At 42.5% G+C, this 72,089-nt stretch overlaps 5 pseudogenes; 3 read left to right on the plus strand and 2 right to left on the minus strand.

Moving 5' to 3' along the window:
* Positions 1–7,129: 7,129 nt before the first annotated feature.
* On the minus strand, positions 7,130–7,248 carry LOC134912288 (5S ribosomal RNA; annotated as a pseudogene).
* Positions 7,249–13,607: 6,359 nt separating this feature from the next.
* LOC134912289 (5S ribosomal RNA) lies at positions 13,608–13,726 on the minus strand (annotated as a pseudogene).
* A 6,952-nt stretch (positions 13,727–20,678) lies between these two features.
* On the plus strand, positions 20,679–20,797 carry LOC134912290 (5S ribosomal RNA; annotated as a pseudogene).
* Positions 20,798–27,155: 6,358 nt separating this feature from the next.
* LOC134912292 (5S ribosomal RNA) lies at positions 27,156–27,274 on the plus strand (annotated as a pseudogene).
* Positions 27,275–33,633: 6,359 nt separating this feature from the next.
* Positions 33,634–33,752, plus strand: LOC134912293 (5S ribosomal RNA; annotated as a pseudogene).
* Positions 33,753–72,089: the final 38,337 nt, after the last annotated feature.

Below are 72,089 nucleotides of genomic sequence, written 5' to 3' on the forward strand. Positions count from 1 at the left end.
CGCACTGGCGCCACCATATTCGAGGCTGGAGCGTGCATTGTTGGCCCGGCCGCCGTAGCCTCTTGTGTGCGCTATGCACGCTGCGCGGCGACGGTGTCTAACGTCAGACGCTAGCACCGCGCAGCGCGCATAGCGCACACAAGCGCCTTTTAGGCCGCCCGTCCACCCTCACCTGGACCCGGACCCGCACTCGCAGGCCATCCGCCCGCCCGCCCACCATCGGACAGCAGTACTCCTTACCCTCTCAGCGCCGCAGGTATTTGGGGGGAGGCACATTTATGGATGGGTGGCACTGTGGGAGCATTTATCTGGCACTGTGGGGGCATTTATCTGGCACTGTGGGGGTATTTATCTGGCACTGTGGGGGCATATCTGCACTGTGGGGGCATTTATCTGGCACTGTGGGGGCATATCTGCACTGTGGGGGCATATCTGGCACTGTGGTGGCATTTCTGTGTCTGGCACTGTAGGGGCATATCTGGCACTGTGGGGGCATTTATGTATCTGGCACTGTGGGGGCATATCTGGCACTGTGGGGGCAAATCTGGCACTGTGGGGGCATTTCTGTATCTGGCACTGTGGGGGCATTTCTGGCACTGTAGGGGCATATCTGGCACTGTGGGTGCATTTATGTATCTGGCACTGTGGGGGCATATCTGGCACTTTAGGGGCATTTCTGTATCTGGCACTGTAGGGGCATTTCTGGCACTGTGGGGGCATTTATCTGGCACTGTGGGGGCATTTCTGGCACTGTAGGGGCATATCTGGCACTGTGGGGGCATTTATGTATCTGGCACTGTGGGGGCATTTATCTGGCACTGTGGGGGCATTTATCTGGCACTATATGTGTAAAGAAAAATTGCAATATCTTATAGGCGCCAACTATATAGATAGGATTTATATACGTTCCTTAATGTATCTTGAAATGGGGCAGAAATCTCAGGGTGTGAGGTCTGTCTTCTTCCTCTTTTCAAGTATCTTCTCAAACCGTTCCCATCAGAAGAAATCCTCCCATTGTGTCGTGTGTTAATATAACAGAAAGAAAAATTGTATAGTGTAATACAATTTATTGAAAAATTCTGTAATTTTCAAATGAATAAAACAATCTCCCTCAGGAAATCCTGAATGGAGAATTCAAAGCAATTACCAGCTAAAAGTGTAAAACATGCATGTAACAATCCTTAAAAACACCACGTCCTCCTCCCCAAATGGAACACTCAGAGTTCTTGGAAAACAGCTTAGGTGGAGGTATGGTTGGCTTAATTACCAGAATTCCATGGAAATCAGACAGAAGATGTGAAACCAGTTCTGCGACCCGGACTCGCTGGCTGGACCTCTGACTCCTCCTGGCAAAGTGCAGACCCTTCCGTCACCGCTGTTGTCCCCACCAACGCGTTTCAACCCTTTACACGGGTCTTTTTCAAGGTGCTGAGTGTGTTAGTCCCTGTATGGTAGATATTTAAACTACCCTCCTCCAATCAGGTCGTCCTATTACCTATTGAATGATCGCAGCTGTGCGTTGCTGTTCCCGTCCTGGTGGTTGTGACTCCCCCCCCCCTTCGTCTCCATGGAGACGGTCCGATAATCATTTTCTATTGGAGACTTCAGAAAGTCGTCATAACTCCTCCCCCTTATTTCCATGGAGACGGACCAATGTTGCTGTTCTAATGTTGACGTCAGCGCTAACCGCCGCGTCTCCCTGGTGATCTATCTCGCCGTTGTTGTTATCTTCCGTCCCCTCTAGCTGGTTGCGGTACGTCACTTCCTGCTTCATGTGGTTACCCTGGTGACCGTGGGCGTACTACAGGAACTCCTCCCGCATTGGTTCTCCTTATCCTGGTTGTCTTGGTGATCGTAAATAGGATATGCTCCCTCCGTATTCTACTTGACATGGTATCCATGTATACATGTCCCGGTCACTGCCCAGCGGCTCCTATATTGTCAGATTCATTATAAAGATGACATTGTTCCCATGTCATGTATGGCGGAGTTTCCAGGGTCTCTTAATATGGTAATTGCCATCTGTTCCCAATCACAAATCTTATGAAACAGATGCTTTGGACAGTTTTCACCTCAAACAAAAAAGAATGAAAGTGTGTTATACACTGCATAATTAGAAGATGTACATGTAAACAGTATACTTCATATGGGGCAACTATATTTCTTTGTAAAGAGGTGGGTTTAAATGTCGTTTTGATGTTATAAATTTGTCATATTTTCCGTTACTCCCTACCTCATCATAGGAACCATTTTAGCTCAAAATCCGAATTGAGTCCATTTGGTTTCAGAGTATTCAGTTCGTAAATTGTGCGCAATCCCATTTTTGCCAATTGTGTCCCTATGTCCCTTTTTCGGCAATGTCCCTCTACCAATTTAATTCCAGCAAACCTTATAATATGATCAATGGAACAATTGTGTTTGCTTTTGAAGTGACTGGACAATGAGTGTGTGTCAAGGCCTTTCTTTATATTCCGGAGGTGTTCCCCCAACCGGGTTTTTAATGGCCTAGATGTTCTGCCCACATAAGCCAATTTGCAGGAACATTCTATTATGTATATGACGTTCCTGCTGTTACACGTCATAAATTTCTCTATTTTCATCTCAACCCCATTCAGCTCTATTTTCTCAATTTTCCTTTGTTCGCTACTTATATTCCTACATCCAAGGCAGCTTCCGCACCGATGGAATCCTATGGTCCGAATGCTATTCCTTACTGGTGCCCCTGAGTGCATACTTCTTACCACCTTATTACCTATGTTGGCGGCTTTCTTATAAATGAAGGCTGGTTTTTCTGGTATGATCTTGCCCAGAATGGGGTCCTTTTTGAGGATTCCCCAATGTTTGTGGAAGGTTTTCTCCACTGCCTTGTGCTGGGAGTTGAACCCTGTGATGAATGCCCATTGGAATTTCTCTTGTCCTTCTAAATGGTCCTTTCTTGAATCCTCTAGTAATTGCCCCCTATCCAGGGAGTTTACTGTGTCCATGGCGTTGTTTATTATTGTTGGAGCGTATCCGCTTTTTCTAAATCTGGACGTAAGTTGGTCCGCTTGTTGTTGATATATATTTCCATCCGTACAATTCCGCTTAATGCGTTTAAGTTGTCCCCCAGGTATACTGTCTAGCCAGTTGCTATGGTGGCAGCTGGTGGGATTGATGTATACCTGAGAGTCAGTTGGTTTAGTATATGTCTTTGATTTTAATGTTCCGTTGTCTACATAGATGGTTAAATCCAAAAAATGGATTGATTTAGTGCTACTTTCGAATGCAAATTGTATGTTCAAATCATTCATGTTAAGATAGACAAAAAATTCGTTGAGGAGTTCTATGCCTCCTTTCCATATAAATAGCACATCATCTATATATCTAATCCAGGACACTAGGTTCGCCCCAAAGGGATTGTTGCTCCAGATGTGATCGAGTTCCCATTGTCCCATGAAGATGTTTGCGTAACTGGGGGCGAACCCAGTGCCCATGGCTGTGCCAACCTTCTGCAGGAAAAAGTCTCCCGCGAACATAAAATAGTTATTGTTTAAGATGAATGTAATTCCCTCAATTAGGAATTCTTGGAGACCTTTCTTGATGTTACTGGTTGTTAAGTATTTGGTAACCGCATTTAGGCCTGCAGTGTGGTCAATGATTGTATACAGGGATTTTACATCCCCTGTGACCAGTATGCATTCCTCCTCCCATCTTATGGTAGGAAGGGACCTAAGTACATCTTTAGTATCTTTGACATGAGATTTGTTCAGAAGTACAAGGGGTTGTAGGTAGTGGTCTTTATATTCTGACATATTGGCGGTGATAGAGTCGATTCCGGACACTATGGGTCTACCTGGTGGTTGTATTGGGTCCTTGTGGATTTTCGGAAGAATGTACAGTACCGGTGTCATGGGTTCTGGGTTTCAGATGAATTTTTGTTCTCTTTCTTCCAGGATTCCCTTCTGTTTATATTTTTCAATAAGGTTCTGTAGTTCTCCCATTATCCTCTTCGTGGGATCGCTCCTTAGCTTCTGATAGGTGCATCCCTCATTCAGTTGTTTATGGACCTCGCTTTCATACCAAATTGTGTCCATGACCACTATGCCTCCCCCCTTGTCCGCAGGCTTGACCACTATTTCTGTGTTCACCTTGAGATCTTTTAAGGTTTTTCGTTCCTTCATTGTCAGATTATGTTTGATGCCTTTGTTGTCAATCTTCCTGATATCATCCTGTACCAAAGTGCAGAATGTATCGATGTAGCTACCCTTTATATGCGAAGGGAAAAAGATTGATTTGGGTCTAAAGGGGGTGGCATTAGATTCTGGGGATTCCAGCTCCTCCATGGAATCAGTTTCTTTGGACAAGAAAAAAAAATTTATGCATAGTTTTCGTATGAATTTGTTAACATCAACAAACACCGAAAACTTATTGAGCATTGATGTTGGGGCATATTTTAATCCTTTTCCCAGTACGCTGGTCTCAGCGTCTGTTAGTGTATGCCTGCTTAGATTGAAAATCTTTACTTTCTCTATTTCCCTCTCTGTTGAAATTGAGGCTTTTTCATTATTGATGTTCTTCTTCTTGTTAAGGATTCTTTTCTTCCATTCTTTTTTTCTTTCTTTTTTTGCTTTCAACCCTCCCCTTTTTCCCCTTTGTGTCTTATGGTTCAATCTCTGTATGGATGCCTCCTGTTGCCATCCCCTAAAAAAGGCGATCTTTCTCTGAATTTCTGAAGCGGTTCAAACCTGTTCCTGTCTTCATATCTATCAAATCTATAGTCATGATTGCGGATCCTATGTCTATCTGGAGCACTGTCCCTCCATGCCATTCCTTCCTTCCGATAAGGTTGCTCATTCCTCTCTCTTTGTCTCGTGTCAGGCCTGACATAATTCCTATAAGGTTCATTCCTTGTGGGACGTCCTCCCCTTTCGGGATATCTCTCCATTGGTGTCCTGTGCCTGATTCTACGATCCCTTACTGTATCCCATTCTAATTTCGGTGCTTCCCAATGTATATGTCCCCTCTTTGGGGTTATTGGTTGTCTGATGGTGTGATTTAATGGGGATATGGGGTCATCTTCATCTGATCCCAAGTCTTCAGACACTACTTCTCTCGAGTCACTAACAGCCGACTCTTTCTTGTCTCTGATGAACTTCCTGACCTTTCTGTCTATGAGTGTTTTTTCATTCTTCTTAATGGCACATTCTATTCTATTCTCCAATTCCTTAAATTCATTCATGTCTTTAAAGGGAGTGGTGAGATCTCTATATATGATTATCTCTTCCTCCAATTTTGCTAACTCCCTTTTACGTTCCTCTATAATTAAGGCCATGAGAGAAAAGGAGCAATCATTGATAATTTTCTCCCAATCTTCTTTGAATTTTTCTGATGCTGTCTCAAAGGATGCTTTTTTGTGTATCTGCAGACCCCTCGGTATAATCTGATTGAGAATATATTTTTCAAGGGTGACAGTCTCCCTCCACACTCTATTCTCCCTGAGTAAGGTTCTTTCTAATTTCCTCATTATATCCTCTAAACTTTCATTTAAGAGTTCTATATGGTTGCCCTCATTCCTAAATAACTTATCCAATGTTAATTTTCTATTTTCTCTGTATTTAAACATGCTGCACTTTTAGACCCCCAAATGGAGAAAAAATGTATATGTGATTATAATGGGTGGTGAGTCCTAATGTGCGCACAATAGCGGCAGCCCACTGAAATAAAGCAAACGGAGACCTTCTCCACAATCCCCAATGTGCAGTATATGTGTAAAGAAAAATTGCAATATCTTATAGGCGCCAACTATATAGATAGGATTTATATACGTTCCTTAATGTATCTTGAAATGGGGCAGAAATCTCAGGGTGTGAGGTCTGTCTTCTTCCTCTTTTCAAGTATCTTCTCAAACCGTTCCCATCAGAAGAAATCCTCCCATTGTGTCGTGTGTTAATATAACAGAAAGAAAAATTGTATAGTGTAATACAATTTATTGAAAAATTCTGTAATTTTCAAATGAATAAAACAATCTCCCTCAGGAAATCCTGAATGGAGAATTCAAAGCAATTACCAGCTAAAAGTGTAAAACATGCATGTAACAATCCTTAAAAACACCACGTCCTCCTCCCCAAATGGAACACTCAGAGTTCTTGGAAAACAGCTTAGGTGGAGGTATGGTTGGCTTAATTACCAGAATTCCATGGAAATCAGACAGAAGATGTGAAACCAGTTCTGCGACCCGGACTCGCTGGCTGGACCTCTGACTCCTCCTGGCAAAGTGCAGACCCTTCCGTCACCGCTGTTGTCCCCACCAACGCGTTTCAACCCTTTACACGGGTCTTTTTCAAGGTGCTGAGTGTGTTAGTCCCTGTATGGTAGATATTTAAACTACCCTCCTCCAATCAGGTCGTCCTATTACCTATTGAATGATCGCAGCTGTGCGTTGCTGTTCCCGTCCTGGTGGTTGTGACTCCCCCCCCTTCGTCTCCATGGAGACGGTCCGATAATCATTTTCTATTGGAGACTTCAGAAAGTCGTCATAACTCCTCCCCCTTATTTCCATGGAGACGGACCAATGTTGCTGTTCTAATGTTGAATGTATTGGGGGTATACCGCACTGGAGAATGGTAAGGTATCTAATAGATATTGTTAGAACCAAAATACATAATACAACGAGAAAATCTGAGTTTTCTAATGTTATCTTGAGTTTGGTGGTGCACCCTGAGTCAGTGGTAAGACATACAACAAAAGGGAGAGAAGAAGACTCTTTTGTAGGTGCACTCTTGTATGTTTAAGAGGTCTCAGAAGAGACAATAAGTAAAGATTATAAATGAATTTTTAAATATCACTTTTATTAACAATAATTGATAAAATAGTAGAGTTTACTGTCAAAAATTGGAGGTAGGGGTGGGGGGAAGGGTGGGGGGGAGTTGGGGAAAAGAAAGGGGGAACACAGAACGAATTAATTACAGTGTAAATACTGAATATTGTTCTGGAATGCCTGGGTGCGATAATAACAGCTGGAGACCCTGAAAATTGAAGCGTTTTTATTCTCTCATGAGCGATGATGAGGAGACAGATGGGATGATTAAAGATGGAATGAGCAAGATGAATCTGCTGTCAGTGTTAGACGCTGAGCAAAACCGTCCAGGAATTTCTACTAAACTGAGTATTCCTCGAGAGTCTCCCACTCGAGTACTGACCCAGCCCTACACTGCTTAGCTTCCAAGATCGGAAGGATTCGGGCGTTACCAGTGTGGTATGATAGTAGAAAAAATATTAGATATCGAGGGCTCGAGAATCACTGATGAGAGTTCACGAAAATGGAGAAATAAGAGAAAAGAAAAGACAAGAGAATGGGTGGAGGAGGAAAATAGGGGATCTGCTGCCACCGTTAGACCGGGATAATTACCCCTGAATCAGTGGTGAGAGTCCTGAAGATAGTATAAAGTGAGGAAAAGGAAACGATACTGATAGGTAAAAAAATTTTTTTGAGATTGGTTGATAGACAATGGGCTGCTTGATTGCAGGATGCTGATAGTACCTATGATAAAGGTACTAGGTGTGATAAAAAGCAATTTGTACACAATTAGCAGTCAAATAAATTGATTAGACCCATACATCACCATCAATTTGCTACTATCAGATTATTACAATTATACCAAAATGGTATCAGGTGGAAAAAGAAGGAGAAAATGAACAACAATTTCTTATTTGTGTTCCGCTGTATGCAGAGCTGCAGAAATACTATATAATATGATTGCAAGATGCTGATAGTACCTATGATAAAGGTACTTGGTGTGATAAAGAGCAATTGTACACAATTAGCAGATAATTAAATTGATTGGAACCATGCATCACCATCAATTTGATGCTGACAGATTATTGCACATTGTACCAAAATGGTATCAGGTGAAAAGAGAAAGAGATAATGAACAACAGTTGATTATACAGAGCTGCAGCAATGCTATATAATACGCAGTATAGAGGATAGTGATAAATTGCTCAGCCAAATGATTAGATCAATATTAATGACTGAAAATAAAGGTTTAAACAGTATCCTATGTGGTATTAAGCCGCTAAATGCCGACTATCTGTAAAACGGGTACTTGCAAAAAACAGCTTGATGAATGCTATTAAAATATAAATATGCAAAAAGATGCTGATATTGAGCAGATATTACCCGGAATTGTATGGAACGATCAGTCACTAATATGAGCAGGATACTTTCTGAGTGCGGAATGTCCGTGTCAAAGTCCAGGCAAATTGAAGATGCAGGATACACTGGTTCCCAGGAGCTGAGCAGTTCGTTTATAGCCGCACTGCCGATCAAAGTACCTGATGTATTGTGGAGACGTGGTCAGGTTGGCTGAGGAGAAGAGAGACACAATGTTCCTGGTCCCATCGCGGCAGTATCTAGCGGCGGCGGGTTGATGCAGCGGCTGCTGGGGAAAGAGCGGCTCGTGGTTCAGGATGTCCGGAATCAGCTGTCACACCCAGGCAGTGGGGGTAGGGAACGGAAAACTAGTTTCACCCGTTCACCGGGCTTGATCACTTCCTGTTCCCAGAGGGGATAGTGCAGGCTTTATCTTGCAAGGGAGCTGGTCGTTGTCCAATCAAAAGGGAGGCGTGTCCTGTGTTTGTAAATTGCTGCACAGGTGGAACGGTTGTTCTGTTTAGTATTGGTTCCCTATTATGCTTGCAATTAGTGGCCCATTGCACAAAAGGAAAAAACAGAGAATATGTGTGAGAAATATACAAGGTTGTTAGATAAAAAATGAGCATCTTGCTTATTATATAAGTGGACATAGTGAAAAAATGGAAATAAAAATAAAAATAAATAAAAATAAAATGGGGAAAATTAGCAAAAAAGAATAAATGAATGAAAATAATAAAATTGAAGCTTTCACAAATTGTTTATGAAATATTTAGATGATAAGAATAGATTAAATTTAAGTATACTAAATGATAATTGCTGGAAAAATATGTTAGGACAGCATATCTTGTCTGGAGTTATAAACAAACACGTTGTAAACATTGCATGAGGATATTCATAAATATGTTAATTTGGATTAATAATGCAAGTGACGTCGATGGAAGTGGTGGGAATGATTGTGAGAAAGGATGGTATGGAAAGGATGGGGAGTGAGGTGGAAAGGAATGGGGGGGATGGAGTGGGGGGGGGGGAAAGGCGGGGGAGAGAGGGGGAAGGGGGGAGGGGGTTTAAGATTGTGGGGTGTTGGGATATGGTTGGGGTGTTGTGGTTTGCAGTGTGGTGGGAATGTGTGTGTGGTGTCGAAGGTGATGATCCTGTGTGGGCGAGAAGTATAATGATATGGTGAGATGAGGAAGGGGGGTGGAGATGTAAGGGATAGGAGTGGGTTGACAATGGGAGTGCTGTGTGGAAAGGTGTTAGTAGGTTGTGAAATATGTCGGAATTTGCTGGGTCACTGTAATGGGATGGATGTGAGGTGCATGTGAATGGACTGCGGATGTGATGGTGCCGAGTATGTGGTGGAGGTGGGCGTGAAAGTGCTGATGAAAGAAGGGTGAATGTGATGTGTTATGAATAGGGGTGTACTGGATGTGAGTGTACTGAGGGGTGTAAGGGAAGGAAGCGAGGACACTTGATGGGTGCTATATAGAAAGTAGGTTACAGAAATGCACTGTAATTGATGTATTCATTCAGACCCAATGGTTTGAGACAACCTAACCTGAAAGTCCATTCACTTTCCTTCTTAATAAGTTCTTTGCTTAAGTCACCACCGCGTATGCCTAGATGGACCCTATCTAGGCCAAAGGCGCGCATATCACTTGGTGAGTCATGATGTGCAGCATGGTAGTGTCTGGCTACTGATGTTAGTTTTTTGCCTTTTTGAAGATCTGACGATGAGTTGCGAATGGAGCCCATATGTTCTAAAATCCTAGTTTTGAATTTTCTAGTCGTCATGCCTACATATCGTTGATTGCAAGGACAGGTTAGACAATAGACTACTCCTTGTGTGTCGCAGTTGAAGAAGTGTTGTATGGAAATATCCTTGCCATGTCTGTCCTTGACACAGTCAGTTATCTGTATCTGTGGGCAAGCCTTACATTGCCCACATGGAAAGGATCCCTTAGGGAGTTTGGATTTGGTCATTTCACGTGAAAAATGGCTCTGAACCAACGTGTCTTTGATGTTCTTAGATCTCCTCCAACTGATTTGTAAAGTGGGATCCAATAAAGGTGATAACTCTGGATCCAGATGTAGGACAGGTAGATGTTTCTGAATGGCCTTTTTTAGTAGACGCCATTCGGGACAGAAGGTCCCTACAAATCGAATCTTGGTGTCAGCCTTTTGTTCTTGGAGTTTGTCCTGGAAGATCAGGGATTCCCTGTTGGTTTTTGAAATAGATTGTTGAGCTCTCTTCAGAGAGCGTTTACTGTATCCCCGAGCTTGTAACCTGGTCATAAGTTCTCTACTTTTCTGTTTGAACACCTTCTCCTCTGTGCAGTTGCGTCTAAGATGAAGAAATTCCCCTTTTGGGATGTTTTCAATAGTAGGTGGGAAATGTGAGCTTGTTTGGTGCAATATACTGTTTGTGGCTGTATCCTTACGAAAGAGTTCTGTAGCCAAAGTCCCACTTGTTGTCTTGTAGATATTCAAGTCCAAAAAAGATATCTTGTCTCTGCTGATTGAGTGAGTGAGAAAAATGTTCAAATCGTTTACATTGAGGATGTTAATGAAGTCCAACAGGAGTTTCTCATCTCCTTCCCAGATCACAAAGATATCATCAATATATCTCAGCCAATTGATGATATGTTTTGTGTAGATATGATTATCATCGTTGAAGACTATTGTTTGTTCCCACCAGCCGAGGAACAGGTTGGCGTATGTGGGTGCACAGGCTGCACCCATTGCTGTTCCCCGAATTTGCTGAAAAAATTGGTCACCAAAGGTGAAATAATTTTTATTGAGAACAAAACTCAACATTTCACATAGGAAATCATGAAATACATTTTTTTCTTCCATATCCAGGAAGAATTTGGTGGCTTGTATTCCTTGTGAGTGTGAAATACTGCTATACAGGGCTTCCACATCTAAGGTGACTAGGATACAGTTCTCATTTAGACATATGTCATGTATTTTCCTTAGGAGATCAGAAGTGTCCTTAAGGTAGGAGGGTAATGTCATGACATGGTCTCTGAGATGTAAATCCAGAAATTTGCTTGGGGTTTCCAAGAGTCCCCCATTCCCTGACACTATGGGTCTCCCAGGTGGTTTGTTGATATTCTTGTGTATTTTTGGCAATAAGTAAAAGGTAGGAACCCTGGGATTCGAGACCTCAAGGTATTTAGCCTCTTGTTGTGTGATAGCTCCAGTGGCAAATGCCTCTGTAATCATGTGCATGTATTGCTTGTGGAATTTTATTGTGGGATTAAGTGGCAATCTGATATAACAGGATGTGTCCAACAGTTGTCTCCGTGCTTCCTCTTCATACATTGCGATGGGCCATATGACAATGTTACCACCCTTATCCGAGGGTTTGATAACGGTGTCAGTCCATGTTTTAATCTCTTTAAGAGCTTGTCTCTCTCTGTATTTGAGATTTTTGGTGAGACATCTTTTGCGAGAATTGGTCTGGATCTCGTCAAATTCTTTGGAGACTAGATCCAAAAAGACCCTGATTTCTGGGCTGTTGGTGTCAGGAGGGAAAAAGGTGGACTTCAGTTTGCATGTGGGTCTTATTTTTCGTGAAGCAGGGATGTCCGAGGCTGATTCCATATGCAGCTCCTCCAGTATTTGGATAGCTGTATAATCTTCTTCGGTCAGTGGTGTTATTGATACACTAGGATCCTCCAAAGGTCCTGAATGGCTGGATAGTGAAGTCATAATACTTGAGTCAACAGAGGATTTAGCAAAAAAATTTTTTAATAATAATTTGCGGCCGAAGAGTCTGAGATCCTTCTCCCACAGAAACCTATCAAAGGGTGATGTGGGTGAAAAAGATAGACCCTTGCTAAGAACCTCTAATTGATCTTCCGTAATGATTTTGGTACTGAGGTTGATAATTTGTAATTTGTCGGTAGTTGTCACTTCCTGGTTGTCCGTACCGGATAGTGAGATGTTCTTGGGGTGGTCCAATCTCGCTTGTTTCTGTCTGTGTTTCGTCCCCCCCCTTCTTGTCGGCCTTGTGGCTTGCTTCTGCCTCTGGTATGTTGGCCTCTCCCTAAAAAAGGGTCCTCACTTTTGTTGTATCTATGGGTGTGGGTACTTCCTTCAGGATGTTCCGTGGCGGAGTCTTCACTGTATGATGATTCTAATTCCGAAGAGCTCGGATCTTCTCTAGGTGGTCCTCCTCTAGGACGTGGAGTGGGAGAATGCCAACGAAAGATTTTTCCTAGGGAGAAGTCGTTTTTGTCTCGTAGGAATTTGGTGCGTTTCCTTTCTATAATATTGGTTTCATATATATCCAGATCTTTCTTGTATTTTTCAAATGTGTTTTGGAAAGATAGGTCTTTCTCCCAGGTTTCTAAGTTTTGACCCAATTCTTCGATATTTTTTTCTACTTGATCTAATATCAGATTGTCATGTTTGATCAAGATTAGAATTAGTTCATTAGAACATTTTAATAGGCTGTTTTCCCATTCAGTTTTAAGGTTGTCTGTGGCCAAAGGGAAGGAGGGGAAGATACGTGGTCGTAAGCCTCTGGGTGATAATTTATTTTTGTGGTAGTTTTCTAATGTAGTGATATCCCAGGTGAGCCTAATCCTTTTTTGAAGGTTTTTCTGTAATTTTGATAAATCAGATTTCCAGTCTTTGGGAGTGCTGGGATTGTGGAAGGTATCTGAAAAAATATCTCCAAATTCCTCTACGTTTCTACGTTTGGATGTTAGTTCAGTTTTTAATGAAAATGCTGTCATTGCCTTGAATATAACAATATACAGTGGGGGGAAAAAATGAAAAGAGGAAAGGGAATGTTGTTATAACAGAAGCGACTACTATACAAAAGGAAAGAGATCCTATAGCAAGGTATATAAATCCGTGCAAGGTATGGAAAACTGAGTCTTGGCTCAGTGTACTGAATACATGAATGTATTGGGGGTATACCGCACTGGAGAATGGTAAGGTATCTAATAGATATTGTTAGAACCAAAATACATAATACAACGAGAAAATCTGAGTTTTCTAATGTTATCTTGAGTTTGGTGGTGCACCCTGAGTCAGTGGTAAGACATACAACAAAAGGGAGAGAAGAAGACTCTTTTGTGGGTGCACTCTTGTATGTTTAAGAGGTCTCAGAAGAGACAATAAGTAAAGATTATAAATGAATTTTTAAATATCACTTTTATTAACAATAATTGATAAAATAGTAGAGTTTACTGTCAAAAATTGGAGGTAGGGGTGGGGGGAAGGGTGGGGGGGAGTTGGGGAAAAGAAAGGGGGAACACAGAACGAATTAATTACAGTGTAAATACTGAATATTGTTCTGGAATGCCTGGGTGCGATAATAACAGCTGGAGACCCTGAAAATTGAAGCGTTTTTATTCTCTCATGAGCGATGATGAGGAGACAGATGGGATGATTAAAGATGGAATGAGCAAGATGAATCTGCTGTCAGTGTTAGACGCTGAGCAAAACCGTCCAGGAATTTCTACTAAACTGAGTATTCCTCGAGAGTCTCCCACTCGAGTACTGACCCAGCCCTACACTGCTTAGCTTCCAAGATCGGAAGGATTCGGGCGTTACCAGTGTGGTATGATAGTAGAAAAAATATTAGATATCGAGGGCTCGAGAATCACTGATGAGAGTTCACGAAAATGGAGAAATAAGAGAAAAGAAAAGACAAGAGAATGGGTGGAGGAGGAAAATAGGGGATCTGCTGCCACCGTTAGACCGGGATAATTACCCCTGAATCAGTGGTGAGAGTCCTGAAGATAGTATAAAGTGAGGAAAAGGAAACGATACTGATAGGTAAAAAAAAATTTTTGAGATTGGTTGATAGACAATGGGCTGCTTGATTGCAGGATGCTGATAGTACCTATGATAAAGGTACTAGGTGTGATAAAAAGCAATTTGTACACAATTAGCAGTCAAATAAATTGATTAGACCCATACATCACCATCAATTTGCTACTATCAGATTATTACAATTATACCAAAATGGTATCAGGTGGAAAAAGAAGGAGAAAATGAACAACAATTTCTTATTTGTGTTCCGCTGTATGCAGAGCTGCAGAAATACTATATAATATGATTGCAAGATGCTGATAGTACCTATGATAAAGGTACTTGGTGTGATAAAGAGCAATTGTACACAATTAGCAGATAATTAAATTGATTGGAACCATGCATCACCATCAATTTGATGCTGACAGATTATTGCACATTGTACCAAAATGGTATCAGGTGAAAAGAGAAAGAGATAATGAACAACAGTTGATTATACAGAGCTGCAGCAATGCTATATAATACGCAGTATAGAGGATAGTGATAAATTGCTCAGCCAAATGATTAGATCAATATTAATGACTGAAAATAAAGGTTTAAACAGTATCCTATGTGGTATTAAGCCGCTAAATGCCGACTATCTGTAAAACGGGTACTTGCAAAAAACAGCTTGATGAATGCTATTAAAATATAAATATGCAAAAAGATGCTGATATTGAGCAGATATTACCCGGAATTGTATGGAACGATCAGTCACTAATATGAGCAGGATACTTTCTGAGTGCGGAATGTCCGTGTCAAAGTCCAGGCAAATTGAAGATGCAGGATACACTGGTTCCCAGGAGCTGAGCAGTTCGTTTATAGCCGCACTGCCGATCAAAGTACCTGATGTATTGTGGAGACGTGGTCAGGTTGGCTGAGGAGAAGAGAGACACAATGTTCCTGGTCCCATCGCGGCAGTATCTAGCGGCGGCGGGTTGATGCAGCGGCTGCTGGGGAAAGAGCGGCTCGTGGTTCAGGATGTCCGGAATCAGCTGTCACACCCAGGCAGTGGGGGTAGGGAACGGAAAACTAGTTTCACCCGTTCACCGGGCTTGATCACTTCCTGTTCCCAGAGGGGATAGTGCAGGCTTTATCTTGCAAGGGAGCTGGTCGTTGTCCAATCAAAAGGGAGGCGTGTCCTGTGTTTGTAAATTGCTGCACAGGTGGAACGGTTGTTCTGTTTAGTATTGGTTCCCTATTATGCTTGCAATTAGTGGCCCATTGCACAAAAGGAAAAAACAGAGAATATGTGTGAGAAATATACAAGGTTGTTAGATAAAAAATGAGCATCTTGCTTATTATATAAGTGGACATAGTGAAAAAATGGAAATAAAAATAAAAATAAATAAAAATAAAATGGGGAAAATTAGCAAAAAAGAATAAATGAATGAAAATAATAAAATTGAAGCTTTCACAAATTGTTTATGAAATATTTAGATGATAAGAATAGATTAAATTTAAGTATACTAAATGATAATTGCTGGAAAAATATGTTAGGACAGCATATCTTGTCTGGAGTTATAAACAAACACGTTGTAAACATTGCATGAGGATATTCATAAATATGTTAATTTGGATTAATAATGCAAGTGACGTCGATGGAAGTGGTGGGAATGATTGTGAGAAAGGATGGTATGGAAAGGATGGGGAGTGAGGTGGAAAGGAATGGGGGGGATGGAGTGGGGGGGGGGGGAAAGGCGGGGGAGAGAGGGGGAAGGGGGGAGGGGGTTTAAGATTGTGGGGTGTTGGGATATGGTTGGGGTGTTGTGGTTTGCAGTGTGGTGGGAATGTGTGTGTGGTGTCGAAGGTGATGATCCTGTGTGGGCGAGAAGTATAATGATATGGTGAGATGAGGAAGGGGGGTGGAGATGTAAGGGATAGGAGTGGGTTGACAATGGGAGTGCTGTGTGGAAAGGTGTTAGTAGGTTGTGAAATATGTCGGAATTTGCTGGGTCACTGTAATGGGATGGATGTGAGGTGCATGTGAATGGACTGCGGATGTGATGGTGCCGAGTATGTGGTGGAGGTGGGCGTGAAAGTGCTGATGAAAGAAGGGTGAATGTGATGTGTTATGAATAGGGGTGTACTGGATGTGAGTGTACTGAGGGGTGTAAGGGAAGGAAGCGAGGACACTTGATGGGTGCTATATAGAAAGTAGGTTACAGAAATGCACTGTAATTGATGTATTCATTCAGACCCAATGGTTTGAGACAACCTAACCTGAAAGTCCATTCACTTTCCTTCTTAATAAGTTCTTTGCTTAAGTCACCACCGCGTATGCCTAGATGGACCCTATCTAGGCCAAAGGCGCGCATATCACTTGGTGAGTCATGATGTGCAGCATGGTAGTGTCTGGCTACTGATGTTAGTTTTTTGCCTTTTTGAAGATCTGACGATGAGTTGCGAATGGAGCCCATATGTTCTAAAATCCTAGTTTTGAATTTTCTAGTCGTCATGCCTACATATCGTTGATTGCAAGGACAGGTTAGACAATAGACTACTCCTTGTGTGTCGCAGTTGAAGAAGTGTTGTATGGAAATATCCTTGCCATGTCTGTCCTTGACACAGTCAGTTATCTGTATCTGTGGGCAAGCCTTACATTGCCCACATGGAAAGGATCCCTTAGGGAGTTTGGATTTGGTCATTTCACGTGAAAAATGGCTCTGAACCAACGTGTCTTTGATGTTCTTAGATCTCCTCCAACTGATTTGTAAAGTGGGATCCAATAAAGGTGATAACTCTGGATCCAGATGTAGGACAGGTAGATGTTTCTGAATGGCCTTTTTTAGTAGACGCCATTCGGGACAGAAGGTCCCTACAAATCGAATCTTGGTGTCAGCCTTTTGTTCTTGGAGTTTGTCCTGGAAGATCAGGGATTCCCTGTTGGTTTTTGAAATAGATTGTTGAGCTCTCTTCAGAGAGCGTTTACTGTATCCCCGAGCTTGTAACCTGGTCATAAGTTCTCTACTTTTCTGTTTGAACACCTTCTCCTCTGTGCAGTTGCGTCTAAGACGAAGAAATTCCCCTTTTGGGATGTTTTCAATAGTAGGTGGGAAATGTGAGCTTGTTTGGTGCAATATACTGTTTGTGGCTGTATCCTTACGAAAGAGTTCTGTAGCCAAAGTCCCACTTGTTGTCTTGTAGATATTCAAGTCCAAAAAAGATATCTTGTCTCTGCTGATTGAGTGAGTGAGAAAAATGTTCAAATCGTTTACATTGAGGATGTTAATGAAGTCCAACAGGAGTTTCTCATCTCCTTCCCAGATCACAAAGATATCATCAATATATCTCAGCCAATTGATGATATGTTTTGTGTAGATATGATTATCATCGTTGAAGACTATTGTTTGTTCCCACCAGCCGAGGAACAGGTTGGCGTATGTGGGTGCACAGGCTGCACCCATTGCTGTTCCCCGAATTTGCTGAAAAAATTGGTCACCAAAGGTGAAATAATTTTTATTGAGAACAAAACTCAACATTTCACATAGGAAATCATGAAATACATTTTTTTCTTCCATATCCAGGAAGAATTTGGTGGCTTGTATTCCTTGTGAGTGTGAAATACTGCTATACAGGGCTTCCACATCTAAGGTGACTAGGATACAGTTCTCATTTAGACATATGTCATGTATTTTCCTTAGGAGATCAGAAGTGTCCTTAAGGTAGGAGGGTAATGTCATGACATGGTCTCTGAGATGTAAATCCAGAAATTTGCTTGGGGTTTCCAAGAGTCCCCCATTCCCTGACACTATGGGTCTCCCAGGTGGTTTGTTGATATTCTTGTGTATTTTTGGCAATAAGTAAAAGGTAGGAACCCTGGGATTCGAGACCTCAAGGTATTTAGCCTCTTGTTGTGTGATAGCTCCAGTGGCAAATGCCTCTGTAATCATGTGCATGTATTGCTTGTGGAATTTTATTGTGGGATTAAGTGGCAATCTGATATAACAGGATGTGTCCAACAGTTGTCTCCGTGCTTCCTCTTCATACATTGCGATGGGCCATATGACAATGTTACCACCCTTATCCGAGGGTTTGATAACGGTGTCAGTCCATGTTTTAATCTCTTTAAGAGCTTGTCTCTCTCTGTATTTGAGATTTTTGGTGAGACATCTTTTGCGAGAATTGGTCTGGATCTCGTCAAATTCTTTGGAGACTAGATCCAAAAAGACCCTGATTTCTGGGCTGTTGGTGTCAGGAGGGAAAAAGGTGGACTTCAGTTTGCATGTGGGTCTTATTTTTCGTGAAGCAGGGATGTCCGAGGCTGATTCCATATGCAGCTCCTCCAGTATTTGGATAGCTGTATAATCTTCTTCGGTCAGTGGTGTTATTGATACACTAGGATCCTCCAAAGGTCCTGAATGGCTGGATAGTGAAGTCATAATACTTGAGTCAACAGAGGATTTAGCAAAAAATTTTTTTAATAATAATTTGCGGCCGAAGAGTCTGAGATCCTTCTCCCACAGAAACCTATCAAAGGGTGATGTGGGTGAAAAAGATAGACCCTTGCTAAGAACCTCTAATTGATCTTCCGTAATGATTTTGGTACTGAGGTTGATAATTTGTAATTTGTCGGTAGTTGTCACTTCCTGGTTGTCCGTACCGGATAGTGAGATGTTCTTGGGGTGGTCCAATCTCGCTTGTTTCTGTCTGTGTTTCGTCCCCCCCCTTCTTGTCGGCCTTGTGGCTTGCTTCTGCCTCTGGTATGTTGGCCTCTCCCTAAAAAAGGGTCCTCACTTTTGTTGTATCTATGGGTGTGGGTACTTCCTTCAGGATGTTCCGTGGCGGAGTCTTCACTGTATGATGATTCTAATTCCGAAGAGCTCGGATCTTCTCTAGGTGGTCCTCCTCTAGGACGTGGAGTGGGAGAATGCCAACGAAAGATTTTTCCTAGGGAGAAGTCGTTTTTGTCTCGTAGGAATTTGGTGCGTTTCCTTTCTATAATATTGGTTTCATATATATCCAGATCTTTCTTGTATTTTTCAAATGTGTTTTGGAAAGATAGGTCTTTCTCCTAACATATTTTTCCAGCAATTATCATTTAGTATACTTAAATTTAATCTATTCTTATCATCTAAATATTTCATAAACAATTTGTGAAAGCTTCAATTTTATTATTTTCATTCATTTATTCTTTTTTGCTAATTTTCCCCATTTTATTTTTATTTATTTTTATTTTTATTTCCATTTTTTCACTATGTCCACTTATATAATAAGCAAGATGCTCATTTTTTATCTAACAACCTTGTATATTTCTCACACATATTCTCTGTTTTTTCCTTTTGTGCAATGGGCCACTAATTGCAAGCATAATAGGGAACCAATACTAAACAGAACAACCGTTCCACCTGTGCAGCAATTTACAAACACAGGACACGCCTCCCTTTTGATTGGACAACGACCAGCTCCCTTGCAAGATAAAGCCTGCACTATCCCCTCTGGGAACAGGAAGTGATCAAGCCCGGTGAACGGGTGAAACTAGTTTTCCGTTCCCTACCCCCACTGCCTGGGTGTGACAGCTGATTCCGGACATCCTGAACCACGAGCCGCTCTTTCCCCAGCAGCCGCTGCATCAACCCGCCGCCGCTAGATACTGCCGCGATGGGACCAGGAACATTGTGTCTCTCTTCTCCTCAGCCAACCTGACCACGTCTCCACAATACATCAGGTACTTTGATCGGCAGTGCGGCTATAAACGAACTGCTCAGCTCCTGGGAACCAGTGTATCCTGCATCTTCAATTTGCCTGGACTTTGACACGGACATTCCGCACTCAGAAAGTATCCTGCTCATATTAGTGACTGATCGTTCCATACAATTCCGGGTAATATCTGCTCAATATCAGCATCTTTTTGCATATTTATATTTTAATAGCATTCATCAAGCTGTTTTTTGCAAGTACCCGTTTTACAGATAGTCGGCATTTAGCGGCTTAATACCACATAGGATACTGTTTAAACCTTTATTTTCAGTCATTAATATTGATCTAATCATTTGGCTGAGCAATTTATCACTATCCTCTATACTGCGTATTATATAGCATTGCTGCAGCTCTGTATAATCAACTGTTGTTCATTATCTCTTTCTCTTTTCACCTGATACCATTTTGGTACAATGTGCAATAATCTGTCAGCATCAAATTGATGGTGATGCATGGTTCCAATCAATTTAATTATCTGCTAATTGTGTACAATTGCTCTTTATCACACCAAGTACCTTTATCATAGGTACTATCAGCATCTTGCAATCATATTATATAGTATTTCTGCAGCTCTGCATACAGCGGAACACAAATAAGAAATTGTTGTTCATTTTCTCCTTCTTTTTCCACCTGATACCATTTTGGTATAATTGTAATAATCTGATAGTAGCAAATTGATGGTGATGTATGGGTCTAATCAATTTATTTGACTGCTAATTGTGTACAAATTGCTTTTTATCACACCTAGTACCTTTATCATAGGTACTATCAGCATCCTGCAATCAAGCAGCCCATTGTCTATCAACCAATCTCAAAAAATTTTTTTTACCTATCAGTATCGTTTCCTTTTCCTCACTTTATACTATCTTCAGGACTCTCACCACTGATTCAGGGGTAATTATCCCGGTCTAACGGTGGCAGCAGATCCCCTATTTTCCTCCTCCACCCATTCTCTTGTCTTTTCTTTTCTCTTATTTCTCCATTTTCGTGAACTCTCATCAGTGATTCTCGAGCCCTCGATATCTAATATTTTTTCTACTATCATACCACACTGGTAACGCCCGAATCCTTCCGATCTTGGAAGCTAAGCAGTGTAGGGCTGGGTCAGTACTCGAGTGGGAGACTCTCGAGGAATACTCAGTTTAGTAGAAATTCCTGGACGGTTTTGCTCAGCGTCTAACACTGACAGCAGATTCATCTTGCTCATTCCATCTTTAATCATCCCATCTGTCTCCTCATCATCGCTCATGAGAGAATAAAAACGCTTCAATTTTCAGGGTCTCCAGCTGTTATTATCGCACCCAGGCATTCCAGAACAATATTCAGTATTTACACTGTAATTAATTCGTTCTGTGTTCCCCCTTTCTTTTCCCCAACTCCCCCCCACCCTTCCCCCCACCCCTACCTCTAATTTTTGACAGTAAACTCTACTATTTTATCAATTATTGTTAATAAAAGTGATATTTAAAAATTCATTTATAATCTTTACTTATTGTCTCTTCTGAGACCTCTTAAACATACAAGAGTGCACCCACAAAAGAGTCTTCTTCTCTCCCTTTTGTTGTATGTCTTACCACTGACTCAGGGTGCACCACCAAACTCAAGATAACATTAGAAAACTCAGATTTTCTCGTTGTATTATGTATTTTGGTTCTAACAATATCTATTAGATACCTTACCATTCTCCAGTGCGGTATACCCCCAATACATTCATGTATTCAGTACACTGAGCCAAGACTCAGTTTTCCATACCTTGCACGGATTTATATACCTTGCTATAGGATCTCTTTCCTTTTGTATAGTAGTCGCTTCTGTTATAACAACATTCCCTTTCCTCTTTTCATTTTTTCCCCCCACTGTATATTGTTATATTCAAGGCAATGACAGCATTTTCATTAAAAACTGAACTAACATCCAAACGTAGAAACGTAGAGGAATTTGGAGATATTTTTTCAGATACCTTCCACAATCCCAGCACTCCCAAAGACTGGAAATCTGATTTATCAAAATTACAGAAAAACCTTCAAAAAAGGATTAGGCTCACCTGGGATATCACTACATTAGAAAACTACCACAAAAATAAATTATCACCCAGAGGCTTACGACCACGTATCTTCCCCTCCTTCCCTTTGGCCACAGACAACCTTAAAACTGAATGGGAAAACAGCCTATTAAAATGTTCTAATGAACTAATTCTAATCTTGATCAAACATGACAATCTGATATTAGATCAAGTAGAAAAAAATATCGAAGAATTGGGTCAAAACTTAGAAACCTGGGAGAAAGACCTATCTTTCCAAAACACATTTGAAAAATACAAGAAAGATCTGGATATATATGAAACCAATATTATAGAAAGGAAACGCACCAAATTCCTACGAGACAAAAACGACTTCTCCCTAGGAAAAATCTTTCGTTGGCATTCTCCCACTCCACGTCCTAGAGGAGGACCACCTAGAGAAGATCCGAGCTCTTCGGAATTAGAATCATCATACAGTGAAGACTCCGCCACGGAACATCCTGAAGGAAGTACCCACACCCATAGATACAACAAAAGTGAGGACCCTTTTTTAGGGAGAGGCCAACATACCAGAGGCAGAAGCAAGCCACAAGGCCGACAAGAAGGGGGGGGACGAAACACAGACAGAAACAAGCGAGATTGGACCACCCCAAGAACATCTCACTATCCGGTACGGACAACCAGGAAGTGACAACTACCGACAAATTACAAATTATCAACCTCAGTACCAAAATCATTACGGAAGATCAATTAGAGGTTCTTAGCAAGGGTCTATCTTTTTCACCCACATCACCCTTTGATAGGTTTCTGTGGGAGAAGGATCTCAGACTCTTCGGCCGCAAATTATTATTAAAAATTTTTTTTGCTAAATCCTCTGTTGACTCAAGTATTATGACTTCACTATCCAGCCATTCAGGACCTTTGGAGGATCCTAGTGTATCAATAACACCACTGACCGAAGAAGATTATACAGCTATCCAAATACTGGAGGAGCTGCATATGGAATCAGCCTCGGACATCCCTGCTTCACGAAAAATAAGACCCACATGCAAACTGAAGTCCACCTTTTTCCCTCCTGACACCAACAGCCCAGAAATCAGGGTCTTTTTGGATCTAGTCTCCAAAGAATTTGACGAGATCCAGACCAATTCTCGCAAAAGATGTCTCACCAAAAATCTCAAATACAGAGAGAGACAAGCTCTTAAAGAGATTAAAACATGGACTGACACCGTTATCAAACCCTCGGATAAGGGTGGTAACATTGTCATATGGCCCATCGCAATGTATGAAGAGGAAGCACGGAGACAACTGTTGGACACATCCTGTTATATCAGATTGCCACTTAATCCCACAATAAAATTCCACAAGCAATACATGCACATGATTACAGAGGCATTTGCCACTGGAGCTATCACACAACAAGAGGCTAAATACCTTGAGGTCTCGAATCCCAGGGTTCCTACCTTTTACTTATTGCCAAAAATACACAAGAATATCAACAAACCACCTGGGAGACCCATAGTGTCAGGGAATGGGGGACTCTTGGAAACCCCAAGCAAATTTCTGGATTTACATCTCAGAGACCATGTCATGACATTACCCTCCTACCTTAAGGACACTTCTGATCTCCTAAGGAAAATACATGACATATGTCTAAATGAGAACTGTATCCTAGTCACCTTAGATGTGGAAGCCCTGTATAGCAGTATTTCACACTCACAAGGAATACAAGCCACCAAATTCTTCCTGGATATGGAAGAAAAAAATGTATTTCATGATTTCCTATGTGAAATGTTGAGTTTTGTTCTCAATAAAAATTATTTCACCTTTGGTGACCAATTTTTTCAGCAAATTCGGGGAACAGCAATGGGTGCAGCCTGTGCACCCACATACGCCAACCTGTTCCTCGGCTGGTGGGAACAAACAATAGTCTTCAACGATGATAATCATATCTACACAAAACATATCATCAATTGGCTGAGATATATTGATGATATCTTTGTGATCTGGGAAGGAGATGAGAAACTCCTGTTGGACTTCATTAACATCCTCAATGTAAACGATTTGAACATTTTTCTCACTCACTCAATCAGCAGAGACAAGATATCTTTTTTGGACTTGAATATCTACAAGACAACAAGTGGGACTTTGGCTACAGAACTCTTTCGTAAGGATACAGCCACAAACAGTATATTGCACCAAACAAGCTCACATTTCCCACCTACTATTGAAAACATCCCAAAAGGGGAATTTCTTCGTCTTAGACGCAACTGCACAGAGGAGAAGGTGTTCAAACAGAAAAGTAGAGAACTTATGACCAGGTTACAAGCTCGGGGATACAGTAAACGCTCTCTGAAGAGAGCTCAACAATCTATTTCAAAAACCAACAGGGAATCCCTGATCTTCCAGGACAAACTCCAAGAACAAAAGGCTGACACCAAGATTCGATTTGTAGGGACCTTCTGTCCCGAATGGCGTCTACTAAAAAAGGCCATTCAGAAACATCTACCTGTCCTACATCTGGATCCAGAGTTATCACCTTTATTGGATCCCACTTTACAAATCAGTTGGAGGAGATCTAAGAACATCAAAGACACGTTGGTTCAGAGCCATTTTTCACGTGAAATGACCAAATCCAAACTCCCTAAGGGATCCTTTCCATGTGGGCAATGTAAGGCTTGCCCACAGATACAGATAACTGACTGTGTCAAGGACAGACATGGCAAGGATATTTCCATACAACACTTCTTCAACTGCGACACACAAGGAGTAGTCTATTGTCTAACCTGTCCTTGCAATCAACGATATGTAGGCATGACGACTAGAAAATTCAAAACTAGGATTTTAGAACATATGGGCTCCATTCGCAACTCATCGTCAGATCTTCAAAAAGGCAAAAAACTAACATCAGTAGCCAGACACTACCATGCTGCACATCATGACTCACCAAGTGATATGCGCGCCTTTGGCCTAGATAGGGTCCATCTAGGCATACGCGGTGGTGACTTAAGCAAAGAACTTATTAAGAAGGAAAGTGAATGGACTTTCAGGTTAGGTTGTCTCAAACCATTGGGTCTGAATGAATACATCAATTACAGTGCATTTCTGTAACCTACTTTCTATATAGCACCCATCAAGTGTCCTCGCTTCCTTCCCTTACACCCCTCAGTACACTCACATCCAGTACACCCCTATTCATAACACATCACATTCACCCTTCTTTCATCAGCACTTTCACGCCCACCTCCACCACATACTCGGCACCATCACATCCGCAGTCCATTCACATGCACCTCACATCCATCCCATTACAGTGACCCAGCAAATTCCGACATATTTCACAACCTACTAACACCTTTCCACACAGCACTCCCATTGTCAACCCACTCCTATCCCTTACATCTCCACCCCCCTTCCTCATCTCACCATATCATTATACTTCTCGCCCACACAGGATCATCACCTTCGACACCACACACACATTCCCACCACACTGCAAACCACAACACCCCAACCATATCCCAACACCCCACAATCTTAAACCCCCTCCCCCCTTCCCCCTCTCTCCCCCGCCTTTCCCCCCCCCCACTCCATCCCCCCCATTCCTTTCCACCTCACTCCCCATCCTTTCCATACCATCCTTTCTCACAATCATTCCCACCACTTCCATCGACGTCACTTGCATTATTAATCCAAATTAACATATTTATGAATATCCTCATGCAATGTTTACAACGTGTTTGTTTATAACTCCAGACAAGATATGCTGTCCTAACATATTTTTCCAGCAATTATCATTTAGTATACTTAAATTTAATCTATTCTTATCATCTAAATATTTCATAAACAATTTGTGAAAGCTTCAATTTTATTATTTTCATTCATTTATTCTTTTTTGCTAATTTTCCCCATTTTATTTTTATTTATTTTTATTTTTATTTCCATTTTTTCACTATGTCCACTTATATAATAAGCAAGATGCTCATTTTTTATCTAACAACCTTGTATATTTCTCACACATATTCTCTGTTTTTTCCTTTTGTGCAATGGGCCACTAATTGCAAGCATAATAGGGAACCAATACTAAACAGAACAACCGTTCCACCTGTGCAGCAATTTACAAACACAGGACACGCCTCCCTTTTGATTGGACAACGACCAGCTCCCTTGCAAGATAAAGCCTGCACTATCCCCTCTGGGAACAGGAAGTGATCAAGCCCGGTGAACGGGTGAAACTAGTTTTCCGTTCCCTACCCCCACTGCCTGGGTGTGACAGCTGATTCCGGACATCCTGAACCACGAGCCGCTCTTTCCCCAGCAGCCGCTGCATCAACCCGCCGCCGCTAGATACTGCCGCGATGGGACCAGGAACATTGTGTCTCTCTTCTCCTCAGCCAACCTGACCACGTCTCCACAATACATCAGGTACTTTGATCGGCAGTGCGGCTATAAACGAACTGCTCAGCTCCTGGGAACCAGTGTATCCTGCATCTTCAATTTGCCTGGACTTTGACACGGACATTCCGCACTCAGAAAGTATCCTGCTCATATTAGTGACTGATCGTTCCATACAATTCCGGGTAATATCTGCTCAATATCAGCATCTTTTTGCATATTTATATTTTAATAGCATTCATCAAGCTGTTTTTTGCAAGTACCCGTTTTACAGATAGTCGGCATTTAGCGGCTTAATACCACATAGGATACTGTTTAAACCTTTATTTTCAGTCATTAATATTGATCTAATCATTTGGCTGAGCAATTTATCACTATCCTCTATACTGCGTATTATATAGCATTGCTGCAGCTCTGTATAATCAACTGTTGTTCATTATCTCTTTCTCTTTTCACCTGATACCATTTTGGTACAATGTGCAATAATCTGTCAGCATCAAATTGATGGTGATGCATGGTTCCAATCAATTTAATTATCTGCTAATTGTGTACAATTGCTCTTTATCACACCAAGTACCTTTATCATAGGTACTATCAGCATCTTGCAATCATATTATATAGTATTTCTGCAGCTCTGCATACAGCGGAACACAAATAAGAAATTGTTGTTCATTTTCTCCTTCTTTTTCCACCTGATACCATTTTGGTATAATTGTAATAATCTGATAGTAGCAAATTGATGGTGATGTATGGGTCTAATCAATTTATTTGACTGCTAATTGTGTACAAATTGCTTTTTATCACACCTAGTACCTTTATCATAGGTACTATCAGCATCCTGCAATCAAGCAGCCCATTGTCTATCAACCAATCTCAAAAAAAATTTTTTACCTATCAGTATCGTTTCCTTTTCCTCACTTTATACTATCTTCAGGACTCTCACCACTGATTCAGGGGTAATTATCCCGGTCTAACGGTGGCAGCAGATCCCCTATTTTCCTCCTCCACCCATTCTCTTGTCTTTTCTTTTCTCTTATTTCTCCATTTTCGTGAACTCTCATCAGTGATTCTCGAGCCCTCGATATCTAATATTTTTTCTACTATCATACCACACTGGTAACGCCCGAATCCTTCCGATCTTGGAAGCTAAGCAGTGTAGGGCTGGGTCAGTACTCGAGTGGGAGACTCTCGAGGAATACTCAGTTTAGTAGAAATTCCTGGACGGTTTTGCTCAGCGTCTAACACTGACAGCAGATTCATCTTGCTCATTCCATCTTTAATCATCCCATCTGTCTCCTCATCATCGCTCATGAGAGAATAAAAACGCTTCAATTTTCAGGGTCTCCAGCTGTTATTATCGCACCCAGGCATTCCAGAACAATATTCAGTATTTACACTGTAATTAATTCGTTCTGTGTTCCCCCTTTCTTTTCCCCAACTCCCCCCCACCCTTCCCCCCACCCCTACCTCCAATTTTTGACAGTAAACTCTACTATTTTATCAATTATTGTTAATAAAAGTGATATTTAAAAATTCATTTATAATCTTTACTTATTGTCTCTTCTGAGACCTCTTAAACATACAAGAGTGCACCCACAAAAGAGTCTTCTTCTCTCCCTTTTGTTGTATGTCTTACCACTGACTCAGGGTGCACCACCAAACTCAAGATAACATTAGAAAACTCAGATTTTCTCGTTGTATTATGTATTTTGGTTCTAACAATATCTATTAGATACCTTACCATTCTCCAGTGCGGTATACCCCCAATACATTCATGTATTCAGTACACTGAGCCAAGACTCAGTTTTCCATACCTTGCACGGATTTATATACCTTGCTATAGGATCTCTTTCCTTTTGTATAGTAGTCGCTTCTGTTATAACAACATTCCCTTTCCTCTTTTCATTTTTTCCCCCCACTGTATATTGTTATATTCAAGGCAATGACAGCATTTTCATTAAAAACTGAACTAACATCCAAACGTAGAAACGTAGAGGAATTTGGAGATATTTTTTCAGATACCTTCCACAATCCCAGCACTCCCAAAGACTGGAAATCTGATTTATCAAAATTACAGAAAAACCTTCAAAAAAGGATTAGGCTCACCTGGGATATCACTACATTAGAAAACTACCACAAAAATAAATTATCACCCAGAGGCTTACGACCACGTATCTTCCCCTCCTTCCCTTTGGCCACAGACAACCTTAAAACTGAATGGGAAAACAGCCTATTAAAATGTTCTAATGAACTAATTCTAATCTTGATCAAACATGACAATCTGATATTAGATCAAGTAGAAAAAAATATCGAAGAATTGGGTCAAAACTTAGAAACCTGGGAGAAAGACCTATCTTTCCAAAACACATTTGAAAAATACAAGAAAGATCTGGATATATATGAAACCAATATTATAGAAAGGAAACGCACCAAATTCCTACGAGACAAAAACGACTTCTCCCTAGGAAAAATCTTTCGTTGGCATTCTCCCACTCCACGTCCTAGAGGAGGACCACCTAGAGAAGATCCGAGCTCTTCGGAATTAGAATCATCATACAGTGAAGACTCCGCCACGGAACATCCTGAAGGAAGTACCCACACCCATAGATACAACAAAAGTGAGGACCCTTTTTTAGGGAGAGGCCAACATACCAGAGGCAGAAGCAAGCCACAAGGCCGACAAGAAGGGGGGGGACGAAACACAGACAGAAACAAGCGAGATTGGACCACCCCAAGAACATCTCACTATCCGGTACGGACAACCAGGAAGTGACAACTACCGACAAATTACAAATTATCAACCTCAGTACCAAAATCATTACGGAAGATCAATTAGAGGTTCTTAGCAAGGGTCTATCTTTTTCACCCACATCACCCTTTGATAGGTTTCTGTGGGAGAAGGATCTCAGACTCTTCGGCCGCAAATTATTATTAAAAAAATTTTTTGCTAAATCCTCTGTTGACTCAAGTATTATGACTTCACTATCCAGCCATTCAGGACCTTTGGAGGATCCTAGTGTATCAATAACACCACTGACCGAAGAAGATTATACAGCTATCCAAATACTGGAGGAGCTGCATATGGAATCAGCCTCGGACATCCCTGCTTCACAAAAAATAAGACCCACATGCAAACTGAAGTCCACCTTTTTCCCTCCTGACACCAACAGCCCAGAAATCAGGGTCTTTTTGGATCTAGTCTCCAAAGAATTTGACGAGATCCAGACCAATTCTCGCAAAAGATGTCTCACCAAAAATCTCAAATACAGAGAGAGACAAGCTCTTAAAGAGATTAAAACATGGACTGACACCGTTATCAAACCCTCGGATAAGGGTGGTAACATTGTCATATGGCCCATCGCAATGTATGAAGAGGAAGCACGGAGACAACTGTTGGACACATCCTGTTATATCAGATTGCCACTTAATCCCACAATAAAATTCCACAAGCAATACATGCACATGATTACAGAGGCATTTGCCACTGGAGCTATCACACAACAAGAGGCTAAATACCTTGAGGTCTCGAATCCCAGGGTTCCTACCTTTTACTTATTGCCAAAAATACACAAGAATATCAACAAACCACCTGGGAGACCCATAGTGTCAGGGAATGGGGGACTCTTGGAAACCCCAAGCAAATTTCTGGATTTACATCTCAGAGACCATGTCATGACATTACCCTCCTACCTTAAGGACACTTCTGATCTCCTAAGGAAAATACATGACATATGTCTAAATGAGAACTGTATCCTAGTCACCTTAGATGTGGAAGCCCTGTATAGCAGTATTTCACACTCACAAGGAATACAAGCCACCAAATTCTTCCTGGATATGGAAGAAAAAAATGTATTTCATGATTTCCTATGTGAAATGTTGAGTTTTGTTCTCAATAAAAATTATTTCACCTTTGGTGACCAATTTTTTCAGCAAATTCGGGGAACAGCAATGGGTGCAGCCTGTGCACCCACATACGCCAACCTGTTCCTCGGCTGGTGGGAACAAACAATAGTCTTCAACGATGATAATCATATCTACACAAAACATATCATCAATTGGCTGAGATATATTGATGATATCTTTGTGATCTGGGAAGGAGATGAGAAACTCCTGTTGGACTTCATTAACATCCTCAATGTAAACGATTTGAACATTTTTCTCACTCACTCAATCAGCAGAGACAAGATATCTTTTTTGGACTTGAATATCTACAAGACAACAAGTGGGACTTTGGCTACAGAACTCTTTCGTAAGGATACAGCCACAAACAGTATATTGCACCAAACAAGCTCACATTTCCCACCTACTATTGAAAACATCCCAAAAGGGGAATTTCTTCGTCTTAGACGCAACTGCACAGAGGAGAAGGTGTTCAAACAGAAAAGTAGAGAACTTATGACCAGGTTACAAGCTCGGGGATACAGTAAACGCTCTCTGAAGAGAGCTCAACAATCTATTTCAAAAACCAACAGGGAATCCCTGATCTTCCAGGACAAACTCCAAGAACAAAAGGCTGACACCAAGATTCGATTTGTAGGGACCTTCTGTCCCGAATGGCGTCTACTAAAAAAGGCCATTCAGAAACATCTACCTGTCCTACATCTGGATCCAGAGTTATCACCTTTATTGGATCCCACTTTACAAATCAGTTGGAGGAGATCTAAGAACATCAAAGACACGTTGGTTCAGAGCCATTTTTCACGTGAAATGACCAAATCCAAACTCCCTAAGGGATCCTTTCCATGTGGGCAATGTAAGGCTTGCCCACAGATACAGATAACTGACTGTGTCAAGGACAGACATGGCAAGGATATTTCCATACAACACTTCTTCAACTGCGACACACAAGGAGTAGTCTATTGTCTAACCTGTCCTTGCAATCAACGATATGTAGGCATGACGACTAGAAAATTCAAAACTAGGATTTTAGAACATATGGGCTCCATTCGCAACTCATCGTCAGATCTTCAAAAAGGCAAAAAACTAACATCAGTAGCCAGACACTACCATGCTGCACATCATGACTCACCAAGTGATATGCGCGCCTTTGGCCTAGATAGGGTCCATCTAGGCATACGCGGTGGTGACTTAAGCAAAGAACTTATTAAGAAGGAAAGTGAATGGACTTTCAGGTTAGGTTGTCTCAAACCATTGGGTCTGAATGAATACATCAATTACAGTGCATTTCTGTAACCTACTTTCTATATAGCACCCATCAAGTGTCCTCGCTTCCTTCCCTTACACCCCTCAGTACACTCACATCCAGTACACCCCTATTCATAACACATCACATTCACCCTTCTTTCATCAGCACTTTCACGCCCACCTCCACCACATACTCGGCACCATCACATCCGCAGTCCATTCACATGCACCTCACATCCATCCCATTACAGTGACCCAGCAAATTCCGACATATTTCACAACCTACTAACACCTTTCCACACAGCACTCCCATTGTCAACCCACTCCTATCCCTTACATCTCCACCCCCCTTCCTCATCTCACCATATCATTATACTTCTCGCCCACACAGGATCATCACCTTCGACACCACACACACATTCCCACCACACTGCAAACCACAACACCCCAACCATATCCCAACACCCCACAATCTTAAACCCCCTCCCCCCTTCCCCCTCTCTCCCCCGCCTTTCCCCCCCCCCCACTCCATCCCCCCCATTCCTTTCCACCTCACTCCCCATCCTTTCCATACCATCCTTTCTCACAATCATTCCCACCACTTCCATCGACGTCACTTGCATTATTAATCCAAATTAACATATTTATGAATATCCTCATGCAATGTTTACAACGTGTTTGTTTATAACTCCAGACAAGATATGCTGTCCTAACATATTTTTCCAGCAATTATCATTTAGTATACTTAAATTTAATCTATTCTTATCATCTAAATATTTCATAAACAATTTGTGAAAGCTTCAATTTTATTATTTTCATTCATTTATTCTTTTTTGCTAATTTTCCCCATTTTATTTTTATTTATTTTTATTTTTATTTCCATTTTTTCACTATGTCCACTTATATAATAAGCAAGATGCTCATTTTTTATCTAACAACCTTGTATATTTCTCACACATATTCTCTGTTTTTTCCTTTTGTGCAATGGGCCACTAATTGCAAGCATAATAGGGAACCAATACTAAACAGAACAACCGTTCCACCTGTGCAGCAATTTACAAACACAGGACACGCCTCCCTTTTGATTGGACAACGACCAGCTCCCTTGCAAGATAAAGCCTGCACTATCCCCTCTGGGAACAGGAAGTGGTCAAGCCCGGTGAACGGGTGAAACTAGTTTTCCGTTCCCTACCCCCACTGCCTGGGTGTGACAGCTGATTCCGGACATCCTGAACCACGAGCCGCTCTTTCCCCAGCAGCCGCTGCATCAACCCGCCGCCGCTAGATACTGCCGCGATGGGACCAGGAACATTGTGTCTCTCTTCTCCTCAGCCAACCTGACCACGTCTCCACAATACATCAGGTACTTTGATCGGCAGTGCGGCTATAAACGAACTGCTCAGCTCCTGGGAACCAGTGTATCCTGCATCTTCAATTTGCCTGGACTTTGACACGGACATTCCGCACTCAGAAAGTATCCTGCTCATATTAGTGACTGATCGTTCCATACAATTCCGGGTAATATCTGCTCAATATCAGCATCTTTTTGCATATTTATATTTTAATAGCATTCATCAAGCTGTTTTTTGCAAGTACCCGTTTTACAGATAGTCGGCATTTAGCGGCTTAATACCACATAGGATACTGTTTAAACCTTTATTTTCAGTCATTAATATTGATCTAATCATTTGGCTGAGCAATTTATCACTATCCTCTATACTGCGTATTATATAGCATTGCTGCAGCTCTGTATAATCAACTGTTGTTCATTATCTCTTTCTCTTTTCACCTGATACCATTTTGGTACAATGTGCAATAATCTGTCAGCATCAAATTGATGGTGATGCATGGTTCCAATCAATTTAATTATCTGCTAATTGTGTACAATTGCTCTTTATCACACCAAGTACCTTTATCATAGGTACTATCAGCATCTTGCAATCATATTATATAGTATTTCTGCAGCTCTGCATACAGCGGAACACAAATAAGAAATTGTTGTTCATTTTCTCCTTCTTTTTCCACCTGATACCATTTTGGTATAATTGTAATAATCTGATAGTAGCAAATTGATGGTGATGTATGGGTCTAATCAATTTATTTGACTGCTAATTGTGTACAAATTGCTTTTTATCACACCTAGTACCTTTATCATAGGTACTATCAGCATCCTGCAATCAAGCAGCCCATTGTCTATCAACCAATCTCAAAAAATTTTTTTTACCTATCAGTATCGTTTCCTTTTCCTCACTTTATACTATCTTCAGGACTCTCACCACTGATTCAGGGGTAATTATCCCGGTCTAACGGTGGCAGCAGATCCCCTATTTTCCTCCTCCACCCATTCTCTTGTCTTTTCTTTTCTCTTATTTCTCCATTTTCGTGAACTCTCATCAGTGATTCTCGAGCCCTCGATATCTAATATTTTTTCTACTATCATACCACACTGGTAACGCCCGAATCCTTCCGATCTTGGAAGCTAAGCAGTGTAGGGCTGGGTCAGTACTCGAGTGGGAGACTCTCGAGGAATACTCAGTTTAGTAGAAATTCCTGGACGGTTTTGCTCAGCGTCTAACACTGACAGCAGATTCATCTTGCTCATTCCATCTTTAATCATCCCATCTGTCTCCTCATCATCGCTCATGAGAGAATAAAAACGCTTCAATTTTCAGGGTCTCCAGCTGTTATTATCGCACCCAGGCATTCCAGAACAATATTCAGTATTTACACTGTAATTAATTCGTTCTGTGTTCCCCCTTTCTTTTCCCCAACTCCCCCCCACCCTTCCCCCCACCCCTACCTCCAATTTTTGACAGTAAACTCTACTATTTTATCAATTATTGTTAATAAAAGTGATATTTAAAAATTCATTTATAATCTTTACTTATTGTCTCTTCTGAGACCTCTTAAACATACAAGAGTGCACCCACAAAAGAGTCTTCTTCTCTCCCTTTTGTTGCTGTTCTAATGTTGACGTCAGCGCTAACCGCCGCGTCTCCCTGGTGATCTATCTCGCCGTAACCACATGAAGCAGGAAGTGACGTACCGCAACCAGCTAGAGGGGACGGAAGATAACAACAACGGCGAGATAGATCACCAGGGAGACGCGGCGGTTAGCGCTGACGTCAACATTAGAACAGCAACATTGGTCCGTCTCCATGGAAATAAGGGGGAGGAGTTATGACGACTTTCTGAAGTCTCCAATAGAAAATGATTATCGGACCGTCTCCATGGAGACGAAGGGGGGGGAGTCACAACCACCAGGACGGGAACAGCAACGCACAGCTGCGATCATTCAATAGGTAATAGGACGACCTGATTGGAGGAGGGTAGTTTAAATATCTACCATACAGGGACTAACACACTCAGCACCTTGAAAAAGACCCGTGTAAAGGGTTGAAACGCGTTGGTGGGGACAACAGCGGTGACGGAAGGGTCTGCACTTTGCCAGGAGGAGTCAGAGGTCCAGCCAGCGAGTCCGGGTCGCAGAACTGGTTTCACATCTTCTGTCTGATTTCCATGGAATTCTGGTAATTAAGCCAACCATACCTCCACCTAAGCTGTTTTCCAAGAACTCTGAGTGTTCCATTTGGGGAGGAGGACGTGGTGTTTTTAAGGATTGTTACATGCATGTTTTACACTTTTAGCTGGTAATTGCTTTGAATTCTCCATTCAGGATTTCCTGAGGGAGATTGTTTTATTCATTTGAAAATTACAGAATTTTTCAATAAATTGTATTACACTATACAATTTTTCTTTCTGTTATATTAACACACGACACAATGGGAGGATTTCTTCTGATGAGAACGGTTTGAGAAGATACTTGAAAAGAGGAAGAAGACAGACCTCACACCCTGAGATTTCTGCCCCATTTCAAGATACATTAAGGAACGTATATAAATCCTATCTATATAGTTGGCGCCTATAAGATATTGCAATTTTTCTTTACACATATACTGCACATTGGGGATTGTGGAGAAGGTCTCCGTTTGCTTTATTTCAGTGGGCTGCCGCTATTGTGCGCACATTAGGACTCACCACCCATTATAATCACATTTATCTGGCACTGTGGGGGCATATCTGCACTGTGGGGGCATATCTGGCACTGTGGTGGCATTTCTGTATCTGGCACTGTAGGGGCATATCTGGCACTGTGGGGGCATTTATGTATCTGGCACTGTGGGGGCATATCTGGCACTGTGGGGGCATATCTGGCACTGTGTGGGCATTTCTGTATCTGGCACTGTGGGGGCATTTCTGGCACTGTAGGGGCATATCTGGCACTGTGGGGGCATTTATGTATCTGGCACTGTGGGGGCATTTATCTGGCACTGTAGGGGCATTTCTGTATCTGGCACTGTGGGGGCATATCTGGCACTGTGGGGGCATATCTGGCACTGTGGGGGCATTTATGTATCTGGCACTGTGGGGGCATTTATCTGGCACTGTAGGGGCATTTCTGTATCTGGCACTGTGGGGGCATATCTGGCACTGTGGGGGCATTTATCTGGCACTGTGGGGGGCATTTCTGGCACTGTAGGGGCATATCTGGCACTGTGGGGGCATTTATGTATCTGGCACTGTGGGGGCATTTATCTGGCACTGTGGGGGCATTTATCTGGCACTGTGGGGGCATTTATGTATCTGGCACTGTGGGGGCATTTATCTGGCACTGTGGGGGCATATCTGCACTGTGGTGGTATTTAACTGGCACTGTGGGGGCATATCTGGCACTGTGGGGGCATTTATCTGGCACTGTGGGGGCATTTCTGTATCTGGCACTGTGGGGGCATTTCTGGCACTGTAGGGGCATATCTGGCACTGCGGGGGCATTTATGTATCTGGCACTGTGAGGGCATATCTGGCACTGTGGGGGCATTTCTGTATCTGGCGCTGTAGGGGCATTTCTGTATCTGGCACTGTGGGGGCATTTATCTGGCACTGTGGGGGCATTTATCTGGCACTGTGGGGGCATATCTGCACTGTGGGGGCATTTATCTGGAACTGTGGGGACGTATCTGGCACTGTGGGGGCATTTATGTATCTGGCACTGTGGGGGCATTTCTGTATCTGGCACTGCTGGGGGGCATGTCATGTGTAGCTGGCACGGCTGGGGAGCATATCATGTAGTGTTCCCGCTAGGCGTCTGTGGCTAGGCAATGAGTCTAACGTGCTCTTCCTGGCACAAAGTGTCTAACGTGCTCTTCCTGGCGCAAAGTGTCTAACGTGCTCTGCCTGGCGCAAAGTGTCTAACGTGCTCTGCCTGGCGCAAAGTGTCTAACGTGCTCTACCTGGCGCAAAGTGTCTAACGTGCTCTGCCTGACGCAAAGTGTCTAACGTGCTCTGCTTAGCGCAAAGTGTCTAACGTGCTCTGCCTGGCGCAAAGTGTCTAGGAGGTTCTACCTGGTGCACTGTGTATTAACTGCACTACTGTGTGGTATAATGCGAATTGCCACTATTATGTGGCCACGCACCTTTCCCACGAAGCAACGCCCCTAAATTTTAGCTGCGCACCTTTGGCGCGCACTGTCCATGCTTTACCATGTAGGTAGATGAGCACCAAGCATTACAGTATGTACATAATTTTGCCCTCCTAACTTAAAAATGTGCCTTCCCTGTGATCAGCACTCTGCCCTAAAAAGTGAACATTATCATGTGTAGCTGGCACTGCTGGGGGGTATATTGTGTGTAGCTGGCACTGCTGCGGGGCATGTCATGTCTATCTGGCACTGCTGGGGGGTATATTGTGTGTAGCTGGCACTGCTGGGGGCATGTCATGTCTATCTGGCACTGCTGCGGGGCATGTCATGTGTAGCTGGCACTGCTGGGGGCATGTCATGTGTAGCTGGCACGGCTGCGGGGCATGTCATGTGTAGCTGGCACTGCTGGGGGGCATATCATGTCTATCTGGCACTGCACATTATGTGTATCTGGCACTATACTGGAGACATTATGTGTAAGGAACACTACTGTGGCTGTTATGTGTAAGGCTGCTAATTGTGTGCGTAGAGGGGGTGTGAAAATATATTTATTTATAGTCTAATAATATAAAGTTATGAGGACACGCCCACTTTTCCAGAGGCCACACCCACTTTTCATGGAGCACGCGCATGGGGGGGGGGGGGGGGCGCTTTTACATGTTCTCGCTCAGGGTACTAGGTAGGCCTGGAGCCGGCCCTGACTGTGCCATACCATCCAACATTGCAAAGCAGCAAACCAGTATAAAAGAGGAAAATGGACATGGCCACAAGAAAGAGGGCGTGTCCCTGTGGCACAACTATATAACTCTATGGGAAAATGGAGTTCCTGAACCTTGTACAAAGCCCCTTATATCTGGTACAGACCATAAAAAAAGGTACTGTGCCGGCCAAAAAAGTACAGTTGGAGGGAATGTTGTTTATGCATCTGGCCTTTCCCCTTCAATTGCTTGCTGGGAAATGTAGTCCCAAACATTACTGCATTCCTCCATGGCCACCACAAGTCACCAGGGAGCATCCACACAAGTGTTATCCTCATATTTGCAGTGTATCACAATATTGTGAATATATCATTAGAAAGATAGAGCATTTTGCCTTTTAAATGTAGCTAAGACAATTCAGTTTAGAAAAAACAAAACTATTTTCCTGTGTGTATTTGACTTTCATCTCTATACTTTCCAACTACTACTGTAAATGCACATAGGATCAGAAATCCTGGAAAGTATAATCACATGAGTAATGAATTGTACAGTGCTCAGTATCTGAAATTGTATTATGTAAAAGGTCTTCCTTACGAACCGAAATGACACGTCACATCCAGCATGTAACTGGCAGAGGACCCACTTCATGAAACACCCAGCTCTCAAAACATCCACTGATTACAGTGGGCGGGGTATAGCATCAAACGTGGAATTGATGCAAGGGACAATAGTGTTATACTCCCATTATATAAATCACTAGTGAGGCCATCTTGAATACTGTATGCAATTTTGGGCACCATACTACAAAAAGGATATTCTGGAGCTAGAAAAGGTTCAGAGGTGGGCGACCAAACTAATTAAGGGTATGGAGATGCTGGAATACGAGAAAAGGCTTGCAAGGCTAGACATGTTTACACTGGAAAAGAGGAGACTAAGAGGGGACATGATTAACATCTACAAATATATATGGGGACAATACACCGAGCTTGCGCAGAACCAGTTTTCGGTAAGATCAGCACAGAGGACACGTGGACACTTGCTTAGGTTAGAGGAGAGGAGATTCCGCACAATGCGGCGTAAAGGTTTTTTCACAGTAAGGACAATACATGTTTGGAATTCTCTGCCTGAGGGAGTTGTAATGGCGAACTTAGTCAACACCTTTAAGAATGGCTTAGATAAATTCCTAATGGATAAGGATATCCAGGGTTATGGTGAGTAGTCGCGCACTATAGTTACTAAGTAAAGGGAATGGCTGAAATCAGCATCAGACAAAATTAAGACCAAAATAATCCTGCACAGGAGACCACAAATAGGTTGAACTTGATGGACAAATTGTCTTTTTTCAATCTTAGATATTATGGGGGTCATTCCAACCCGATCGCTCGCTGCAGTTTGTCGCAGTGCAGTGATCGGGTCGGAACTGCGCATGCGCTGGCGTCACAGTGCACCAGCTCATGGCAGCTTTCGTTGCCTAGCGATCGCTTCTTAGACAGAGGCGGTCGCTAGGCGGGAGGGGGGTGAACGGCGGCGTTCAGCCGCCGTTTATGGGGAATGGTCCGGCCAACACAGGCGTGGCCGGACCATTGGGGGGCGGGCCGCGGCAGCTGCGTGATGCCAGCTGCGTTATGCCAGTGCCAGCGACAATTAACTCCCAGCCAGCCACAAGAGCTGTGCTGGCCGGGAGTTACTCCTCAAATACAAAGGCATCGCCGCTGTGCGGACTGACATGCGGGGCGGACCAGCCCTGTGCTGGGCATCCCCCCGCATGTCAGGGAAGAAGATCGTAGCTGTGCTAAATTTAGCACAGCTATGATCAACTCGGAATTAGTGATGAGCGGGTTCGGTTTTACTCAGTTTTACTCGGATTTACTCGGTTCTCAAAACGGCACCTTATTGGCTCACGGATGTCATGTGTTTTGGATAGCCAATAAGAAAAATCCGGATAAAACCGAACTGGCGTTAATTCTGGCGTTAAATCCGAACCCGCTCATCACTACTCGGAATGACCCCCTATGTTACTATGATACACTGTCTAAATAGACAGTCACTTGGTCGACACCATATGGTCAACATGCATTAGATCAATGGGGTCAAAAGGTTAACAGTGGGTAAGGTCAACAGGTACATAAGGGCGGCAGAGTCAAAATGTCGACAACAGTTTTCTTAGTTTTTTGGGTGTCAGTCTGTTTCATCATATAGTTTGTGACCACAATTAGTGAAAACGTATACACTCACCTCGCTTCGGACAATGTGGATGGCTCTGCTACCACTGCGCTCGCAACAGGTTACTTTTCCCATCGTGGCAACATCCTACTCACGGCGTGCACTCCCGGCGTACCAAGCTGCACCTTTTGCTGTCCCATTCAATGCTGTCCCATGATGAGCAGCTAAATCTAGTCCTGGCCCTGTAGTGCATGCACAAATCACTTGGAAAATGGCTGCCTCGGCTATTTCCGAGTATTTTGTGCATGCATTATGCCAGCGTCTACTAGCTGCCGAAGAGGAGGGAGCTGCAACGATCGTAGTCTGAATTCCTTTGTGGAGTGTGTACACGCTGCGGGCGCACTGCATGTGCGCACCCTGGGAGCCCAGTGAGATGCTAACAGCATCTCTGGGCTGCGATCGCCTCTAGCTGATTGACAGGCAGAGGCGGTCGCGAGAGGAGGCATGCCAATGGTGTTAGAATGCCGTTGGCAGGGCGCGGTCCGGACAACGCAGGCATGTCTGAGTAAAAGATCAGATCTGAATTACACCCTAGGTTATTAAGGACAGAACAGGTATTAGAAATGTGTCTGCACTCTATGCATTCATCACTGCTGAATTCTGTTTTAGTAGACCCTTATACATGTAATTATTATTATTATTATTATTATTATTATAACCAATAATAACTTAATTTGTCTGCAATACAGACCTGTAGTTATGTTTTGGAACATTTTAGCTGACATGTAATTCACATGTTTATACTGAAAGAAAAAATCCAATGCGTTATTGATGACATGATGAGAAAAATACTCCTATGGTCAGTCTGTAAAGCTGGGTACACCCTGGCCAATATATTGACTGTTCTATTGAGCCAGTGTGTACCAACGATATGTCTGTGAATGCCGTCATTCACAGACATATCGTGTTGGCCCTGCTGCACACACGATGACCAATATTGCATTGTTATGTGTGTAAGGGCGGTCACATGTTGCAGAGGCCACTGGTGATTGACGGCTCAACTGGGCGGGCCCATGTAAATGCCGCCCAGTTCGTGAATCAGTCCCGCCAGATCGGGCAGTGTGTATGCACAACACACTGCCTGATCCGCCTATAGATATATCTGCAGGATATATCGATCAGTGTGTACCCACATAATTGATAGATAAATAATTCTGTAACAAAAACACAAAACAAAAAAAAGGGCGCACACCAACATAACGTTTAATGAAAACATATGAAACAGTTTTATGGATTCACTTTACCTAAACATTATACTATAATAGAACTTTACTTTTGATTATTACATGTATGTGATTTTATGTGGGTATTACTATGGTAACTTTTATAACTGTCTTCAGCTTTCTAAACTTGAACTTACATGTCAGTTCATGCTTTTCTAAACTATTCACCAGACCAAGAAAGAGTCACTGCACTGTCTGATCATACATTGATTATCAATCTGTTATGTTTAAGGCTTTAAATGTCCAAATAGTTTTGATAAAAGTTATGTTCGCCATATGATGGAAATACATGTGTATAGATGGGGCTGTGTGAGACCTGTGAAGGTATTGCTTAAACATGCATTTTCACTCATCACCTGAAAATGAACCTTGTGATGTGGCCTTGGGGAGCTTTTCCTTTCATTAATGGAATGTCATATGCTAAATAACTATTCCAGTAATTTAGGCTCCAGAAGCTTATTGAGATCAAGAGAAGTATTTGTAGGTGTTCCTTTTACTGTAAGTTGCCTTAGGAGACAAAAAAATCCTTCAGAATTTCCAACACATAGTAATACTGCATATTCTGCATTGTATTATACCATGAAGTACAAGAGAGGCCAGAATCCTTCATTCTTCACTTTTTATTCTCAGCATGAGCAAGTCAAAAATGTCCATGTTTTTACTTCCAGCAGAAAGTATCTATTCCTAATGAAACAATCCCCACAGAGCCTATATAGAGCTAAAGATACAGTATCTTGTAGAATGTCTGGTGGAGGATTATCCTTGCCAGATAAATGATAATATTCTGCCCTCAATCATCTTGCCATTATACCCAATAACCTGTAAACACTGAAAAATTTGGAAAGGAACAAGATCTCAAAAGTGAGTGGTGCAGTTTTTAATGAATATACAAGATAAAAAGGGATCCAACAAAGATTTCAACAATTTTATTTCCATTATTAAAAAGAGTAAAAAATATATATCAAATCATAAATCACAATAGGCCTATGACAGGTGGCCCTTTATGCTGAAGGTTACACTATTTTGGATTCCTATTTTTACCTTGCATATTCATTGAAAAATATATCACTCACTTTTGATCCCATACAACGTGGCAAAAGAGAGTAGTCACCAGTTCAGGAAAGTGGTTGTTTTTTAATATCTATTTTTATCCAGATTTGTCACACAATACATGTTTGAACTTTGACATCATACTTTCTGAACATCAGCTCCCTGGATCTTGTCACCTTTCCATATTTATCAGCTATGGATATATGACTATATTGTATGTATTAGAAATAGTATAATTTTTCTACTACTAGTACTGTAAGTAAGCCGATATGCACTATTTTGGACTCACTGTAGTTTTAAGTGTACACTCAACCATTAATATAGGGTAATATATGCATTTTTTTTTTTTAAAAAGTATGCCTACTGTACTTGTCAACTTAGAACTTTCTTTAGAAATACTTTCATAAAATCAATTTACACTTACAGTAAGTATTGCAGGTTGGGAATGCTCTGGAAAATGCTCTTGGTAAAAAAAAAAATGTCACATGAAAGTTCAAACTACTACTATTTTATGATCATCTCCTTTGTTCCATTGCACTTTTCCATCATTTTCCCCTCATTAGGACTTTATTATAGGTGTCACTTTTGTATGTTGGAACATTTTTAGTACATTAGTTGGCGTACTTCTAGAAATGCACTTTCCAGCAGAAAGATGCAACATCTGTTCAAATTTAGGATGAGAACAGAACTCTGGCACTTCAGAGATTGTGGAGAATTCAAGAATAGGACACAGCTGTGCACCCACCTACAGTACAACGCAGGGAGCTCTTATGTACACGCACTCTCTTCATCCTTTTTTCATTTAAATACTCAACACAAAATTAAGGGGTCTATTCATGAAGCAGTGAAAAGTGTGGAGAAGTGAGCCAGTGGAAAAGTTGCCCATGGCAACCAATCACCATTGGTGTAACATTTTTAATTTGCATACTTTAAACTTATACAGAGCAGCTGATTGGTTGCCATGGGCAACTTCTCCACTGGCTAAGTATTTCACATTTTTCACTACTTCATGAATAGACCCCTTAAAGCTTGTTTAAACACATCACTGCAATACTTGCTGCATCTAATCCACATTCACCAGGGAACGTCCATTAGCCACATGCAGTTGGAGCCACGCTAATCGTGGCTCCATCTGTGACTGGACATGCTCCCTACAGCCGCGACTAGGGCACACGCGTCCGTGATGTGCATGCGCCCCATTCACTTTAATGGGAGCATCTTGGTGCGCTCTCGGCGTGACTAGGTTGATGGATCAAGATGAAGTCCTGTTGCTGACGGACGAAACGCGTTGGGAGTACCTGCAGACATCTCCTTTTATGGACAGATAAGCTTCAAACAATTTTAAATTCTGTACGCATGCATTCCAGCCATTGTTATGGACAGATAAGCTTGATATAATTTTTTATTCTGTACGCATGCTATCCAGCCATTTTATGTGTATTTTTATGTGATTATGTTATTAAATTCTTTGTATTTTTAATATATACACTGCCCAGGCTATATATTTATCTCCTTTGGGAATAAGCTAGTTCCCTAATTAGGCCTGTGAAATTAAGCAGTAACACAATACGAAATATAAACGGTATACACTATGTTAGTTTTCTTCTGTTTTATCCGCATGTTTTTAAGCCACAAAAAGAGTGCTGCTTGAGCCGAGCTTCTCTCTACCAGATAAGTGTTTTAAGCTGACCCTTATCATCCCTTCCTCTACACCTTCATTCCCCCTGAATTTAATCACTACACTCTTGGGCGCTTGTTTTCACCAATTCTTGCAACAGATTTTATATGCATGCCAAGCATATGTTTATGTATTACAAGCTGCCACTCAAATAATTTATTGAGAAGTGTTTATATATAAAACAGGGGTGTTTACTATATTTACTATATTTATTATATCTTTCACTATATTTTTAGAATTTTAATTTCATACTTATGGTATAATTATCACAAAACTGCACCCGAGCGCCGTAGTCTTCAATTCTATACAATTATATATATATATATATATATATATATATATATATATACAGGAAATCCCTGCACTCTCACAAATACTACAGCCAGCCGCTGGGGTGCCAATCAGAGTCCCGCCCTTTTTGGGGCGGGGCCCATAGTACAATACAGGTTATCACACACTAATGGGAAAAGATAGCACTCTCCAGATTTAGCATCCAATAAAGCAAATAGTAAATTTAATGTAAGGGTAATCTCACAGTTCCAATGTTGTTTCAAAAGCGATTTCCAACGTTTCGGTCCCTGGCGGGACCTTTTTCAAGGATTATACAGTCAGTCAGCAAGGTCAGCAATACAGCATAGGTCAGCTTTGCAGGAAACCGGAGACACAGATATTGCCTCACAGGCCCCTGCTAAATACCCATCTAAAAAGCGCAAACACGCCCCCAACATGGCCGTGTGGAACGCATAAATGGAACGCAAGCGTGTCACTTCCGCCGAAAGTGAGCTGCATCCAAAGATGTGGCCCATACAATAAAACAAACTAGCGGTCACCATTAACGTGTGAACCGCACTTGGAACGCAGCGCGTCACTTCCAGTATCACCGGTGACGCGATGCATCCATGGCAACCGATGTCAGCTAGTCTAAGTTGCGGACACCATGTCCGTTAACATCACGGGTCGCGGCGCCGGATAAACAGCACATTAGTAACATAACAAAGGGTGACACCCTTAGTAGTGTTATAATGGGGCTCTTTTAGTGAGTATTGTTCATAGAAATCAGAACGGCCTGCATTACATAGGCCGGAGGTGAATTGTTCCGGTTGCCATGGCGACCCTTAGGTAATATAGCACACAATTAGGGTATAGCAGAAGCCGGTGAGGTCACTCAATTGGGAAATATACATTGCTAAGCAATTTAGAACCAAGGATGGAACATAATGTAACAATCAATTTGTAGAAACAATCAAAATAGAGAAACATTGTTATAAACTCATACAGATACATTTTAGTGAGATCAAAAAGACATCATGTGTTTAAACAATTCCTGGTTCCATACTCAGCAGTGTGTGGGCTATGCAGAACTGTAACAATATAAAATTAAAAAGTATTTTATTAAGTTTCACAGAAAATAAAGTGGAATGTTATTTAAAAAATATTGACAGAGGGTTATTTTCATTCATACCCCTCGGGGCTATTGTATCAAGTCTGTGTATCCACAAGCTCTCCCTCTTCTTCAACAGGAGGGCACGGTCTCCACCCCTGGGCGGTGGGGGTATCCAATCAATTAATTTGGACCTTAGATCAGAGACTTGATGTCTCAATGTCATGAAATGTCTGGCTACCGGCAAAACTGCCGACCCCGTAGCGATGGCTTGATGTATCGATGTCCTATGGTTTGCCATACGATCTCGAAAGCGTCTCGTGGTCATGCCCACATAACACAGCCCGCAGGGGCAGGTCAAAATATAAATCAGGTGGTCCATAGCACAACGCAATCTAAACTTTATAGCTATGGGGTGACCAGAGTGCGGGTGCGGAAAGCAGGGACCAGTTAACATGGCCCTACATGTGGTGCAACCAGTGCACTTGAAGCATCCAGGGCGTCTTTCATGTAGCCATGTAGTGCTCTGCGTCCCTTCATTACCGACCATGGGTCTCAGAAGTATCTGTTTTAAATTAGCCGATCTTCGATAGGCCATCATGGGTGGAGGACTCCTTTTCAATTTTAGACAGTCATCCGTGACCAGAATGGGCCAGTTCCTACGTATGGTCCCCTTGAGTCTATTGAAGAAATTGTCATATGTGGTGGTGAAAACCATTTGCTCTGGTGTATGCGTAGTCCGAGTTGTATTTATGGTTGAATCAAACTAATTCCTTGCTTTAGTTAGACATCTTAGTACATTCTTCTTCTCATAGCCCCGTTCCAGGAATCTTGAGGTCATCTCGGACAATTGGGTTTCCATGGTGCTGTTGTCAGAGTTATTACGCATGACTCTTAGAAATTGTGAAATTAGAAGGTTGTCCTTGAGGGCGGGCGGGTGCTGACTGCTAGGGTGCAACAAGGTATTCCTGTCCGTTGGCTTTCTGTAGAGACTAGTACTGATCCGACCCCCTTCGACGGAGATTGAGATGTCTAGGAAGTTAACATTGTGCGGATCAATCTGGTATGTGAAGTTAACCGGATTATCCAGCTCGTTCAGCGAGGTGATCATCTGATGGAAGGATTCTATCGTCCCTTTCCACAACATGAAAATGTCATCTATAAACCTCTTATAGAACAATATGTGTGCTCTAAACCGGGGTAGGATATGTTGTTGCTCATTTTCAGACATGAAAATATTCGCGTATGCCGGCGCTAAGTTGGATCCCATCGCTGTCCCTTTGTGTTGCAGGTAGTAGTTTCCTTGGTACAAAAAATGATTGTGCTTGAGGACTAGGCTTGTCAGCTCCAATAGGAAGTGTACTGGTGGCCCAATCGGTGGTTGTTGTTGCCAGGCATTAGCCAATGCCCGTAAACCTTGGTCATGCGGAATGATGGTGTATAAAGAGCAGACGTCCATAGTCACAAGTAAAATATCATCCAACTCATCGGGGAGGGCATGGAGCTTTTGTAAGAAATCCGTAGAATCTCGTAAGTAACTATCTCCCTGTTGTACTATGGGCTGGAGAAAAGTGTCAACGTAAATAGCTAGTGGCTGTAGTAGTGAATTTCTAGCTGAAATGATAGGCCTACCGGGTGGCTTCACGAGTGTTTTATGGACTTTAGGGAGGGTGTAAATGATGGGACATACCGGATATTCAACAGTGAGGAAATCATGTGTATTTTTGTCTATATAGTGTTCTTTAAAGGCCCTATTCAGTAAGTAAACAACTGCTGCTTTGATCTCTTGAATGGGATTATGGGACAAGCAAACGTAGGTTGTCTCATCGGTCAACTGCCTCATAATCTCTGTATTATAATCTACCCAGTCCTGCACTACAACTTCTCCCCCTTTGTCGGCGGGTCTAATCACTATGCTTGTGTCTTTTTTCAATGAATTTAATGCTTTACGCTCGGCCAAGGTCAAATTGTCAAAGCGTTTAGCGGACACAGGTGATAGAGCATCATGCTCGATCATACGGGTGAATGTTTTTATGCTCGCGTTGGAGGAGGTCGGATCAAAAGTGGAGGGCTTCCGAAACTGGATCTTATCCATACCTATATCAGTGGCAAAGTGTTCCCTTAACCTGAGCTTACGTCCAAACTTGTAAATGTCTACCGCAGTATCAAACTGCCGATGGGGGGCCGTAGGTATAAAAGACAGACCCCTGGAGAGGAGTTTTACAGTGGCCTCATCCAGTGTATTACTCGAAAGGTTAAAGACTAGGTGCTGGTCTTGTCCCTGCACCTTCGCCAGGTGTCTCCCCTTCCTTGGGTGCGGCCTCCGTGACTTGCAACTGGAGGGAGGTCGGGAGTGTTGGTATGGTCTAAAAAAGGCCTGTGTGCTGGGCGACCATCTGATAACTCTGTGTCTGAGGCTGAGGCCGAAGAGCCAGTGTCCTGAGTGTAAGGTTGTCTACGCCCCTGTCGCCGTGGTCTAAATGGTCTCTGTTGTCTATTGGACCTAGAGTCACCTAGTAGCCATCTGTAAACCGTATGGTTCTGATAATCCAAAGTGACCGTGGTCAATTTACTGCGCTTAAATGCAGTAATCTCCTTTTTATAATTATCTATCTGCGTCTGGAGTTTCTCCACTAAATTATTAGTTTTGTCATTTCTAATTGTTAACAGGTGTACACCATTGAACACGTCAATTTGGAATTTAATTTTCTTTAATTCAATACCAACCTCCTCAACAACAAGGAGCACAAGGTCTAAAGAGCATTTGTTTAAAACTCTGCACCAGCGACTACAGAAGGTGGGATTATTTCTACCCAATGTAGGGATGTTGTTAATCCTAAAACCTCTGGGTATCTGTTTCTTAAGGTAATACTCTGAGAGAAATTGCCCATGCAGGGTCAAATCTATCTCCCTTTTCCTTAATCTGAGAAGTTGATGGTAGAGATCTGTAGGGGTTTCAGCAGGTAATGTGTCAAAGTCTGACTGATCAAACAGGACTTTATCTGCATCATCGTCAGGTTTAGAACATAAATAGAATATATTTGGGTTGGTGGCCATGGGCTGCATGCACCCCACCCTATGAGTGGTGAGTGCAGATATTGCACCTCGCTTCTGGGGTGGCGAGTGCTGTGGTTTTCTAGATTTGTTTATATATATATATATATATATATATATATGAAAAAAGGTTGTATGGGGAGCACTTTTTTTCTTAAGGATTCCTTCAGATTGGATATATCCACGGAACGGTAGATGTTTCTGGAAAAAACCCTCTCACCAAAGTCACCCAGACAGCGAAATCACTCGTTAGTCTATATCTTTTATAAAATTAATGAAATTTATTAAAAATCTTTTAGTAAAAATTGTATTTGTATGACTCTTACATTTATCTTGACATTGAGATAAATGAGATCTTATTGGGACTTGCTGTCCACCCCAGCCGGGGGGGGGGGGGGGGGGGGGAGCTCCTACGACAGCCTGTCCACCCACTATGTCTAAGACAATCACCCTATATCACCCTATATCATGCAGCAAGGTCCTCAATCAGTTTAGCGGGACCCAAATGACTTCCGCAAAACTGATTGAGGACCTTGCTGCGTGATTTTTCCCGTATTGGACCTGAGAGTGCAGCTTCACTTCTTCCTGCATATGCCTTTATTGAGGGCACCCAGGCAAATATATATTTTATATCATGAGTGCCTGTCATCTATGGAATACTCTCTCTCTCTCTCTCTATATATATATATATATATATACATATATACACACACACACACACACACACACACACACACCACTTTGATACACATATATAAACACACACATCTATCTGTATATACATACAGTATATATATATATATATTCACATATCCACATATACAGTATACATGTATAATATATACGTATATGTATATGTGTATGTATATATATATATATATATATATATATATATATATATATACAGCAAAAAAACGAGGCGGCACACAGAGACTTGTGGATGCAAAGTGACTTTTAGTGAGACCACTGCAAAAACATATCAAACAGATTGGTTTATATATATATATATATATATATATTTATTTATATACATATATATATATATATATATATATAGTACCAGTCCAGAGTTTGGACACATCTTCTCATTCAATGGTTTTTATTTATTTTCACTATTTTCTATATTGTAGATTGATACTGAAGACATCAAAACTATGGAAGAACACATATGGAACTATGTTGTAAACAAAAAAGTGTTAAATCAAAATATGTTTTATATTTTAGATTCCTCAAAGTAGCACCCTTTTGCTTTGATGACAGCTTTGCACACTCTTGGCATTCTCTCCATCGGCTTCATGAGGTAGTCTCCTGGAATGGATTTTGAATTAACAGGTGTGCTTTGTCAAGAGTCAATCTGTGGAATTATTTGCCTTCTTAATGTGTTTGAGACCATCAGTTGTGTTGTACAGAGGTAGGGTTAGTACACAGTGGACACCCCTATTTGATTCCTGCTGTAATCCATATTATGGCACGAACCACTCAAGTCAGCAAAGAGAAACAACAGTCCATCATTACTTTAAGACATGAAGGTCAGTCGATACAGAAAATTACAAGAACTTTGAATGTATCCTCAAGTGCAGTTGCAAAAACCATCAAACTCTATGATGAAACTGGCTCTCATGAGGAAGACCAAGAATAACCTCTGCTGCAGAGGATAAATTCATTAGAGTTACCAGCCTCAGAAACCGCTACTTAACTGCACCTCAGATTAGAGCCCACATAAATTCTTCAAAGAGTTCAAGTAGCAGACAAATCTCAACATCAACTGTTCAAAGGAGACTGCGCAAATCAGGTCTTCATGGTCGAATTGCTGTGAAGAAGCCACTACTGAGGATGAACAAGAAGAAGAAGAGAATTGTTTGGGCCAAGAAACACGAGGAATGGACATTAGACCAGTGGAAATCTGTACTTTGGTCTGATGAGTCCAAATTTTAGATTTTTTGGTTCCAACCGCCGTATCTTTGTGAGATGCAGAGAAGGTGAGCGGATGGTTTCTGCATGTGTGGTTCCCACTGTGAAGCATGGAGGAGGAGGTGTGATGGGGTGAGGGTGCTTTGCTGCTGACACTGTTGGTGATTTATTCAAAATTCAAGGCACACTTAACCAGCATGGCTACCACAGCATTCTGCAGCGCCATACTATCCCATCTGGTTTGCACTTACTGGGACCATCATTTGTTTTTCAACAAGACAGTGACCAAAAATGCACCTCCAGGCTATGTGAGGGCTACTTGACCAAGAAGGAAAGTGATGGAGTGCTGTCAGATGACCTGGCCTCCACAATCACCCGACCTAAACCCAATTGAGATGGTTTGGGATGAGTTGGACCGCAGAGTGAAGGAAAAGCAGCCAGAGAAGGTGAGCGGATGGTTTCTGCATGTGTGGTTCCCACTGTGAAGCATGGAGGAGGAGGTGTGATGGGGTGAGGGTGCTTTGCTGCTGACACTGTTGGTGATTTATTCAAAATTCAAGGCACACTTAACCAGCATGGCTACCACAGCATTCTGCAGCGCCATACCATCCCATCTGGTTTGCACTTACTGGGACCATCATTTATTTTTCAACAAGACAATGACCAAAGATGCACCTCCAGGCTATGTGAGGGCTACTTGACCAAGAAGGAAAGTGATGGAGTGCTGCGTCAGATGACCTGGCCTCCACAATCACCCGACCTAAACCCAATTGAGATGGTTTGGGATGAGTTGGACCGCAGAGTGAAGGAAAAGCAGCCAGAGAAGGTGAGCGGATGGTTTCTGCATGTGTGGTTCCCACTGTGAAGCATGGAGGAGGTGTGATGGGGTGAGGGTGCTTTGCTGCTGACACTGTTGGTGATTTATTCAAAATTCAAGGCACACTTAACCAGCATGGCTACCACAGCATTCTGCAGTGCCATACCATCCCATCTGGTTTGCACTTACTGGGACCATCATTTATTTTTCAACAAGACAATGACCAAAGATGCACCTCCAGGCTATGTGAGGGCTACTTGACCAAGAAGGAAAGTGATGGAGTGCTGTGTCAGATGACCTGGCCTCCACAATCACCCGACCTAAACCCAATTGAGATGGTTTGGGATGAGTTGGAACAGCAGAGTGAAGGAAAAGCAGCCAACAAGTGCTCAGCACCTCTGGGAACTCCTTCAAGATTACCTCATGAAGCTGAATGAGAGAATGCCAAGAGTGTGCAAAGCTGTCATCAAAGCAAAAGGGGGCTACTTTGAGGAATCTAAACTATAAAACATATTTTGATTTGTTTTACACTTTTTTGTTTACAACATAGTTCCATATGTGTTCTTCCATAGTTTTGATGTCTTCAGTATTAATCTAAAATGTAGAAAATAATTAAAATAAATAAAAATCATTGAATGAGAAGGTGTATCCAAACTTTTGACTGGTACTGTATATCAGTTGGTAACAGACAGCACTCCAAGACTTGCAATAGTGCAAAAAGGTGCATTAATTAGCTCATGTATAATATATACATACTATAAAATTATGAATATTATATTTTGACTAGAAAAATAAATAAATAATAAAATACAGGTATAGAAATATATACACTGCATGTTTAATAAACAGCACCTCAGCCTGCCCAGCATACTGTATGTAGCACATTGCTTAGAGGCTAGAGCAGCAGCCAGGCAGCCAGCAAGTACAGGTCTGATGCCTCGCCTTAGTTACTGCAGTCAGGAGGATCGTCAAAGGCCAGGCTGCCTTCACGGAGCACCATACACACATCACTGCTTTGACTGCTGTTGCGGACTGGAGTCTGTGCGTGGTAGTGGCTGGGTGGTACACGGCGTGACGTCATGCAGTGAGGAGGAGGTAGTGAGTCTCGGTTTATATGCGGCGCAGGGAGGACTATGAGAACCTTCCGCTGTGCCGCCAGCATATGCAAGGGGAAGGGCTGGGTGTTGAGACCACAGGGGACGGGGCCTTGGACACTGCAGGCAGGCTTCAGTGCTGCACTAGAAGGAAACATTTGTTTCTTGTCTACAGCAGCACACAGCTCTGCAGATGCCATGGGCCTATGTTGAGTGTAGGTTTGGAGCTGCAGCTTCATCAGCCCCATTGTTAATCCGGCCATGGGCGGTAGCAGTTGATGTGACACACCCGGGTCTTAGCCTCATGAACCCTTCCACTGCTCACATATTTTGGGTCCCTGCAGCATTCCTGATCTCCTGTTTATTTCCTGTGCTACATGGGCACACTCATGTTTCATGCAGTCAGGTGACTGATTGATCCATCCAGTTAGATTCTGAATGCTGTGCTCACATAACCTATGCATCCAATGACAGCCAGGAGTGTCCTATTTAAAACTGCTCTGGACTCCAGAGCATTTCCAGAACAACTCACTTACTAGTAGAGGTTCACCCTGGCTCCTGGTCCTGATGCATCTGCATGTATCAATTAACCTGTTAAAACCTCAATTGCCAGCAGTTCTGCTATTCTATCTAAGTGCTTGATCTGGGGTCCTGCTACATCAAGTTTACCTGCTCCATCTGCAAGTGTCAGTTCTCCTGTTAAGGCCACAATTGCCAGCACTGCTGCTATTCTAAGTGCTGGATTTGGAAGTTTACCTGCTGCATCTGCAATTATCAGTTCTCCTGTTGAACCCGCAATTGCCAGCACTCCAGCTATTCTCTGTAAGTGCTTGATTTGGATTCCTGTTGCATAAAGTTCCCCTGCTGCATCAGCAAGGGTCAGTTTTCCTACTATACCGGTTCACCTGTTGTACACTGGTGGTGCATCAGTTCTACTTTTTACACCACAATCGCCAACATTCCTGCTATTCTCTCTAAAAGATTATCACCATCCACATATGTGATGTGATAAAATTGCCCCAATCCTCAAGGCGATAATTGATTACATTTCATAGATGTATCAATTATTGCATGCAGGGACAGAGTTTATGAGAAAACTCTGTCACTGCGCTGCCACTCTGCAGCCTTGTCAGGGTATTTTTGTAAAAAAAATACCTTGAGTAATGGCTGTGCATGCTTCACCAACAACTCCCCCTCACGACTGCCCCCCGCGTGCCACTACCCCTCTTCCCCGCATACTTACCCTGTGATTGCTGGCCCGGTGCACTCCTTCGTCTCTGGTGATTGCTGGCTTCCTGCACTGTGACCCGGTCATCTGATGCTGTAAACTACTATAAATGCTGGTTCACATCAGGGTCACTGTAAATGAGCTGGAGATCAGAAGACCAGAGCCGGAGATCAGAAAACCAGAGCCGGAGGAGAGACCCGGCCCCCGGGTGACCGATCACCGGGTAAGTATGCAGGAAAGGAGGTAGTCATGATGAAGTGGCCCGGCAGTGGTTGCGGAGGTGCATGGGAATGTATGTATATTTTTAACAAAAAAGTAGTTTTTTCTTTTACATAGTGATCAGCTTGTGCATCCATTGGACACACATAGCTGATCATTCTCCCGGGTCCCCGCCCAGTTTTCTCTGTCTACGGACAAAGACAGCTGTGTAGGAGGACCACATCACAGTGAGCCCTGTGATTATTCTATTTTTACAATTTTTTTTTTTTTTTTTTACAAGTATGGGAAATGCGATCTTGTTACAAACAAAAGTGAATTAAAGGGTTTGGAGCAGTTTTTCATGAAAACTGCTCCAAAAGCCCTATAATACATTAATTTTTGTAAAAATAATGTTAATAAATCGGCCTCTAAGTGCTGGATCTAGGTTCCCTCTACATCAGTTCTCCTGCTGTATCTACAAGTACCAACACTGTTGCTACCATAGGCGTGCGCATGGGGGGTGCTTGGTGTGCACAGGCACCCTCTAATGTCCAGCACCCCCACACTGCTGCAGCAGTCGGTGAGCATCGCTGCGGCTGGCGAGATGCTGCCGAGCCCAGCCTGCAGCTCTGTGCCTCCTCCACCGCTGCGTCTGCTGCCCACCACGAACAATATACACTATATACGGCCGCACAGGGGTGGACTCACGCTCCTCCTCACAATGTGACATGTTCATGTCACACCGCGCACCCTCCTCCCTGACCGTCTCTCAACCCCTGTGTGCCCTGCCACTGCCACAGCCACAGCCCAGGCAGTGTTCATCTCAGAGCTGCAGCCAGAGCAAAGGATACGTTTAGAGAGTGAGACTCTGTGTTACATTATAAAGCCCTTCACTTCTTTTTTTACATATATACTGTATGTATCTATCTATATCTATCTATCTGCTCACCTGGACAAAGGGGCGTTGTGGCCTCAAAACGGTGTCTGATATGATGCTTTTTTAATACACATTTGATTCATTCAAGTTCTCTGAGTGCCACTGCTTTTGTACTCCATGTATCTATCTATCTATATATATATATATATATATATACACATATATTCTCAAATGGACTGGCACTCTCCTGGCTTGTATCTCTAACCTCGGTGCCTTCTGAAGTGATGATGCAGAATTCCAAATAAGACAGCGGCACTCGAGGGTTTGAAAAAGGAAAAATGTATTCAAAAGCGTTTACATGAAGCCGACGTTTCGGGGCTCACATGCCCCTTTACACACCTTGACAAACCCTCGAGTGCCGCTGTCTTATTTGGAATTCTATATATATACATACATACATTTACATGGACCAGGATCCGGCACTCCATGAGAACAGCATAGATTACTTTGCCGAGTGCCCTCCAGAGAACATGTCAAATGGCGTGTCTCACATAAACTTCCAGCGGCGGCACTCCGGACAGGTAAATAAAGTTCAAAGCGACTGCATGACTTTGCAATGTTTCAGTTCCTTTATTGAGCTTTTTTAAAGCAGGTAACATACAATTATTCACCTCAGTTAAATACCCTCCCCCTGTGCACAGATGTGACGTCAGTTCAATAGTTCCGGCCCACAAATGTCTCAGAACAAGAACCTGTGTCCATCCAAATCTCCTAGGTTACCAACACAAACAAACACCATGAATATAACATATATATAAAATAGTTAATTAAAAACATTATCAATGACATTTGCTTATATGGAATGCTACTATATTACTTTAATCACTATGTTAATAGAATAACCAGATGACAGTCAAAACGTATGCAGCAATCTACTCATACCACGAACCTAGACTTCAATTGTTGACGCTAACAATAATAATAAACTGCGTGTGCAAAGTACCTACTCTAAAAAACCTTTGCTACCACAAAGCAAATTACTTAGAGATCCCTGATGTCTAAATGAAGCACTGGAGCCCCAGAGATTCATTCAATCCCCTCGGTGACAATGTATCTAATCTTATAATGCATTTTGACTCCGAACGTAACAGTTTCTTGGCCCTATCTCCACCATGTTGTAAGGGGGGAACATGGTCAATTATTCTATAGCGAAGTGTTGCTAAATTGTGTTTATGAGTAACGAAGTGGCGAGCCACCGGCTGCTCACTATTACCCGCTACAAGAGCCAAACGTATAGCCGACCAATGCTGGTTCATACGTTCCTTCAAAGTACATTCCGTTTTGCCTACGTACATTTTGGAACATGGGCAAGTAATGACATAAATAATAAAGCGACTTGTACAGGTCAAGTGAAACCGGATGTTATATTTCACTCCCGAATATGGATGACAGAAAGAAGGGCCTGTTTCTGTCATCCAAAAACTAGTCCCCAAACAACACATGATGCAAAGAAGAAAAATAATTGCACCGAGGTTACTGTATGACTAAGCTAAGCGACATAACCACCTAGCCCATCTAGTAGTGGCATGCAGTGGCCCGCAATTTTTCAGTCCACTGACAGCATCTCCTGCACGCCCCTGTCATTTAAAAATTTTTTTGCAATTGGTGGACTAATACAGCACTAGCCATGGACTTATACGGCAGTGTCAGACAGGATGGCACTTTAAAAAACCATGCCCCAAACAGCACATCATGCAAAGATGAAAAAGAGGTGCAATGAGGTAGCTGTATGACTAAGCTAAGCGACACAAACAATTGGCCCATCTAGGAGTGGCATTGCAGTGTCAGACAGGATGGCACTTAAAAAAAAATAGTACCCAAACAACACATCATGCCAAGAAGTAAAGAAGGGCAATGAGGTAGCTGTATGACAAAGCTAAGCGACACAAGTGTGTGGCACAAACGCCTGGCCCATCTAGGGTTGGCACTGCAGTCCCACTGCACTAATGGCAGATATCGAACGCACGTCTAACAACAACATAGTTGTTATGGCCTCAGTAATCCGCTTTGCAACAGGGTATATATCTATATATATATATATATATATATACGGCAGTATCACTGGAATTACACGGCAGTATCACTGGAATTATATAGCAGGATAACTGGAATTATATGGCAGGATCACTGGAATTATACGGCAGTACCACTGGATTTATATGGCAGTACCACTGGACATATATACGGCAGTATCACTGGACTGGACTTATACGCCAGTACCACTGGAATTATACGGCAGGATCACTGGAATTATTTGGGAGTACCACCGGATTTATACGGCAGTACCACTGGACATATACGGCGGTATCACTGGATTGGATTTATACACCAGTACCACTGGATTATACGGCAGGATCACTGGAATTATACGGCAGGATCACTGGAATTATACGGCAGTACCACTGGATTTATACGGCAGTACCACTAGACATATACGACAGTATCACTGGACTAGATTTATACACCAGTACCACTGGAATTATATGGCAGGCTCACTGGAATTATATGCCAGGATTACTGGACATATACGGCAGGTTCACTGCAATTATACGGCAGGATAACTGGAATTAGACGGCAGGATCACTGGAATTTTATGGCAGGATCACTGGATTTATGCGGCAGGATCACTGGACATATACGGCAGTACCGCTGGACATATACGACAGTATCAATGGACATATACGGCAGGATCACTGGACTTATACGGCAGGATCACTGGATTTATACGGCAGTATCGCTGGACATATGCAGCAGTATCAATGGACATATATTATACGGCAGGATTACTGGATTTATACGGCTGAATCACTGGAATTATACGGCAGGATCACTGGAATCATACGGCAGTACCACTGGATTTATACGGCAGTACCACTAGACATACACGGCAGTATCACTGGACTAGATTTATACGGCAGTACCACTGGAATTATATGGCAGGATCACTGGAATTATATTCCAGGATTACTGGACATATACGGCAGGATCACTGCAATTATATGGCAGGATAACCGGAATTAGACGGCAGGATCACTGGAATTCTACGGCAGGATCACTGGATTTATGCAGCAGGATCACTGGATTTATACGGCAGTACCCCTGGACATATACGACAGTTTCAATGGACATATACGGCAGGATCACTGTATTTATACGGCAGTACCGCTGGGCATATGCGGCAGTATCAATGGACATATATGGCACGATTACTGGAATTAGACGGCAGGATCACTGGACTTATACCTCAGTACCACTGGAATTATATGGAAGGATCACTGGAATTATACGGCAGGATCACTGGACTTATACGGCAGGATCACTGCAATTATACGGCAGGATCACTGGATTTATATGCCATTACCACTGGAATTATATGGCAGGATCACTGGACATATTCGTCAGGATCCGTGCAATTGTACGGCAGGATCACTGGAGTTAAATGGCAGGATCACTGGACTTATACGCCAGTACCATAGGAATTTAACGGCAGGATCACTGGAATTCTACGGCAGGATCACTGGATTTATACGCCAGTACCACTGGAATTATACGGCAGAATCACTGGATTTATACAGCAGTACCGCTGTACATATACGGTAGTACCGCTGGACATATACGGCAGTATCAATGGACATATATGGCAGTATCACTGGGCTGGACTTATACGCCAGTACCACTGTAATTATACGTCAGAATCACTGGACTTATACACCAGTACCACTGTAATTATATGGCAAGATCACTGTAATTATAAGGCAGGATCACTGGACTTATACAGCAGGATCACTGCAATTATACGGCAGGTTCACTGGAATTATACGGCAGGATCTCTGGACTTATACCTCAGGATCACTGCAATTATACAGCAGGATCACTGGAATTAGACGGCAGGATCACTGGACTTATACCTCAGTCCCACTGGAATTATATTGCAGGATCACTGGACTTATACGGCAGGATCACTGCAATTATACGGCAGGATCACTGGATTTATATGCCAGTACCACTGGAATTATATGGCAGGATCACTGGACTTATTCGGCAGGATCACTGCAATTATACGGCAGGATCACTGGATTTATATGCCAGTACCACTGGAATTATATGGCAGGATCACTGGACTTATTCGGCAGGATCACTGCAATTGTACGGCAGGATCACTGGAATTATATGGCAGGATCACTGGACTTATACGCCAGTACCATTGGAATTTAACGGCAGGATCACTGGAATTCTACGGCAGGATCACTGGATTTATACGCCAGTGCCACTGGAATTATACGGCAGAATCACTGGATTTATACGCCAGTACCGCTGGAAATATACGGCAATACCGCTGGACATAAACGGCAGTATCAATGGACATATACGCAGTATCACTGGGCTGGACTTATACGCCAGTACCACTGTAATTATACGTCAGAATCACTTGATTTATACACCAGTACCCCTGTAGTTATACGGCAAGATCACTGTAATTATACGGCAGGATCACTGGACTTATACAGCAGGATCACTGCAATTATACGGCAGGTTCACTGGAATTATACGGCAGGATCTCTGGACTTATATGGCAGGATCACTGCAATTATACAGCAGGATCACTGGAATTAGACGGCAGGATCAGTGGATTTATACGCCAGTACCACTGGATTTATACAGCAGGATCATTGGATTTATACGGCAGTACAGCTGGAAATATACGGCAGGATCACTGGACTGGATTTATACTCCAGTACCGGTGTAATTATATGGCAGGATCACTGGACTTATACGTCAGTACCACTGGAAATATACGGCAGGATCACTGGAATTATACGGCAGGATTACTGGATTTATACGGCAGGATTACTGGATTTATACGGCAGTACCACTGAACATATACGGCAGTATCACTGTTCATATATGGCAGGGTCACTGGACTTATACGGCAGGATCACTGGAGTTATATGACAGGATCACTGTAATTATATGGCAAGATCACTGGAATTATAAGGCAGAATCGCTAGATTTAAACGGCATTACCGCTGTACATGTATGGCAGTACAAATGGACATATACGGCAGGATCACTGGACATATACGGCAGCACAGGGACACCACCACTGGACTGATGCAGGTCAACACAGCACCACTGCAATGGGCTAGACTTATACAGCAGCACTGGACATATGGCAGCAGAGGACACGACTACTGTGACTGGACAGATGCAGCAAAAGACACGGACACTGAGGACACTGAGGATGGAGACACGTCTTCTCTCTACACTCACCAATGCCGGAGTAAAAATGGCGTCGTCGCGCGGCTACTTTTATGGAATCCAAACCCCGCAAGAATCCGACGGCGGGATGATGACATTTTGCCTCGTTTTGGTTTCCGAGTCAGGCGGGAAACCCTGAGCCTGACTCTGAACCGGGCTCTGGTGGTGAAGTTCGGGGGGGTTCGGTTCTCTGAGAGGCAGCGGCGAGGAGAGGACGGCTGGAGGCGCGCCTGGTAAGTGTATTTAAATGTATGTTTTTCACTTGTTCTTTTCACTGTGTGTCCTGAAGACGGGGGCTTGTACCCCGAAACGTCGATAAAGCTACACTTGACAGAGTTCACCTGTTCACCATAGACTCCTGAGTGCCGCCTCGTTTTTTCCAAGTTATATATATATATATATATATATATATATTAGAGGAATTGGTTAATACAAGCGCCCAAGAAAAAAATACAAATATTTAATACACAAAATGACATAAAAATATATAAAAATACATAAAAGTAAATGAATAGCTGTATATCATGCGTACAGAATAAGAGAATATATCAAGCTTATCTGTCCATAAATAGCTGGAAGGCATGCGTACAGAGTTCAAAATTGTATATGGCTTATCTGTCCATAGGAGGAAATGTCCGCAGGTAGTCCCAACGCGTTTCGTCCGTCAGCAGCAGGACTTCATCAGGGGGATGTCATTTTGTGTATTAAATATTTGTATTTTTTATATATACACTGCTTAGGGTATACATTGATTGTGTTTTGGGAATATGCTGGTTCCCTAATTGAGCCTATGGAACTGTTGCAGTGATATGCTTTGAAATTTTAAACGGTACACACTATGTTTGTTCTTCTTTGCTTTATCCACATGTATTAAGCGACAAAGAAGTACCGCTTGAATTAAGCTTCTCTGGCTATCAGATAAGTTGTCTAAACCAGTTCTTTCCATCCCCTTCCTTAAATACCTTCATTCACCCTGTTATATAAATTACACTCTTGGGCGCTTGTATTCACCAATTCCTCTAATTACCTATATGTGCATGCCAAGCACATTTGTACGCACTATAAGCTGCCGCTCACATAATATATTGAGAAGTGTTTTTTATCTGCTTATTAAGGGTTACTTACACTTATGGTATAGATACCACAAAACTGCACCACAGCGCCGTAGTCTTCATTTCTATATATATATATATATATATATATATATATATATATATAGTTACACTGCTCAAAAAAATAAAGGGAACACTTAAACAACACAATGTAACTCCAAGTCAATCACACTTCTGTGAAATCAAACTGTCCACTTAGGAAGCAACACTGACTGACAATCAATTTCACATGCTGTTGTGCAAATGGAATAGACAACAGGTGGAAATTATAGGCAATTAGCAAGATATCCCCAATAAAGGAGTTGTTCTGCTGTTGGTGACCACAGACCACTTCTCAGCTCCTATGCTTTCTGGCTGATGTTTTGGTCACTTTTGAAAGATGGCGATGCTTACACTCTAATGGTAGCATGAGACTGAGTCTACAACCCACACAAGTGGCTCAGGTAGTGCAGCTCATCCAGGACGGCACATCAGTGTGAGCTGTGGCAGAAGGTTTGCTGTGTCTGTCAGCGTAGTGTCCAGAGCATGGAGGCGCTACCAGGAGACAGGCCAGTACATCAGGAGACGTGGAGGAGGCTGTAGGAGGGCAACAACCGAGCAGCAGGACCGCTACCTCCACCTTTGTGCAAGGAGGAACAGGAGGAGCACTGCCAGAGCCCTGCAAAATGACCTCCAACAAGCCACAAAATGTGCATGTGTCTACTCAAACGATCAGAAACAGACTCCATGAGAGTGGTATGAGGGCCCGACGTCCACAGGTGGGGGTTGTGCTTACACCCTAACACCGTGCAGGACGTTTGGCATTTGCCAGAGAACACCAAGATTGGCAAATTCGCCACTGGCGCCCTGTGCTCTTCACAGATGAAAGCAGGTTCTCACTGAGCACATGTGACAGACGTGACAGAGTCTGGAGACGCCAAGGACAATGTTCTGCTGCCTGCAACATCCTCCAGCATGACCGGTTTGGCAATGGGTCAGTAATGGTGTGGGGTGGCATTTCTTTGGGGGGGCCGCACAGCCCTCCATGTGCTCGCCAGAGGTAGCCTGAATGCCATTAGGTACCGAGATGAGATCCTCAGACCCCTTGTGAGACCATATGCTGGTGCGGTTGGCCCTGGGTTCCTCCTAATGCAAGACAATGCTAGACCTCATGTGGCTGGAGTGTGTCAGCAGTTCCTGCAAGACGAAGGCATTGATGCTATGGACTGGCCCACCCGTTCCCTAGACCTGAATCCAATTGAGCACATCTGGGACATCATGTCTCGCTCCATCCACCTACGCCACGTTGCACCACAGACTGTCCAGGAGTTGGTGGATGCTTTAGTCCAGGTCTGGGAGGAGATTTCTCAGGAGACCATCCGCCACCTCATCAGGAGCATGCACAGGCATTGTAGGGAGATCATACTGTAACGTGGAGGCCACAGACACTACTGAGCCTCATATTGACTTGTTTTAAGGACATTACGTCAAAGTTGGATCAGCCTGTAGTGTGTTTTTCCACTTTAATTTTTAGTGTGACTCCAAATTCAGACCTCCATGGGTAAATAAATTTGATTTCCATTGATCATTTTTGTGTGATTTTGTTGTCAGCACATTCAACTATGTAAAGAACAAAGTATTTAATAAGAATATTTCATTAATTCAGATCTAGGATGTGTTATTTTAGTGTTCCCTTTATTTTTTTGATCAGTATATATATATATATATATGTAACTCTTCTTTTCTTCATTCTTTTTTTTTTGCATGAGTGCACCCACAGATCTATTATTTTTTTAGATCGCATTCTTCCCTTCTTATTAACTCTATATATGTGTGGCATAATGTGGATTTCAGCTCACACCCATTTGACATAATGTGAATTTGGCTCATACTGTGTGGCATAATGTGAATTTCGGCTCATACTGTGTGGCGTAATGTGAATTTGGCTCATACTTTGTGGTGCAATTTGAATTTTGGCTAATACCGTGTGGCATTATGTGAAGTTTGGCTCATACCATGTTGCGTAATGTGAATTTTGGCTCATACTGTGTGACGTAATGTGAATTGCAGCTCATACCGTGTGGCATAATGTCAATTTCGGCTCATACTGCGTAGCATAATGTGAATGTCAGCTCATACTGTGTGACGTAATTTGAATTTTAGCTCATACCATGTGGTGTAATGTGAATTTCGGTGCATACTGTGTGGCATTACGTGAATTTCGGCTCATGCTGCATAGCATAATGTGAATGTCAGCTCATACTGTGTGACGTAGTTTGAATTTTAGCTCATACCGTGTGGCGTAATGTGAATTTTGGCGCATACTGTGTGGTGTTATGTGAATTTTGGCTCATACTGTATGGCATGATGTGAATAAGAGGCACTACTGTCAGTAGCTGGTGAGCATGAGGACATGTGTGACAAGTGCTGGTGTCCTACGGAGGACGTGTCTCTGATGGCTCATGTGTATATTTAAAAATTTACTTGTGGTATATTAAAACTCAAATGTTCGGCCCCCTAAATCTCCCATACTTTTTAGAGTGGCCAACTTCTGGATCAAGCTGTAGGTACTGGCGGGTGCAAGGGGTGTGTGTCGGTTAGGGTCAAGGATAGGTTGGGGAAATGTAAGTAGATATAGGGTGCAGCGGCAGCTAGGATTCGGGGTTATGCCTTAGCGGATAGTCAGTATCGCCCGATGGTCGCACCATTATGTTTAATTTTATTTTTCTGGGATGTATTATATCTACTTTATTATTAGGAACTAGGGAGAAATTAGAATAAGCCACGTGGTTTTACTGAGAGAATGTATAATATGGCTACACACACCCAAACCGCATGCTAGACATGCCCCTCCTGCGGTGCACCCCCTAATAAAATTATCTGCGCATGCCTATGGTGGCTACATGCTATAAGTTTTGGTTCTCTGCATGTTAACACTATGGTTGATTCTGCACTAGTGCCTGTGTGCATCCTGACCCTGCTTCCAGCTCACTCATCTGGGACTCTAACACACAGAGCCGTAACTAGACTTTTTGGTGCCCTGTGCCAGAAAGAGAATGTTGCCTCTCCCTTTTCCAAATAAGCACATAAGGCACGTTGTCGTGGTGGCACATATTTTATATATACAGTATATGAGATGTCCTGTGGTATAACGTTTTGAATATATAAATTGCTGCAAAAAAGCCTCTGAGAGCCGTCAAATTCATTGTATATGGAGACCATCCGCCACCTCATCAGGAGCATGCCCAGGCATTGTAGGGAGGTCATACAGGCATGTGGAGGCCACACACACTACTGAGCCTAATTTTGACTTGTTTTAAGGACATTACTGTACATCAAAGTTGGATCAGCCTGTAGTGTGTTTTTCCACTTTAATTTTGAGGGTGACTCCAAATCCAGACCTCCATGGGCTAATAAATTTGATTTCCATTGATAATTTTTGTGTGATTTTGTTGTCAGCACATTCAACTATGTAAAGAACAAAGTATTTAATAAGAATATTTCATTAATTCAGATCTAGGATGTGTTATTTTAGTGTTCCCTTTATTTTTTTGAGCAGTGTATGTGTATATATATATATATATATATATATATATATATATATAGAAAAACGATGCAGGCGGCACTCGGAATACACTGCACAGCACAAGCAGGTAAGTAATAACGTTTCGAAGTTTATTCACCTCTTCATCAGATTAGAAGAGGTGAATAAACTTTGAAACGTTATTACTTACCTGCTTGTGCTGTGCAGTGTATTCCGAGTGCCGCCTGCATCGTTTTTCTGTGAAGGACCCGTGGCTAAGTGCGGAGTCAAGGAGGGCACCGGAGCAGTATTGTACTTTGTGTTAGTGCTGCCACCAAGAACTGTATATATATATATATATATATATACATATAAAGAACAAGGAACCGCCACTCCCTTGCTCACAAAGAAGTATACTGGCTGGGTGCTATCCAGCCGCACTGCCGCAGAACAGCTCATAGTACATAGAATCCAGAGGCGGCACTCTGTGAATAATCGAGCAAACATGGTTGTTTGCTTGATTATCCACGGAGTGCCGCCCCTGTGGCATATATATATATATATATATATATATATATACAATCCATGGCAGCCGGCACTCCTCTGCAAATAACACAACTTCTCTCCGTGCCTGAATCAAAATCCACCATAAAATTCCTTAAAGAACGGCACTGGAGACTTTCAGCAAATCACAAACTTTGTATTGAAGGTAGACGTTTTGGAGCGTATACTCCGTCCTCAGTACCAAACACAATCAAATGACATAACACAAACAAACATTTAAATACCTGTACAGAGCCATGCCGTCCTCGCCGCCGCACACCGGGTCCTCTCTTCCGGCCATCACCTCGCACTTCCCCCTTTCCTCTGACGTCACCGTTGCCATAGTCACGCACAGCGTGCGTGTCACCGGCCCCGCCGCCCGGAACTACAGGGGATTGGATCTGGAGCCGTCTATAGGGAACCCTCTGTGTCAGCTGACCGGGACAGGCTGTGGCTGTAAAATATCAAAACATATATTGACATAAAGGTGACATGGACAATAATATGAACAAAAATACATGAACAATAGTACAACCAAAAAACACAGGACAAAAGCAGCACCAGGGGTATATTAGCCGAAGGTGCCTATGTGGGGGATATCAACATAACTCTCCAATGCATCCACCCATGCTAGCACACTAATGGCCTAAATCCTGACCCTGAAGCACAATAGCTATCACTACAAAAGTGTCCTAATGTGCTTAAACAAATTATTATAATAAGACAGGCTAGGAGACTATATTATAACACATTCCAGTTGATCTTATCATTTAGACCACGTGGAGCAAAAGTGTTTAGCCGCATTATCCATCTGGACACCCTTTCCAACAGCTCCTTTGCTCTATCTCCTCCTCTAAGAGTCATGGGTACATGATAAATTCCAAAATACCTGAGATCGTCAAGAGTATGTTTTGCCAACTTAAAGTGGCATGCTACCGGTTGGTCAATGATTTTGCCCTCCAGAGTTAACTTGATGGCAGATCTATGCGCTGCCATCCTTTCACTCAGTTTCCGTGTGGTCTGGCCGACGTAAAACAAACCGCACGGACAGACCACAACGTAAACAACAAAAGAAGTGCTGCACGTAATAACATGTCTAATGGTGTACATTTTATCAATATGTGGATGCTTAAACTCTTTGCATACCACCATGTATCGACATGTTGCACATTTAGGACATCTATAACACCCCGGTGCCTTGTAATGAACATTTGGAATGACAGTACCACCCATCCCCATAATATCCGATTTCACTAAGCGGTCTCTTAGATTGCTACCACGCCTAAATGCTACTATGGGCCTGGTATCCTTAAACACTGGTATATCAGGGTCGGAGGCTACAATAGGCTAAAGGGCCTTAGAGGCTCTATGGACTATAGGCCTGGCCGTAGTATAATCACAGTCCCAAGGTAAGATATTCCTATTCTTCCTGGGTCCGGATTGTAGTAAATCAGCTCTAGGCATAAGCAAAATCCGCTGTTTCTGCTCTTCTAATAAGGTCCTATCGTAGCCACGACACACAAACTTGGCAATCATGTTGTCAAGTAATTCTGGTACTTTTGCGCTCTCACTAGTAATGCACGCCACCCTCATCATTTGAGATGCTGGTAGCCCCCTCTTTAAGGGCTCTGGGTGGTGGCTGGAGGCTAGGAGGAGCGTGTTCCTGTCTGTGGGTTTGGAGTAGATCTCAGTCTGGATTATACCATTATTTAATCTGATTTTGACGTCCAGATAATCAATTTCACAATTGCTACATGTATATGTAAACTTAATCGGGGATGCCAGATCATTGATCTCTAACATAAGGGACTCAAAAGACTCCTGTCTTCCAACCCACATCAGGAACACGTCGTCAATGTACCTTGTGTCATTAAGATGTTGGCATTGACTGTTGGATTGCTAAAAAACATCCTGTTCTCTTGTTCAAGCATGAACACATTTACATACGAGGGTGCGACCGATGATCCCATCGCGCACCCCCGTAGCTGTAAGAAAAAATCACCGTCAAACAGTAAGTAATTTCTGCACAGTGTAAGTTCAAGCAATGTAAGAAACAACTCATGATCAAATAATTCTGGAGACAAATTAACGTCCAAAAAGGCCTTCATCGCCCGCTACCCTGCCTCATGTGGTATCGACGTGTACAGACTGCACACGTCCAAACAACAAAGGAGGGTGTGGGCTGGAATTTCTCCAAATTCCTGTAGTTTCATAAGAAAGGAAGTAGTATCTTTAATGAAGGTCCTCTGTGTAATCAACAAAGGCTGTAGTATACTGTCGAGGAGCTGGGCCACTGGTTGGAAAAAAGAGTCTCTCGCGGAAATAATTGGTCTCCCAGGTGGAAGTGTTTGATGCTTATGAAGCTTGGGTAGCGTATAGAGTGTCAGATTTTTTGGATGACTCACGCACAAGATCTTCGATATTTTCTCAGGTAGTAAGTTCTTGTCGGTGGCCTGTTTAAGGATCTCAAAGAGCTCTTTTTGGTATTCAAGGACAGGATTTGCCCTTAATTTCTTATAAACCCCTACCTCTGACAGCTGTGATCTGATTTCATTCCTATAGTATTCAAGATCAAGGATTACTATGGCACCGCCTTTATCGGCGGGCCTGATCACTATGTCCTGGTATGAGGAGAGTTGGTCCAGAGCCACCCGTTCACACTGAGATAAATTAAACTTGATTTTAGCTGGTGCTGCCAGAAATCTCGTGACTGAATCATCCATTAGTCGACTAAAGGTCTTTATTGATGCATTTTGTGAAATAAGATCAAAATGTGATCTGGAGGCCTTGCCAAGGAATGAGAACAGTTAGTTGACACAGAGTTTTGGAAATGTTCTTTGAGACGTAGTTTACGTGTGAAGTTATGTAAATCACGGGACCAATTGAAAGGGTCGTGTCCATTGGTTGGAACAAAGCTAAGGCCCTTGTTCAGGACCTGCATCTCAAGGACTGACAATGATCTTTTAGATAAATTGAAGATTAGGAGTTCTTCTTGAGCGTCACGCTTCTTACCCCTTTTGTTCTGGCCATCCCTGCGGGTGGGAGGCTTGATGTACCTATGGCCCCATCTCGGCCACTCTGATCCAAAGGGGCCGCTCTGTGGTGGATATTATCTTCTGACTCAGAGAAAATGAATTCACTGTCGCTACTGGAGCCTCCACCCTTGTCACCCTTCTTTCTAGGGTTTTGCCACGGCCTCCGTCTACTCGAGGGTCTTGCTTTTCCAGTGGGTTCTGTACCCGTCAGCCAGCGGTAGACTTTATTTTCCTTATAGTCTTGGTCCACCAGTGATTTCTTGTTACGTTTGAACTTCAACAGTTCACGTCTATATTGGTCACATTGTTTCTCCAATTTTTGTACCCAATCTTGGGAGGTATATTTATCCAGTATTATTTTATCTCTCTCCAGAGCTATGATTTTAATCTTCGTTAACTCTAGTTCTCGATGTGATTCCTCAATGACCAAAATCATGAGATCAAATCCACATCGGTTCAATATTCCGATTCATTTTCTAACAAACTCTGGGTTATGTCGCCCAATCGTGGGGACATTCCGTACCCTGAATCCGCGTGGTATTTTGTGTTCCCTGTAATAATCCGACAGAGACATGCCGTGCAAAGAAAAATCTATCTCGCAACGTTTAAGCTTCATAAGCTGAAAGAAGTACCGTATTTTTCTGACCATAAGACGCACTTTTTCTCCCCAAAAATGTGTGGGAAAAAGTATGTGCATCTTATGGAGCGAATAAGACATGTGGAGCACACAGCAGGAGCGAATAACACATTGTAGAGCATACATACAGGGCATACAGCGCTCCCACTGCGCTGGGTGGGAGAGCCAGCGCAGATGGAGTGTGCGGGTAGCGCCGGGTCCTGGATGCTGCTGCTGCTGCGCCTTCATCTCAGAGCCCGGCAGCAGAGCCCGACATCTGAGAGCGCGGCAGCAGAGCGCCCGCATCTCAGAGCCCAGCAGCAGAGCCCGACATCTGAGAGCGCGGCAGCAGAGCGCCCGCATCTCAGAGCCCAGCAGCAGAGCCGGCATCATGTGACTCCGCCCCCCCCCCAATCCCGGACCAGTGCAAGGATGATAAAGCAGAAAAGGCTAGCATATAAAATTCCTTTTAAACTAGAGGTAGTAAAATATGCTAAGGAGCATGGAAACAGAGCAGCGGAGAGACATTTTGGGCCTCCTCCAACTGAAAAAATTATGCTATTCTGTTATAGTTTATTAAATATTTTATTACACTATTTGGTTCAGAATATTTTTTTTTCCTGTTTTCCTACTCTAAAAACTAGGTGCGTCTTATGGTCAGGTGCGTCTTATGGTCCGAAAAATACGGTAATCACCCGCTTTCATAGTTTGATCCATAGTTGATGTCATGTCTTTAAATAAAATGTTTTCAATTTGTGCTGACGTAAAGCCAAAGGTTTCCCCAGGGGTCATGGCTTGCATGATGTTGCATCCCATGGGGTCGAGTGCTGCAGTGGATTGGCTATCCATGATAATCACCTAGCCAAAAGACCACCAGACAATTCACACTGTTGTCACTAATGATGGATACAATTTGTGGATTGCTTCTTCATATAGTGCAGCACTGCACACCACACCACAGAGTCTGCTGATTCCCAGCCACGCAACAACCTCCACAAGCACCATCCCTGTGCTGCTTCAATACAATAAACAGGTATCTGAAGGCCTGCAATACATGTAAATTGTGGGTGCCCGGCAAACGGTGTCCAAAGACACTAGTACATACAATCCATGGCAGCCGGCACTCCTCTGCAAATAACACAACTTCTCTCCGTGCCTGAATCAAAATCCACCATAAAATTCCTTAAAGAACGGCACTGGAGACTTTCAGCAAATCACAAACTTTGTATTGAAGGTAGACGTTTCGGAGCGTACACTCCGTCCTCAGTACCAAACACAATCAAATGACATAACACAAACAAACATTTAAATACCTGTACAGAGCCACGCCGTCCTCGCCGCCGCACACCTGGTCCTCTCTTCCGGCCATCACCTCGCACTTCCCCCTTTCCTCTGACGTCACCGTTGCCATAGTCACGCACAGCGTGCGTGTCACCGGCCCCGCCGCCCGGAACTACAGGGGATTGGATCTGGAGCCGTCTATAGGGAACCCTCTGTGTCAGCTGACCGGGACAGGCTGTGGCTGTAAAATATCAAAACATATATTGACATAAAGGTGACATGGACAATAATATGAACAAAAATACATGAATAGTACAACCAAAAAACACAGGACGAAAGCAGCACCAGGGGTATATTAGCCGAAGGTGCCTATGTGGGGTATATATATATATATATATAGAACAAGAATGTCTGGCACTCGTGTTTTGCTGAATTGATTCATCTGGTGCACAACCTCTCATATGAGCATATGGACAAGAACGTAATGGAGGCACTCAGGAAAAAAAATTAGGTAATTTTTTAATTTCTTTCCCGGAGTGCCTCCATTACGTTCTTGTCTATACATATATATATATATATATATATATATATATATATACACACACTCACTTTTCACAGTAGTATGAAAAGATAATGGAACAGCACTCGCATTTAAGCAGGGTTTATTGGTCCAACAATATAACACAGTAATAATCAGCTGCGGGCGTTTCAACCACGCTTCTTCGGATTTCCTCAGGGGCTAAAAGATGTAAAATATATATATGTATGTATATATATATATATATATATATATATATTATACACACACACTGCAAGAAAATGTATTCAGACACAAATCCTCTCTATACCACATTCATGCACTTAACATGAGAGTTACAATACCATTTGTTAAATAACACATTTTTAATGTACTGCCATACCCAGGATTTGAACTCATAACCTTTTGCATTCCAGTCAAATTCCCTAGTCATTGAGCTATTTGAAAAGGGTCAGTCAGTTAATACCGGGCTTTAAAATTTAGGCTTTGTAGTCCAGCCCCCAACCCCCTTTATACTTTGTCTATGCATGTATGTACAGATGCGGGGGTTGCGGTCGCGGTAACACCACGCAATTGCAGTCCTTTGTTGTGCTAAAATTTGCTGGTGCGTGTCTACGCGCACACCAGTGGACGCCCCAGAGGAAATCACATATAACCAGGGGTAACGGGTGCATACCTGCCTGCTACCTGTGTCCATACACTACAGCAAAGTCCCCCGTCCATATATAGGGCAGTAGGAGCATCTTACTCTGTCAAGTTGTATCGGGACTCTTTGCGGCAAAGATGTATGTACACTTGAAGGTGGAGACCCTTCTACTGTACCTGGACTAGGACCCCACCCACCTGCCCGTAAATGTTTTTAAATAGTATTACATTTTTGTTATTACCAGTGTTCTTAGTGCTCAGACTGTGCACCTGCATTTTCTTTTTTTTTTGTGATACATATTGGATGACCCTGCATTTTTGTTATGACATGGATGGTTATAGAGTGCACTGAGAAAGCACAAATGGTACCAAATGGGCATGTATTCAATAATGTAGAATGTGTATACATTAGGTAAACCAATTAATTAAATTCACCCTAAGAGCCCTTACATCATATTTTGTTTTAGTATTATCAAATGCACAAAAAGTTTAAGTCAATAAAATGTCAGAAGTATTGTCTTTATAATATATTATATAGAAATACCACTATCAGTCAAAGTGCCTTTGGACATTCAGGTGTTCTAAGTTTCAATTTCAGTCAGAAAATCAAAGCAATAACTACAGTAAATCATTTGAGGCCAAAACAGTACTTACACAATACACATCAAATGGAACCTAATTAGGAATATATTATGCTGTTTTATGAATCTTCTCTTTGTATATAAATTATAAACAAAGGTAAACCTCTTTATTCTATTGAGTCCCCTGGCTAAACTAAAGTAGGCGGTTGTATGTTATTCTTAGATTTACTAGCATGCAAACCAAACCATATATGAAGCTAATTTGTCTTGCGCTCCCTGGAGGAAAATCTAACATTCAGTCAAAGTGAAGGTCAGTAGGTCAAATACACAGGCATGCAATTCATTTCTAATTGTACAAAGACACCAATAGCAAAGGGCTCTCCCATAGCACTGCCTCTGTAGAAACTAGAGGTGTGTGGGGGACACTTTTGGGTTTTGTGTTTTGGATCTAGATTCCCGCTCGTGTTTTGGATCTGGATTGGTTTTGCCAAAACCACCCTTTCGGGTTTTGGTTTTGGATTTGGATGATTTTTCGAAAAACCATAAAAACAGCTAAAATCACAGAATTTGGGGGTAATTTTAATCCTACGTTATTATTAACTTCAATAACATTCCTTTCCAGTCTATTCTGAACACCTCACAATATTGTTTTTAGGCTAAAAGGTTGCACAGAGGTCGCTGGATGACTAAGCTAAGTGACGCAAGTGGGTGGCACAAACACCTGGCCCATCTAGGAGTGTCACTGCTGTGGCAGACAGGATGGCAGTTTTAAAAACTAGGCTCCTAAGAGCACATAATGC

Source organism: Pseudophryne corroboree, chromosome 4 (genome assembly GCF_028390025.1).
Source record: "Pseudophryne corroboree isolate aPseCor3 chromosome 4, aPseCor3.hap2, whole genome shotgun sequence".
NCBI classification, from domain to species: Eukaryota; Metazoa; Chordata; class Amphibia; order Anura; family Myobatrachidae; genus Pseudophryne; species Pseudophryne corroboree.